Consider the following 72089-nt stretch of genomic DNA (forward strand, 5'->3'; position numbering starts at 1 on the left):
AAGCAATAAACTTGTTAGCTGACAGCAAATTTGTGGTGACAGTCTTAACAAGGTTTTAATCCCAGTTTTCTCATTACAATTTATGTGAATTTAGGCAAATCATTTAATCTCAAAGTAGCTCAATTTCTCATCCATAAAATGTTGAAAATAGTATGAATTTTAGTGTCGTGAACCTTAAGTTAGGTAATACATATTAAGCATTTGTGATTGCTTACTCTATACAATGTATTTCTGTATATCATGGCAGAACTTCTGTTAGTGTAATAATGGTCATTTCCTAATCTGAAACACTGAACTCCATTTTAGTAAGTTTTGGTTCCAGTCAATTGCAATTAGGCAAGGTACTATTGATCAACATAAATAACAACACAAATAAATAGGTAAAGTCCTGAATCTAAGAATCTATATCAATCTAATCTTAAATCAATACCAGTCTATAATCTTATATAATAAAGAGGTAATATGCAAATTGACCATCACGCCCTCACAAGATGGCTGCCTACAACCAGGCCTGCAGGGGAGTTAGTGAGGGACGACCAAAGGACTGAACAAGCAGGCTGTGTGGGGTGACCAGGCCGGCAGGGGGGTTAGTGAGGGATGACCAAAAAACTGAGCAGCAAACTGCATGGGGTGACCAGGCCAGCAGGGGGCGCCGTGAGGGATGACCAAATGAATGAACAACAGGTTGCGTGGGGTGACCAGGCCAGCAGGGGGGGCCAAGATGGGTGACCAGGCTGGCAGGGGGGGGCAGTTGGTGGCAACCAGGCTGGGAGGGGGGGGAAGTAAGGGATGACCAGGCTGGTGGGGGGCAGTTAGGAGCGACTAGGCCAGCAGGGAGGGGGCAGTTTGGGGCGATCAGGCTGGCATTCAGAGTCAGTGAAGGGCGATCAGGCTGGCAGGGGGGCAGTTAGGGATGACCAGGCAGGCAGGCAGGTGAGCGATTAGGAGTGGTCCAGGATTGTGAGAGGGATGTCCGACTACCAGTTTAGGCCTAATCCGGCAGTCGAACACCCCCCGAGGGGTCCTGATTGGAGAGGATGCAGGCTGGGCTGAGGGGACCCTCCCATGCACAAATTTCGTTCACTGGGCCTCTAGTAATTTTTATAACTAATTGACAATAATATAAATGACACTGGAAAACATTTGGAATGGAGGTTAAGGGTAAAGTAAGAACCAATAACACAGTTGAGAAAGAATACAAAAATAAGGTGACATGAAGGAGAGGGTTTAGGTGTATCTTGATATAAGCTTTATTATAATAATCTTGCTGAGGGTGCAATTAAAAAATAAATTGCCCATCATTTAAAATGATAATACTAGTTAGTATATACAATGCATATCCCATCATAAAAATATGAACAATAAAATGACAATAAATACATATCTATCAACAATTAAATCTAAAATAAAAATAAATGAACAAGAAATCTAGTGAACAAAATAAACTGATGAATAAAGGCATGGAAACATGGAACAGACTGATGAATCTCAGAGGGAAGAAGTGTGGGGGGAAATAGGGAGAGATTAGCCAAGAATCTTATATGCATACTAGAGGCCTGGTGCACGCAATTCATGCACGGGAGAGGGTGTCCCTTAGCCTGGCCTGCACGATCTCCAATCTGGGACCCCTTGGGGGATGTCTAACTGCTGGTTTAGGCCCAATCCCTGTGCAATCCCTCTCGCAATCTGGGACTGCTGGCCCCTAACCACTTGCCTGCCTAACTGCCTGATCACTCTTAACCACTCTGCCTGCCTGCCTGATTGCCCCCTAACTCCTCCCTTGCCAGCCTGATCACCCCTAACCTCCTCTGCCTTGGCCTCTGCCACCGCAGCTTTGTCCAGAAGGATGTCCGGAAGGCTGTTTATTAGCATATTATGCTTTTATTAGTATAGATATGCATTACCTATGGACACAGACAATAAGATGGGGAAGACCTGGGATGGGTGGGAACCAGGTAAAGGGAGCAAAGTGGGAAAATAAGGGGGACATCTGTAATACTCTCAACAATAAAGATCCTATCTAATAAAAGAGTAATATGCAAATTAATCATCACTCTGCCACACCCACCAGCCATGCCTAACAGCCAATCAGGAGCGAGTATGCAAATTAACCCAATCAAGATGGCTGCAGCCACAGAGTGAGCAGGAGGCTTGGGTTTCCCTGGTAATGGAGGAAGCCAAGTTTTCCGTACACCCTGGCCGGCCTAGGCCTCCACTCAAGGCTACAAAGTTTCAATTATAGAAGATAAATAAATCCCAACAAAAATGGCTTCAGCCACAGAGCAAGCAGGAGGCTTGGTTCTGCTTAAGGCTACAAAGTTTCAGTTATAGAAGATAAATAAATCCCAGCTATCAGGGCCTCCGCTTGGGTTGCCAGAGGGTGTGGCCGGACTGAAAACCACCATAGGCCCCTCTCCCAGGCCGCCCCATGCCCCAAGGGTACCCCCACCCTGATCCGGGACACCCTTCAGAGCAAACCAGCTGGCCCCTACTTGTGCACCAGACCTCTATCCTAGCTAATAAAAGAGTAATATGCAAATTGACCATCACTCCAATGTACACAAGATGGCTGCCCCATGTGGTCAAAGATGGCTGCCCCCATATGGACACAAGATGGCCACCACAAGATGGCCAGCAGGGGAGGGCAGTTGGGAGGGACCAGGCCTGCAAGGGAGGGCAGTTGGGGGTGACCAAGCCTGCAGGGGAGGGCAGTTAGGGGTGACCAGGCTGGCAGAGGAGGGAAGTTGGGGGCGACTGGGCCTGCAGGGGAGAGAAGTTAGGGGTGACCAGGCCTGCAGGGGAGGGCAATTAGGGGCAAACAGGCTGGCAGCGGAACAGTTAGGCATCAATCAGGCTGGCAGGGGAGTGGTTATGGGGTGATCAGGCTGGCAGGCAGAAGCGTTTAGGGGCAATCAGGAAGGCAGGCAGGCGAGCAGTTGGGAGCCAGCAGTCCTGGATTGTGAGAGGGATGTCCGACTGCCCGTTTAGGCCCAATCCTACCGGGTTTGGGCTTAAACGGGCAGTCGGACATCCCTTGAGGGGTCCCAGATTGGAGAGGGTGCAGGCTGGGCTGAGGGACACACCCCTCCATGCACGAATTTCATGCACTGTGACTCTAGTTTAAAAATAAAAAATAAAATAAAAACTAGTATTAGTACAGAATTGTGCTACATGTTTTATTCACCACATATTCTGAAAATATATAGGTGTAGTAATAAAGATATGGAAATTTACTGATTAAATATAGTGATATCAAATCCAGTACACAGAGGTAGGTAAATTATAAGTTTAATAAAGAAATCAAAACTCAGGATTTAACTATCATTTTACATGAGTTAAAACTCCTGATTATCAATAAGAAACATTATCTATACAATTGATGATATAGTAAAAGTAAAAGAAATTGAAAAAAATTGAATTGAAAAAAATGTTTTATTACTATTTAGTAATGTTGAATACTTACAAAATTTTTATGTAAGATATTCATTCAGTAATGTCTTTATTGCCAACTTATACTTTTTCAAGTGGTATGTTTAATAGAAAAAAAATGAGTCAATATATTTTGAAGATTATCAGCAGTGCATTTGCTTAATATTACGCTTAGAGTGAGTTTTAACTTGAAAAGGTGATCTATGATGTTCTTTATTTGTAAATGTTTATTTGACCCACCATATACTCAGTATAGTCATGTACCACATAATGACATTTTTTGTCAAGGATGGACCTCAAAAATTATGGTGATTCCATAAGATTATAATGGAGCTAAAACCTTCCTATTGCCATGTGACATTGTTGCCATGGCAACATCATAACCTACAGCATTATGTGTTTGTGGTGCTGCTGGTGTACACAAAGTTACTGCTAATCATATAAAAGTATTAGGCCATCCCATCTAGGTTAGTGTGAGCACACTCTATGATCACACAATGACAAAATTCCTAAATTATGCATTTCCCAGAATGTAATCCCCTGCATTAAGTGGTACATGACTGTACTATGCAAGACACTAAGTGAAAGAGCTGGTTATGCCTGCAGAAGTAATAATATATTAAACTACAGGTGGAACCAGGAGCACCTCCTTCACCTCAACTCCTCCATTGAATTGCTTAAAATATAATTTTTATGATCTTTATAATTTATATTCCAACATTTCAGACATATTAAAAGAGGTAAAATATAAAGTAATAAACTATCATGTGCCAACCATCCACCATTAAAAAAACACACACACATTTGAGGATGCCTATGTGCCAGAGCTATGTTGGTTCTCCATTCCTTGTACTTTTTTTCTTCAGAGGAAACATTAATGTATGCATTTCTTCATAGTTTTACTTATATCTATCAGTCTAACTGTCTATCTACATCCCATGTATACATATGAGAGAGAGATAGAGAAAGAGAATGTGTGTATATATATATATATATATATATACATGATTTATATAAAGCTTGTGAAAAAATATAGGGATGGGAAAACTATAGGTTTATAGCTGTAATACAAATAAATGATACAATAATTAATAAATAACATAAGAATAAACTATGTTTTGCATATTTCCAACTATAAACTTACTTTTGCCAACCTCTGTATAAACACATTTGTGTATGATAAAATATATTTTTACATTATATTATTTTGTTTAACATGTTTTTAAACTCTACATAAATATACAGTATTGTGCTTTAGAAAACTTTTTAACCTGATTTTTTATTCACTCAGTATTATATTTTTGAGTCATCTCTATGATATATGTACTCTATTTCACATATTTCACTATTACAACTAGAGGCCCGGTGCATGAAATTTGTGCAACGGGGGAGGGTTCCCCCTCAGCCCAACCTGCACCCTCTCCAATCTCGGACTCCTTGGGGGATGTCCAACTACTGGCAGTCAGACATCCCTCTCACAATCCTGGACTGCTGGCTCCTAATTGCTCACCTGCCTGACTGCCTGGTCACCCCTAACTGGCCCCCACCACTGGCCTGATCGCCCCTAACTGCCCCCAGCTGCCGGCCAAGTCACCCCCCAACTACCCCCTCCCTGACAGCCTGGTCACTCCTAATTACCCTCCTGCTGTCCTGGTCACCTCTTACTGCCCCCCCTGCTGGTCTGACCACCCCCAACTGCCCCCCTGCCAACCTGGTCATCCCCAACTGCAGCCCCCGTCATCTCTTACTGCTCGTCATCTCGTCATCTCTTACTGCTCCCCCTGCTGGACTGGTCACCCTCAACTGCCCCCCGCTGGCCTGGTCACCCCACATAGCCTGCTTGTTCAGTCGTTTGGTCATCCCTCACTAATCCCCTGCCGGCCTGGTCGCCCCATGCAGCCTGCTTGTTCAGTCGTTTGGTCGTCCCTCACTAACCCCCTGCCAGCCTGGTTGCCCCACGCAGCCTGCTTGTTCAGTTGTTTTGTCATCCCTCACTAACCCCCCTGCTGGCCTGGTCGTAGGCAGCCATCTTGTGAGGGCATGAGGATTAATTTGCATATTACCTCTTTATTATATAGGATTATCCTTTCATTTGTTGATTGACAACCAGATTGCTTTCAGTTTCTAGCTATGACAAAATAGTTCTTTAAATATTTTAATACTAGAGGCCTGATGCACGAAATTTGTGCCAGGGGCTTGGCCCTCGCAGCTGTGGCAGCTTGCCTCAGCCCTCACAGCCCTGGCTTCATCCCGAAAGTCGTCCAGAAGGACATCTGGAAGGTTGTTTGGCTGTCTGGTCTAATGAGCATATTATGCTTTTATTATTATTGATATGACTTCTATTGCATATATGTGTGTGTAATAATTTCTTCAGGTTATATAAGTAGGAGTAAAATTCCTGGATAATAGGATATATTAGACATCATTAATATTCAAAACCTCTTAAAGTTGAGAGTATGCTAAGCTGGCATCTAATATTTGAATATGTGCCTAATATTTGAATAATAATGTCATTGATTTTATCATGTTCTTTTTTTCATCTAGAGTATAATTGGGTAAAAAGATCATAGGTGTATCAGTGACGTGGCTACCTCAGAGATATGAAATAAAGAGATATAGAATAAACAAAAGGACACAGGGTAGACTGTATTCTCTAAAGCTAATGTTATTTATGTATTTTATTATTCATCATGCTCTGGATTTATTTTTGCCTGAGCTGATAGCTCTAATAACTTTCTTAAACTTTCAGTATGTAATTATATACAGATATCAAAAAATTACCAATAAATGCTATTGCTTATTTCCTATAGTTGTTCCTCTATAGTTTTAGATACCCATCTTATTTACATAGCTTTAGACAACCAAACATACTTCTTACTGTCTTAGAAACTAGCACAGTTAGCTGACTTTATCACAAGGGTCACACTAATACATATTCATTACTATAAGACAATATTTTTGAGAATTATAGAATGTTCAAACTAGAAAAGAACTTTGGAAATAATTTAAAGTAGACCCTTGAACAACATGGGTTTGAATATCACAGGTTCACTTATACATGTATTTTTTTCAATAAATACTATAAATGTATTTTCTCTTTCTTATGCTTTTCTTAACATTTTATTTTCTCTAGCTTCCTTTTTTATAAGAATACTAGAGGACTGGTGCACAAAATTCGTGCACGGGGGTGTGTGTCCCTCAGCCCAGCCTGCACCCACTCCAATCTGGGACCCCTCGAGGGATGTCCGACTGCCCGTTTAAGCCCGATACCAGTAGGATCGGTCCTAAACGGGCAGTCGGACATCCCTCTCACAATCCAGGACTGCTGGCTCCCAACTGCTCGCCTGCCTGCCTTCCTGATTGCCCCTAAACGCTTCTGCCAGCCAGCATGATCACCCCCTAACCACTCCCCTGCCAGCCTGATTGATGCCTAACTGCTCCCCTGCCAGCCTGATTGCCCCTAACTGCCTTCCCCTGCAGGCCTGGTCACCCCTAACTGCCTTCCCCTGCAGGCCTGGTCCCCCCCAACTGCTTTCCCCTGCAGGCCTGGGTCCACCTCCTCCCCCAACTGCCCTTCTCTTGCAGGCCTGGTCCCTCCCAACTACCCTCCCCTGCTGGCCATCTTGTGGCAGCTATCTTGTGTCCACATGGGGGCAGCCATCTTTGACCACATGAGGGCAGCCATCTTGTGTGTTGGAGTGATGGTCAATTTGCATATTACTCTTTTGTTAGAGAGGATAGAGGCCTGGTGCATGGGTGGGGGCTGGCTAGTTTGTCTTGAAGGGTGTCCCAGATCAGGGTGGGGGTTCCCTTGGGGCGTGGGGCAGCCTGGGCAAGTGGCCTGTGGTGGTTTTCAGGCCGGCCACGCCCCCCCAGCTACCCAAGCGGAGGCCCTGGTATCTGGGATTTATTTATCTTCTATAATTGAAACTTTGTAGCCTTGAGCGGAGGCCAGGGCCAGACAGAGCAGGCGGGAAGCTTGACTTCCTCTATTGCCATGGAAACCCAAGCCTCCTGCTTGCTCCATGGCCACAGCCATCTTGGTTGGGTTAATTTGCATACTCGCCCCTTGATTGGCTGGTGGCCGTGGCTTATGGGCATAGCGGAGGTATGGTCAATTTGCATGTTTCTCTTTTATTAGTGTATGTAGTATAAATATATATAACATGCAAAATATGTGTTAATTATCTGTTTATATTATTAGTAAGGCTTTCAGTCAAGAGAATGCTATATGTAGTTAACTTTTGGGGGAGTCAAAAGTTATATGCTGACTTTTGGCTGAGGTAGGTGCTTTTTTCCCTGCATTGTTTAAGGGTCAACTGTACTTCTATTCCTCATTTTATAAATAAAATAGTGTTTAGAGATAATACATTAATTTGATTAATAATATCCTTGGAGAAGAAGGATTAGAACTTAGCCTAAAATGATCATTCTCTTCCTCATTTTATTCTGTTGTATTAAAACTTTCCCTTCTACAGCATGGTATCCATTATCAGTAGATGAAGTCTTTCTTGTTCATATTTTTATTTCTCCTCAAATCATGCTAATATATCACTTCATACATTTAGCATATTTAGTGATTTTTAAAAATATATTTTTATTGATTTCAGAAAGGAAGAGAGAGGGAGAGAGAAATAGAAACATCAATGTTGAGAGGGAATCACTGATTAGCTGCCTCCTGCATGCCCCCTACTGGGATCCAGCCCACAACCTGAGCATGTGCCCTTAGTGGATGCTCTATCCAATAAGCCAAACCAGCCAGGGTGCATATTTAGAGATTTTTTATCTTAAAAATTAAATTGCTGTAAGTCTAAAAAATATACTATTAAAAAAGAAATTTTTTCAAATAAGCTACTCGTATAATGAATGGAATGTTTAAAAAATGAGATAATCATGAAAATAATCAATTCAACCCATCTTTTGTTATGGAAAAATATAATGAAAACTACTCAAGTGACAGGAAAAGTTCATCAGAACACCTTCTGAGATCTCACTATCCCCCATGAAAGAGTAGAGGAAGGTAACTTTGGCCAATGCTGGGGTGGGGTCTATAGTTGAAGTAATGCAGCTTACAGACAGAAACACGGGGGAAGTACAAACTGTGTCCTTGGGTGCACTGGAGAGAAAACTGAACTCTGTTATCATGTCTAATGATAAAATGTGGTGGTGGCAAAAGAGATGGCAAAGCCAAGAGATTCAGAAACTCCAAATGAGATGGAGTAAACAGCAAAGACAAGAAAATATCACTGACGGTCATAGCAAAATTATTAAAACATCAACAACAACAATAAACCCAGCAGCTAGAAAGCCTAGGTGAATTTGTTCATGTTCCTTCTAGTGTTTTATAATTTGGCATATAGGTTGCAGATATTAGTATAAGTTAGGGTCTGTAGGTTTCATGTTGAGACACTACATAATTCAAAATTTTTTTTGTAATATTTAGCACAAATCCTGGAGAAATATGATAACAGATTTTACATTCCAAAATGCTGGAAGAAGGAAATATATCATTGTCTTTGTAGAAACATTGTTACTATTTCAAGAGGACAAGACTGTAATGTTAAAATGAATTTTTAAAAATGGGTCAATAAATTGAAATGTTTGGGTTCTGAATGATTAAACCACATTTCAGATAATAATATTAAGACTGTGCCCTGGAACTTAATAATATTAAGGTTGTGGCCTGGAACTTAATAGAATGTTCTATCAGTAATGAAATATCCCATAAGTCGTTGGTTGTGTTCCACCTGTGTTTTTCTCTGTTAGAGAACATCTGTGATGATTTTAAAAGAGGACACTTATCCAAGATGACACTTCTCAAGGTGAGAGTACATTTTATGCCTGAAATCCGGAGCCATCTGGATTTCTTAATTAAAGTAGTGATTCTAGCAACTTTTACTTAATTAAACTGAAGGTTATAAATTTTTTGCTTGCTATGTCTTTTTTATTATTGGCACTATTGCAGATGTCCTCCATTCCCCCCTCATTTGCTCTTGTCTACCCAGCCCCCTCCCATGGCCTTCACCATATTGTTGTCTATGTCCATGGCTATGAATATACGTTATTTGGCTCATCTCTTCACCTTCTTTTATCCAGTCATGCCTCCCTTCCCCTCCCATCCCTCTTACATTTGTCAGTCTGTTCCATGTATCCATGCCTCTGGTTCTATTGTGTTCCTTTCCATTAATTTTGTTCATAGATTCCACTTTTAGTGAGATCATATTGTATTTGTCTTTCTCTGATTGGCTTATTTTGTTTAGCATAATAATCTACAGGTCCATCCATACTGTCACAAAGGGTAAGAGTTCTTTCTTTTTTACAACTGTGTAGCATTTCATTGTGTAAATGTGCCACACCTTTTTTTTTTTTTTTTTTTATCAAATCATCTATTGATGGGCACTTTAGCTGTTTGCAGATATTGACTATTATAAATAATGCTGCTATGAACATCAGGGTGCATATATTCTTTCTGATTGGTATTTCAGGGTTCTTAGGATAGATTCTCAGAAGTGGAATCACTGGGTCAAAATGTAACCAGAACCAAAGTTTGACTGCCTGCTGCCACAAAAGCCAAATTCATGAGACAGATGCTGGTGAAAAAGGAAAGAGGTTTATTCAAGTGCCAGTCACCTGAGAAGATGGGGGACTCTTGTCCCAAAGCCCATGTTAGCATCTCAGTGTAGGCAGGGGTTTTTATACAGAGGGATAGGGAAAGCAGGACAAAGAGACCAGGAAGAGGAGCTGTGGATGTGTAGGCAGCGTCCTTGCTGGTCCCAATATGAATCTTTAATGTCAACATACTGGAAATGGTTAGTGCTAGCCAAATTCTTTCAGTTGGGCAATCTATGTCAACCAAAGTAGTGGTCAAGGCCAGTTCTTGTATGAGCAGGAACTGGAAATGCTGATGCCTGCAATCTATATATATAAAAGCCAAGCGACCAGAACGACAGAACAACCGGAATGACCCGTCACTATGATGTGCATTGCAGCGGCCAACTGAACCGATGGGGGCCCCAATCGGCCCCTCCCTAACCTCCCACAGCCCCTGCCCCTGGCCAGCCCAGCCCCCTATTAGCCCTCCCCACCCCGATCAGGGGTGGGGCCGGCCAGCCAACCTCCCGCATTCCCTTCCCCTCTGCCAGCCCGGCCCCAATTGGCCCCCAACAGGGCGGGCCAGCTGGACCCCACCCATGCATGAATTCCTGCACCAGGCCTCTAGTATGCTTATAAAAAAACTCAGTATGTAAGTTTCTTTTATCAGTTTATTAATATATTTTATTCTAATTCCATTTCATGTTTCCTCAGAGTAGTAGAAAGTTTTTTATTTCCTGTTACAAAAAGACAGTTCCATTTTTAATTTTTTGAGGAAATTTCTTACTGCTTTCCATAGTGGTTGGCTTGATCCCAATCTTCATTTGTATACATCCTCTTAGGAACAGGAAAACATATTAAAAACAATATAAAATTTCAGGAACAATCATTTAATTAAGTGGAAACCTTTGATTCCTTTGTTTTGCCTCTGGGTTTAGCAACTATTAATGAATGTGAAGCAAATAATCTAAAGCTGATAAAATTGGAGTAATTTCCTTGGTACAAATTTTATTATACATCATTATATACAGGGCAGGACAAAAGTAGTCTCATAGTTGTTCATATGGAAAATAATGCAATAATTAATAAATAATTGTGCAAGAATAAACTGTGTTTTGCATACTCACAACTGTAAATCTACTTTTGCCTCATCCTGTATTATTCAGTGGTGAATGGTAATCAATTTCCTTAACAAATTGTTTACTTAAGTTTACAAAATTTATAATTCACTTGAGTTACTGATTAGTTAAAAGTGATTTAAAACTGATTTAAGGGGAGGGTGGGTTTAGAATTGTTTGGATCAGTTATTGTCATTTGACCTTTGTTGATTCTACAATTCTGGTGCAGGACCCAAGTGAAACTATTTAAATAGTTTATCCAATATAACTAACTGTAAATGAGAACAATATCTTATTAGACTAGAATAGCTGAGGTCTTTCAACTTTCAGGATAATTTTAATGACTATTGCATTTGCAACACAGATAAATATTCAGTAATAGAAATTTTGGAAAAATATTTTGCATTGTAGTAATGTAAGCTGAAAGAATCTGAATTATAGATTTTGATATAAAGAAACTGAATTACAGATTTTCAAAGGAAGTGAATGCATTAATTATGAATCACTAAAAATTCAGAACTATATGGCATTCCAGAATCAGCCACTGTATTTCTTTCAATATACAAACATCTTCCCTCATAATTGAAATACTTTATAGTTTTAACACAACTGACATAAAAATGTATCTTTGATTACTTCATAAAAAGACTAGATTAGAAGCCCTACTCCTTTTCACAACCCCCTAAATATATACATTTCATCTTTTCTCCATGTTTTAAATATTTTTTTTCTAAATATGCAATGTATCTTTTTTTCTGGATCTTGTGGGAATTTGTGACAATTTTGGTCAATAATTTCTGCCAATGAGCCATCATCAATTGAAACAGAAGGGATCATATAATCAAATTCTTTTTTCAGGGACTAATTTCTATACCTCCTAAGACATAGCATAATGTCAAGAGTTGTGTATGTTTTAGATTCATAAAATGTAATTTTGATTTTCAAACATCTGATAATTCATCCAAGTATATTCTTTTTTTTTTTCATTTTTAAAATCATTTTGTTCAGGCACACTGCTGGAGACTGGAGATGTAGATGGAAAAGGTCTTTCCCTGAAGGATCTTTTGGTTTATTGGCATTCACAGGGGAATGTTTATATCTATCTGTGGTATCTGTCATGAATGGTCACAGATAATAACAAAATAGCTTGACAAGTACTATGACAGAATTTGGGTCATCAAGGGAAATCATATCATAGGAGGTAATATCTGCACTGAACCCAGCATGACAATATGGAAAGGTCACATTTTATATTCAAATTGCTCTGAAATTAAATCTCAGCTGTGTCAAACAATTTGCTATGTGAACTAATTAGCCTTACTTAAGCTACTTCAGCCTAAATTTTGTCCTTTGTAAAATAGAGATAAAGTTGTCTACGTCATAGTTTTATTAGGATGATTTTTTTTATATTAAGATACTGTCAAAGATTAAATAGCTTGCCTAAATCACACAGGTATTAAGTGGTGAAACAAGAATCTGAACCCAAGGACCATTGGCTCTGGACTCTGTTCTTTTATACTATAATCCAATACCTGACCCACTGTTATGCTCAGAACTTCCTTCCTCACAATCTTTGAGAGAATCTCTTGATTTTTTTCAGGGCTCTTTACGTTGTGTCTACAAACTATTTCATTTAGAGACCATTTTGACCAAACTCATGAATAATTTCAACAGTTCAAGTTCAAACTGTTGTAACCTCTGCTTTTCTTTGGTGAGTAACAGGCCTTAATGATAAACCACACTTCAAAATAACCATAACCTCTGAATGGAGGACTGAAGTACTTCATTTAGACCGAGGAGTAGGAATTGTGTGTTGTAGTATCTGGGGATGGACAAGCCAATAATGATGTTATTTGTGACCCTGAACTTACTATTCTCTGTTACTTCAATAGTGTGACTGCTTAATTTCAGTTGCAGCATCACAAGGGGAAAATTCACAGAAATTAGATAATTAAATCCATTTATTTTTTTCTTTTCAAGCCTTTTATTTCTTTCCTTAAGTGAATGACATTTCAAATATATTATTTAACTTTTTTACTAACCTAATATTGAATTATAATACAAATATGCAATGCATAGAAAGTATACCATGAATGATCACAAAGCAACTTCATTTACATAATGATGACACAGATTAAATAAATGAACATTAGAAGTCACTCTTGTACCATTTCTTAATCATTATAATCTCTTTCATCTCCTAATATAAATACTAACTGGACATTTAACACCACAGATTTATTTGGGTTGTTTTTGAACTTTAAATAAGTGGAGTCATATAATATGTACTTCCTTGTATGTGGTTTCTTTCCCTCAGATTTATGGTTGTTTCTGCATGTAGCAGCACTTCATTTAGTTTTGTTGTTGGATAGTATTCCATTTTGTGTATTTGACATGATGAATTTATCTATTTTGCTCTTGATAGATATTTGGGTTATTTCTACTTCAGGCCTTAAATCAGATTCCTAGAACTTCTATAACAAAGAATCAAAAACTGGGTGGCTTAAAACAACAGACATTTATTGCTCAACATTCTGGAGTCCTGACGTCTGAAATGAAGGTGCTGGCAGGGCCATGTTCCCTCTGAAGCCTGTGGAAGAGAAGCCTTCTCTGCCTCTTTTAGCGTCTGATGTCGGCCAGCAATCCTTGGCATTTCCCAGCTTGTAAATGCATCTCTCCAACTGCTGCCTCCACTGTCCCATGGCTGTTCTCTCCCTGGGGTCTCCCTCTGATAACACCAGCCATACTGAATGAAGGGCCCACTCTACTGCATTATTACCTCATATTAACTGATTACATATTGAACAACCCTATTTCCAAAGGAAATCATATTCCGAGGTGCTCTTGGTTAGGACATGAGCATATCTTTTTGGGGGACACAATTCAACATGTAACAGGGATATTACAAATAAAACCACTATGAACATTCTCATCAGGTCATTTAGTGTACACATGAATTTCTGTTGGGGATATATCTAAGAGTTCAACTGCTGAATTTAAAAAATGTAAATATATCCAGCGTTAGTAGATACTGCCAGATGTTTGTACCAATTTACATTGTTAGGAACAGCAGATGAGGATTCTAATTCTCCTTTTTTTATGGTTGTTTTTGCATGTAGCAGTACTTTTAGCCATTTTAGCCCTTCTCATGTGTAAGTAGTGGCATATTATTGTGGTTTTAATTTTTATTTGCGTGTTATTAATAATATGTAATTTTTTAATCATAAGTTTATTGGTCATTTAGATATGCCTATTTATGCTTCCTGCTTTTATTCAGTTGTCAAGTTTCATTTTCTTACTGATGTATAGGAGTCATTAATTTATTATGAAAACAATCTATTTGTCTCATATATTGCAAATACTTAACCCCTATAACTAACATTTCAGCTCTGTTAATAGTGTGCATGAATGAACAGGACTTCTTTTTTTAATCTTAATGTAGTCAAATTTATGAATCTTTTTATATACTCACCCAATAATTCTTTTTGTCTGCTTGAAAAAAAATTTTCTGTAACTCAAGGTTTTATAGACATTTTCTAAATTAACTTTTAGAAATATAATTGTTTTATTTTTCACATTTACATTTATACTGTACCTGTAATTAATTTTAATATGTAATAATTATGAGTCAATATTAATTTTTCTTTCACATTTGTATCAGTGAACCTATCATCATTTAAAAATATATATTGTGCTTTGCCCAGACTCTCCAGTGCAATCTTCTTCATGAATCATTTGTTCATACATATGTGGGTCTACAGCTATGCTCTCTACTCTCCATCTGCATGTCATCTCATGCCACCAGCAGCGATAATTAGGTACTCACAATGCCATCATATACCATCGATTTCTTATGTCCCACCTCTGTCCCATTTACATCCTCTCTCACCCATCAAGGATATTATCCTGTATTACTCAAATATATGACTAACACAACTCCAGAATGTAATTTTGAAGGCCTTTTCCTAAGGCCATTTTAGTACAAATTACTGTATCACTCGGGGAGCCAGCAGGAAACAGATGGCACACTCAAATTAGAATAATTTGAGGAGATTTTATTTACAAAGTGACTAATTACAAAGGTGTGGGTGAGGAGTGGGGAAACCACAAGAGACAGTTCAAGAATCTGGAGGTAGTAGCAGGGGGAGCTGTCACCATCAGCCATGAGGAGAGAAAGGGAGGCGGGGCTCTCCAGCCAGCCTAATTACAGAGAGCCAGAAGGATCCAATCCCTTAACTCCTGTCTCATCTAGCCTAATGATTTCCTCCTGGCCCATCCTCTTCAGGTCTCAGCTAAAACTCATCTCCTCAAAGACTTTCCTTGTTCTCTCTGTATAACATAGCTTCACCTTCTCTCTCTCATCAAGTACTTTCTATCCTACTTATTTACGGCAACACTCAGCATTTGGCATTATCTCGTGTCCTTCTCTCCCCACTACAATCTTACATTCTAGTGCAATTCCATGACTGTAGGAATCATGTCTATCTTATTCTTTGGTGTTTCCTCAGCAGACAGAAGAGTATCTGGAATATAATAAAAAATCAAGCCCTAGCCGTTTTGGCTCAGTGGATAGAGTGTTGGCCTGTGGATCAAAGGGTCCCAGGTTCAATTCTGGTCAAGGGCACATACCTTAGTTGCAGGCTCCTCCCCAGCCCAGGATCTGGTCGGGGCTCATGTAAGTGGCAACAAATTGATGTGTTTCTCTCACATCAATATTTCTTTTTGTTTTTCCCTCTCTCTTCCACTCTCTCTAAAAATCAATGAAAAAAATATTCTTAGGTGAGGATTAAAAAAAATCAAATATTTTGCATGCTATGTGAATGAAGAAACTATATTTAAACTATATTTTTAAAAAGAGTGCTGAGGACTGAGATTAATAGTGGTTATTGACTGAAAAATAAAAGGTGGATTAGAGAAAACAGGTTAAGAGTGAAATTAAATTAGAGCTAGGATAAAGAGAGGAAGGAGATAAAGATGATATAGCCATTTCAAATATAGGATAATGTACTGCTTATGTAGATAACTTGAAAATGCCACTTTTTAAAGGCGATCATATGTTTTGTCTTGGAAACCTTTGAAGGTTTTCCTTAAAACTTGAGGCATCTGAGTGAAATGTATGAAGGACATGTGGAAATAACAAAGTGACTAGTAAGGGCTTGCGTTAGGAGTCAACCACATAGAAGTTATATGAGTAACTATAATCACTTATTCTGAATGCCTCAAATGTCTAATGTTTTGTTTAAACCAAGCCATATTAAAAACTATCTGAAATCTTTCTGAGTCCAACTTCACTTCACGAGCCACCTAAATTTTCTCATCATGTGATTCGAACAAGTTTATTTGAGAAAACTTGAACTTCTAGCCCATCTACCAGTACTTAGGAGGACAACAAATTTAATCATTCATTTTTTATATCAAGCTAGTAAAATCAATCAATAAATATACATAGATAAAGAGAAGAAAAAAGAAAAGAAATAGAAGGGATCAAGGAAAGCAGAAAATGTTGAGCACAGGGCAGGACTGGGCTAGGTTTTCCCATAACATCGCATTGAATTCTCACACAGCTCCTGGAGCTAGATTTTAGTAATGTCTCAATTTGAAGATTTTTAAAATGGGGATGACAAAGTAGGTAAATTTCCTAAAGTCATTTTGCTACTAGACCTGCAAATCAAATTCTCATTTGACTCCAAACCTCACAGACTGTCCACCAGGCCCTGGTTCCTCCACCTGAGAAGAACAGATGTAAACCATCTTTCATTCTCTCCGTTCCACATTTGAGGACAGGTGGCTTTTCCTGAAAGAACAGCAAGAGCTGATACACTCCACGTCATTCTACTTAAAAATAGAAAAACAATTATTTATTCCCATTTGATTGTCGCCTGGGTTGTCTGTGAGTTTTATATGTTCTATTTTGTATATCTAACATTTAGTAGGATTTCACTGTGTTTATTGAAACTTACTTAAACTAGTATCAAAGTCTCCCTTGGATTTACTTCTCACTCAAAGTGTTTCCTTCCTGGGCCATCCTCCTTCCATCCATTTGGCTTATTTGTCTTTCACAGGCCATTTCTTCCTTTCTGTCTCTGCATCAAGACCTGGAGTTTACTCCCTTCCTGGGTGTCCGGAAAGGAAGAATGAAAGCCCCAGTGTTGCCTAGAACCTGAATAGGTCTTGAAAGGGACCTATCATTCTGACTCAGATTTTTAAAATTCCACCCACTTAATCATTTCATAGCCCATTTGAAGTTTATAATCATTTTCATTACCAAGTAGCTTTTAATTGTTAGCACAGTGTTTGTTGAAGAGCATAGAGGCATTGGGTTGATATTGAGGAATATGGTCATTTTGGTCCTTAAAGAGTTACAGTATCATGGAGATAGAGACAGAGACTGGTGTGGGTGGGTGTCACAGAAGCATGGGGAGGTGATTAATTTGTCTTGCAGGTGTCAAAGAAAGTGTTCATGGAGGAGATGACACAGGGATTGGGTCTTAAAGAATGATTAACTTTGCTAGGCAGTAAAGCAGTGTAGGAAAAAGGGAGAGGGATGGCAGTTATACTGGTACAGTAAAGTTAGATTACTGTCTATGTAGGCAGGAGACGTGTCGGAGAATGTTCTGTAAGAATTATAATTATGGCATCAAAGGGCCTCATCAATGTGGTTCTGACTACAGGCCAACACTCTGGTTGTTTAATAGTTTATTGAGCCCACAGACACTCATTCTTTAGTAGATCTGTGACCTACTTATGTTTTGAAATGTGAAATGTCTTCCAACTTCCCCTATAGTAAGATGCATTTTGGCATTTTTCTGAAAAGTTAACATTTTATTCAAGCTAGATTTTTCTTTTGTGGCTGGCTCTGAAATGTAGCTTTTGCATCAGGAACTTGAGAGGGATAAAGTTTCTTTGGGATGAACATATCACATTGGAATGCAATCCAACCTTTCTTGATTTGACCCTAAATCATCTTCCTTCTACTCATTCACTCTTCCACTGACAGTTTCCATTGCCAGGGCAAATTGGCTATCTTCTTGTGTGATCTTATCACACTTCTTCCACTGTAAGACATATTATGGTATCCCTTATGCTCTACCTGATGTTTTAATGCTCCTGCTTGCCATTATCCCCAAATGTAGTAGCAGTTTGATTACCCTCGTGGTGCAAACCCTTCATTGTGTGGAGATAACAGAATAGTTATCCTTCATGTATACTCTCCCTGCCATGCACTTTCTTTTACTCTGTAAAGGCTGCTTGGAAATATGACTCCAATGGCTAGTTACTAAAAAATTTACAGCATGCTCTCCGGAAACCTATAAAAAAGACGAATCTCACTACGAAAAACTGTGGCTCTGTTTTTTCTGGGTTGTCTGTGAGTTTTATTTGTTCTATTTTGTACTTTGTGATATTTAATATAACTCAATATTGTAGCAGATTTGAAATGATTAAAAATGGCATGGAGAGATAAGAAAATATGCTGATGCTGGGCTCAACTTGTCTGACATATTCACTGAGACTCAGGAAAGTATGTTTTTCCTGTGAGAATGTTACACCATTTTGTGAACATTTCTTAAGAGAACTGTTTATCTATTATCTAACGTCCTTCAGTACACATTTTTTTTTTTAGCGCTCACTTTTTTCCCTCAAAAAGTAAAAACAAATAATAAAACTTTTTGTAACAAATTTTGACCATTTGCCTCATTTCTAAGAATGCATGTATAACTAATTTAAGAATCTAAAATGATAAAGGTATGACATAGCTGATGCTCATGTTAGACTTTTTCTAGCTGTTATGTGATTTAACCAGCATAACAACTCACTGAGGAAGGGATTACTATCCCTACTTCATAGATAAGACAACTGAGACTTAGAATAAGTTACTTAATATTGTGTAGCTACTAAATGATAGGTAAAGAAATATTTAAATTGAAGTATTTACATTTTGTCTAATATTATATATTTGATTCTAAAATCAAACCTCATCTGTGAAATATATACATATATATTGGATGGTCTTAAAAGATATATATTTCACAGATGAGGTTTGATTTTAGAATTTGAATGAGTCATTTCCACATATTTAACCCATTTAGGTCTTGCTGTCTGACTTACCTTTGCTACAGGTGGCTTGGTATCTAATAAGTAAACTGCTCATTATTTATTGAAGAATTGTTCTCTTAGCAACAACCTAGCAAAAATTCAACAGCATATGGAGTTATTAACCATTGAGCAAAGTAACTCAAGAAATGGTTTGCAAGTTCTAATTCAGATAGTCAGGAAATGTAAAATGTAGTTAGAGAAAGTTGTGACAAAATATATTGTGTTTTGACACAATCAGAATGGTATTTATGGAGTCTAAAATTTGGGAAGTCAAAGGAGAATGAATGAATTTATCTTTTAAGACCATCCAATTTTCTCTTTTTTAAATAAAATATACTCACACTACAAAATTCACTTAGGTTTTAATTAACTTTTAAATGCTTACATTTGTTAAAATATAAATCTTTTTAACAATACAACTGATTTCATTTATCAATTTAACATTTTTATGATTATTATTCCTCATAATTAAAATAATGTTAATTTTAATGGGTTTAGGAAACATGAAGAAGTATACAGACATATACAAACCTAGTCACTGGCAATATATATACATATACTTAGTTGGGATAATATTCTCTATAAATTTTTATGTCTATATTTTTCAGTCAAATTCTTATCATCCTATATTTTCTATATCATTAAATATCTTTCTCAAAAAATGACAACTAAATTGATACACACAATTTCATCCATGGACATTTATTTGCTAGATCTTATATCAATGGGTATTTAGAGTATTTCCATATTTTTTATAAATGATTAAGAATATGAATATTAGTGCTACTGCCCTAAAATATTTATGCACATTTCTAATTATTTCCTTAGGAAAAAAATCATAAATACAGAGTTACTGGATGAAAACATGTAAGCATTTTGGAGTTTTTTTGATAGATTTTGCCATAAATTAGTAATAATTTATTTCCATCAGTAACATGTTGGCATATAGCATAATTTTTTAATACATGTGAGACTAATTTTTTTCACATATTAGTTACCCATTTGAATTTTTATTATGTGGCTTAATTGTTTATATTTGTTGACAATTTTTCTCTCAGATGTTTAGTTTTTTATTGTAACTTTTAAGGCTTTTTGTGGATCAGAGTATTACTATTTTTGTATTTTAAATGTGTCAAAAATTGATCTCATTTATCTTATTTGTGAAAATATTTAAAGCATTTTCTTAAGTTTTTCTTTAATATATTTTTATTGATTTCAGAGAGGAAGGAAGAGGGAGAGATAGAAACATCAATGGTTAGAGAGAATCATTGGTCAGTTGCCTTCTGCACTTCTCACATTAGGGATTGAGCCCGCAACCTGGGAACGTGCCCTGACCAGGAATCAAACTCTTACCTCCTGGTTCATAGGTCAATGCTCAACCATTGAGCCACCTTGGCTGGACCATTTTATCAAGATTTTAACCTTTTGCACTCAGATGTCAAGTGTGACTCGACACGGTTAGCATCAGTAGCAGGAATCGAGAAAAAAGCAAGCGAGTGCAAAGGGTTAACAGGTGCTCAGATCAACTAGAAATTTTCTCTGTGTTGTATTGCTGTACATTTACACTTAGCAAGACATCCCTAGCATAAGTACAGTTTTATTTGTGTCCCTTAAGGTTTATTTAACTTGTGTTCAATTATTTAATCACTCAGAATGTATATTGATCTGTGTAAGATTTATCATCTGTTAATATAAAATACTAGAGGCCCAGTGCATGAAATTTGTGCACAGGGGTGTGTGTCCCTCAGCCCAGCCTGCACCCTCTCCAATCTGGGACCAATTGAAGGATGTCCGACTGCCCATTTAGGCCTGACCCAGGTAGGATCAGGCCTAAACAGGCAGTCAGACATCCCTTTCACAATCCAGGACTGCTGCCTCCCAACTGCTTGCTTGCTTGCCTTCCTGATTGCCCCTAACCGCTTCGGCCTGCCAGCCTGATCACCCCCTAACCACTCCCCTGCCAGCCTGATTGATGCCTAACTGCCATCCTGCCACCCTGATTGCCCCTAACTGCCCTCCCCTGCAGGCCTGGTCACCCCCAACTGCCTTCCCCTGCAGGCCTGGTCACCCCTAACTGCCCTCCCCTGCAGGCTTGATTGCCCCAACTGCCCTCCTCTGCTGGCCATCTTGTAGCATCCATCTTTTGTCCACATGGGGGCAGCCATCTTGTGTGTTGGAGTGATGGTCAATTTGAATATTACTCTTTTATTAGATAGGATAGAGGCCTGGTGCATGGGTGGGGACCAGCTTGTTTGCCCTGAAGGGTCTCCCAGATCAGGGTGGAGGTTCCCTTGGGATGTGGGGCGGCATGGACGAGGGGCCTATGGTGGTTTGCAGGCCGGCCACTCCTCCCAGCAACCCAAGCGGAGGCCCTGGTATCTGGTGTGTATTTATCTTCTATAATTGAAACTTTGTAGCCTTGAGCGGAGCCTAGCCTCCTGCTCACTCCATGGCCGCAGCCATTTTTGTTGGGATTTTTTTATCTTCTATAATTGAGACTTTGTAGCAGAGGCCAAGGCAGGTCAGGGCGGCAGGGAAGCTTGGCTTTCTCCATCGCCGGGGCAACTAAGCCTCCTGCTCTCTCCGGCTCCATGGCTGCTGCCATTTTTGTTGGGATTTATTTATCTTCTATAATTGAAACTTTGTAGCCTTGAGTAGAGGCCTGGGCCAGCCAGGGAGGCAGGGAAGCTTGGCTTCCTCCATTGCCGGGGAAACCCAAGCCTCCTACTTGCTGCAGCTCCCTGGCCACAGCCATCTTGGTTGCATTAATTTGCATACTCACTCCTGATTGGCTGGTGGGCATGGCTTGTGGGTGTATCTGAGGTTTGGTCAATTTGCATATTACCCTTTTGTTAGATAGGATACTGACAAGTGGATAAATTAAATCTTTTCCTTGGTTTTCTCTCCCTCCACTTTTTCTCCTTTTCAATTGAAGCTCAACATTAGAGTGATTTCATATTTCTAGACCGCCATTTCCTCATGTTTAGCATGTGACCACAAAGAAGTAATAAACACAGACTCAAACTCTTTATATCTCATAATTTTATTTTGAAGTCAAAGCAAATTTAAAAGCACCAACAAAATTGGGAGATGACAATTCAAAATGTTATCTGGCAATATTTTGTAAATAGCAAATGAGAGTCATCACTAAACACATAGATTGTTCAGAAGAGAGTGCTTGAGAGAGCTGGGACACCTAACAGAATATTTAATAAACCAGGATCTTCAGTTACATCTTGTCATATTGGTAACAAACTTAAATTAAATTGTAACAAAAGAATGGTGACAAGGAGTTTTAAGAGTATTCATAATATTAGCCTTCTTGGGAGGAAATTAATATTACAGATCTTGTTTCAGCAAACACCTGGAACAAGACCTGTTGCTACATAACTATAGAATATAATAATAGGAGTTGGTAATATTTAATTGATAGCTTGGTTGTGCTACAGATTAGCTATATGACCTATGAAAACTTACTTAATTTGCCTGGGTCTCTTTTTTCTCATTAATAAAATTAAGTAGGTGGATTAGTGGATTTCTAAGGTCACTGAACATATCCAACTCTGAGTGCATGAGTGTATGAATGCTTAGGATATTCATCACCTTTGTGAACTATAGAGGGCTGGAAGAACCCATTACCAGCTCCCAAATTATTCACATCACAGACATCTATTATTTCCCTGAGCAAGATAGGAAAGCCATTTTATTTATTTTATATTCCCCTTTTCTTTTTACTCTAGCCACTTCTTCTCATATGGACTCTTTTTTACTATTCTGCATCATGGCATGCAGTAGTTGTTATTAAGTAAGTACTTACTAAGTATTCATTTCAATTCACTATACCACTTGGACACAAACATAACTTAAAACTGTCAAGAACTAACCATAAACAAACCCAAAGGTTTAAAAAAAATACTTTGGTGGCCCTATCTTGTTTGGCTCAGTGGATGGTGTGTCGGTCCATGGTCTGAAGGGTCTTGGGTTCGATTCTAGTCAAGGACACGTACACTGGTTGTAGGCTTGATCCCAGGGGGCAACCAATAGATGTGTCTTTCTCACATTGATGTTTCTTTCTCTCCCCTTCTCTTCTACTCTCTCTAAAAAAATCAATGGAAAAAAATCCTCCAGTGAGGATTAACAAAACAAAACAAAAAAATAGTTCAGTATAGAAAGAAATTACCATGGAAAATAATTTTCAGTAACTTCTCTTGGCCAGTATAATCTCAGATACATGTTTTGCTGAGTCAGTTTTGCTTCCTATACAATTCACTCAGTTGTCATCTCAACCTTCCAATTATTCTTAATCTGAACATGCTTGGATGTTAACCTGGGCATTAGAAAGATAAGTTGTTAAGTTTCAAACAGAAGTTATGATTTAGTATTCGTTGAGTGAGTTGCCAAATGTCTGTGCTCATCATTTTAGTCTTCCCAACTTTATAAATCCTTCAGATCATGCACTGCTTCCTTTTGAGAATATAAATTTGAACTTACTACAATGACTGTTAAAAAGCACTATGTGTTTTAGTAGTTCTCACTGCTAAAAAGTTCCATTACATTTTGGAATTCACAGGTACAAGCCTTCTGCTAACATCAGAGTAGATCTTTGAATCATATTATTTAAATAGATTAATAAATCAGAATGTCTTAAATTATTCAGGGGAGGGAGGGAGGGAAAGAGAGAAAGAAAGAAAGAGAGAGAGAGAGAGAGAGAGAGAGAATGAGTTTTGCTTAGTTCCAAAGTTACTGACCACTTTGCAAAAGGAATCTCTAAAAGTCTTCTCTCTTTAGCTTTGCATAAAGGCAAGCTAATTTTGAAAAAGAAATGGAAATGCATAAGAGCCTAAGCTCATTCAATTAATTCCAAATGGAAAACCATTTCTCTCAATGTTCATTTAGTGATGGATTGTGTAATTCCAAGTTGAGTACTTTCACACTCATCAATCCACCGTGACAATGCAATGAACTCCAATGCATTGTTCTGCAGACAAGTCTGTGAACTTAAACTTGGATGCTCTCACTTTGCTCCTGCTTTTCCCTGTTGCTGTTCTGCTTCATTGTCTTTGAGGCTAGTCACTTCCTTATCTACAACTTCTGAGCCCTGTTTTACCCCTTCAACCAGCAAAAAGTTTGGCTTTCTCCATTTTGACCCTTATTACTACTGCTGGGTGGGTCATTTGCTCATAGGCTACTTTTAATCCTTGACGCTCCAGACCCCAGCCAGAAACACCTTAGATGTCAGGTCAGCCAGTGTGGTTGACCCTCTGATTTTGCCTCTACATCCCCATGTGAGCTGTTTATTCTTTCTGTAGTTGCAATAGAAGACCATGACTCTTAGTGGAAGGTGGCAGAATATTTTGATGTAAGGAATTTGGAATGAGACTTGTTTTAAACATACCTCATTTTCCTATTTTGTTAAAATTAAAATCAGAGGGCAAACTTCAAATCCAAAAAAACTCTATAGGTTACATGTCAATTTTTTTTCTCCATTTACCATAGTAAACGCAAAGTCTAAGAGCAGGAAGCTATCTCCCTCTGCCATCAGTCAAAGTAATCAAGCCTATTTATTTGTTTTTACCAACTTATACTTATTTAATATGATGAAAACATTTAATATTCTTTCTTTAAAATATGAGGAATAGACTAGGGGAGGGCAATTTGGTGAAAAATGAGTAAAAGGAACATGAAAAAGTTTTTTCCCCTTATTTCCAATTCTCTAAAAAAGAAACAGAAAAGGCAAGGCTTCTAATAAACAATAACATAGAATATTTTGGCCAATGTGAAGGGAGGGCCCTGAAAAGTCAGAGAGAAAATAATATCACCGATTTTAATGAGGAAATGCTGGCAGACACTCGCACAAGCAGTGGGAGGAAGGAATGGTGTGAGCGAGCACAGCGCATGCAGTGCGATGAGAAAGACCCTGTGATCTCCCAGCTGATGAGAAGGCGGACAGCTTTGTAATTTTCCCGCTAGAGGTTGTCCGCTAGGCCAGAGTATCCTCAAGTAAATGTAAATAATTTTCTTTCAACATAAATAACACCCAGAAAAGGCTACTGTGTGATCATGATCTCACAAGAGAGAGGACCCCTCTGTGGTCAGATCTGAAACAATTCAGAGGAAACTCCCAACCACAAGAACTAAATGCCCCCTTTTCTACATCTAACACGAGTCATTACTATTTTCTCATCAATGGCAATTCTAGTCCTTAATGCATTTTTCTGCCACTTAATGATCACAATCAAGATGCTGAAACTCCTCGTTGCCTTGGCTCCGGAAGCACTGACGACAACAAAGTGGCCTCTGCCTCCGCAATCACCGAGAGGAGAGAGGCTCTCTGAGGCTCACCGGAAAATGTATCGAAGTTTACTTTCTCAGAGGTCATCACATTTGCCAAAAGTAACATTCCAAGGAGCACTTACTCAAGAAAACTGGCTGAATGTCAGGAAAAACAGGAGCTCAGCCAAAGCTGGACGCCCAGAGAACTACCATCCCTGGACCTGGGTGGATGCTCCCTGGATCACCACCACCCCTCGTTACCACCCCCCTGTTACCCCCCCGCCAAGTGCTCCTCTCTACGTAATCTGACGTGGAGCTTGCTCAGTATTAACAGCCATTTCTCTGGTGCAGTTTTCAAACCAGTGACAACAATAACAACAGCAAAACAGTGGCAGTTATTTAAGGCCATAGCTGCCTAGGGCAGTAATAGCAGTGTGGCAAACAAGAGGCAGGTCAAAAAGTGTAAAAGGAGTACCTGGGAATGAATGCCTAAGAGGGTTTGGAAAAGCGACAACATACACATGGGAATCGAGGAGTTCACACACACGTGAAGGGTGTGGGCATGTCCGGGAGAGATGTGACAAGGCCCCTCTCTCTCACCCATGGAGACCTTGGAGCCTGCCCAAGCGGGAAGTGAGAGGTAAGCAGAGGTGTAAACAGTTGGAGTATTGAATGTACACACACACACACAGACACACACACACACACACACAGACACACACATACACACACACACACACACACACACACACACACACAGTAAACAAAGGCTGGGAGACAATGACTCAGGCCTTTAAGGAATTCCCTGTCCAGTTATTAGCTGACCACAGAGCAAACTAAAAAACAGAGGCTTTAGTGGGCACAAAGGACAGAATACAGACTTTTCAGAATTAATTTTGTCACTAAATAAACAAATAGCAGCAGCAACAATAATAAACCTGGGACGAAGGGAATCTGATTTTCAGAGTTGCCACATTCTATTATTTCCTGTGTCTAATTTTTAATCAGGTATGAGACAGAAAGAAACAGAAATGTATAACCTTATCCTTATACAGAGTCAATAGAAACTGTCCCCAAGGAAGCCAAGATGTTGGTCTTAAGGGAAAAAAGTTAAAATCAGCTATTATCAATACGTCTGAAGAAAGAGGCAAACTATGCCTAGAAACAAAAGAAGTCAGAGAGAAAATTATCCTTAGAGAATATCAATAAAGACATAAAAATGAAAAGATGAATAAACAGAAACTTAGTATTTGGAATACACGACAGCATTGAAATGAAGATTTCACTAGAAAGGTACAATAGCAGCTGTGAACTGGCGGGAGAAACAGCAAGACCGGTGACAGAGGGATGGAGATTATGCAGGCGGGGAAATGGGAAGGAGAAGGCTGAGGAAAGCGCACAGGGGGGTCACTGTTAGAGCGGAGGCTGCAGGAAGTCCATTGTTTGCCTGTCCAAAGTTCCAGCGCTTGTTGAGGTGTTTCCAGTAGGTGAACCCACGCCTCCAGATTACAAAATTTTAATTTTATTTTCAGTTTGTTACAGGAAATAGTCATTTTGTTTTAATTTTTTTAAAGATACAAAGTGACACTCATTTTCCTTAGTGGGTAAACCTATATTTCCCTGCCAAAATTACTGGGAGTTAATTTTTTCTCAATCTATTTTATCCTTTCATGTGTAAGAACGAACTCCTGCAGCTAGCCTTGGTAACAAGTCATAAAGAGGTAATTTGTGTTGAAATGCCTTATCAATTAATAGGAAGACCTTATACCATGTAACAGAAAAAGTGATAGATTTGTATTTTATCCCCCATCCTTCCCCCCCGCCAAGGAATCACTGGGTATAATGACTACAACTCCAACTTGGTCAGGTAAGAGGACCCGGGCTGTATTCCCCCAAAATGAATTACAGTGAACATTTGAAAAGTAGGACAGCGTTGTTTGTAGCTTAAAATTCCCTTCAATTTCATTTCACAAAACCTTAAAATACAAATTGCACGTGGCCCCTTTATTGTTGTTTCAAATAGTGCAATTGCCCCATTATTCACGCACTGACTTACCAGCACATACATTTACATTTGACAAATTGCATTGATTATAAAAAGTAAGTTTTAATTTTATTTAATTTTCTTTTCTTATCAACTAGAACTTTTTACTAATCTAGATTTGTTGTTTTTGTTGTTTGTTTTCTCTTCAGTCTGCTACTGATGCTGGTCATTGCTTTGCTTTGTCTATATTTTTCAGCATGGTTTTGTTTGGAGTTTGAGTTTGGCTTCTTTCAAATAAACATGCCAATTAACTCTCCCTTTCCATTTTTTTCCAGTGGGAAATTATGGTTGGGGTCCAATGTGGCAGAATGTGGAAAGAGAGCTATGAACATGCAAATCTACTTTGTTTACTCAATTCAGTTGAGTCGGCACTATATGGAAAGAGCTTGAAATTAGACGTGAGACATGTAAGATGTTTAGAGTCTACTATGTATTGGTGGTGGGCCTCTGAAAAAAGATCATGTCGCTTTGGTAAAGCCAAGGTTTTCTTTATTGTATGATGATAGTAACACTAGTCTTAAGGTTTCGAGTAAGAAGATAATGAGATCATGTAAGTGGAGTGAGGCACACAGAAAACTTTTATAGATGGTAGTTAATGCTTACTATTAGCTTTGCTATCATTAATTCATGTCTCTGATGCAGAGCTAAATGAAGGTATAAAATAGTCTACTGAAATCATATTTTAGAGAAAATTAGGCTCTGATTTTTCAGTCTGTGAGTTACCTTGCTAATTTTCTAGTTTTACAGGCAAGATACAGAAAAGAAAAATAGATTTTCCTAAATCTGTGTTTTCTCGTGGGAATCTCCCCGTATTTCCTCAGAATGACTCTGCTTATAATCGATGAAATCATTTTAGTTATTTCATCATGTAAGCAGCTACTGGGTTGGAAGTCCCCAGTGGTACCATAAGAATCATGAAAGCAAACCTATTAGTCAATGATGAGTCCATCCAATTCTGCCACCATACTTTCTACACATCTTATGTTATTAGCAAGAGATTGCCAAATTTAAAGTTTGGGCTCACACACAGCGTGTATTTAAATCACACCACCTGCTTTGAAAATCTTTGAAAATTCTAAGGTTTTTGTGTACCCAGAATTTCATTTGTTCTCTCAATGACCCTGGGTTATCTAAAAAGAACCCACAGTACTATTATCCTGTAGCACACACACAGAGACCATGGAAGAGGAGAAAAGGAGCCAGCTTGTGAGACTGCATATGGAGAAGACAGTCATGCACAGCCTGTCACCCTTACACGGTCACAAAAGAGTGTGCCTGGGGGTCTGGAACACCTCCTTACATGGGGATAAAGAGCCCTCGCAGCCTGTGATGGGCCTATGTCCTATTTGGGAATATCTTTTCCCATTCCAGATTTGATGTGTGCCGTGTTCTGCCTAACTGTGTGCTACAGGCATCTGGCTGGCCTCACTGCCGTATCTGCCCCTGGTGGGGAGTGAGTGAATGTGGTCCTTTGCCTGAAGCACAGATGGGTTCACTGAGACCATCTCCCTGCCTTGCCTGCAGGATCAGCTCCGGCCGGAGGGACCAGTGCTCACCATAAAAGCTGATCTCGCTCTGTCTTTTCTCCTGAGAAAAGTGCTGTTCCATCCAGTGCCTGTGTGAGCTGTGTCTTTTGTGGTAAACTCTGAACCCGCAAGCCGCTCAGGGGGTTGACATGCCAGGACTGCTGCTCTTCTGGGGGTAGGCATTGCTGTGCTGTTCGCCATGCCGCATGCAGGGGGCTGCCCCTGGAGGGGGAAAGGAGTGTCACTTGCTGTGCACAGTAATGGGCTGGGTGTGACAATGGTCATTCTTACTGCCCTTGGTGCTGCAGTTATTAACTGAAGTGGGACCTCCCGTCTCTCATTTAGCTGTCAATCCACCTACTGTTGTTACTCATTGCTAGATAATGTGGCAGGGCTTTCTATTTTATTGTTCATTTTATCAGCCCTAGCTGGGTAGCTCAGTTAGAGCATCATCCTAATACGACAAGGTTGTGGGTTTGATACCTGGTCAGAGCACACACAAGAATCAACCTATGCCCTAACCGGTTTGGCTCAGTGGATAGAGCATCGGCCTGCGGACTCACGGGCCCCAGGTTCGATTCTGGTCAAGGGATGTACCTTGGTTGTGGGCACATCACCAGAAGGGGGTGTGCAGGAGGTAGCTGATTGATGTTTCTCTCTCATCCATGTTTCTAACTCTCTATTCCTCTCCCTTCCTCTCTGTAAAAAAGTAAATAAAATATATTTTTTTAAAAAGAATCAACCTATGAATCATAAATAAGAGGAACAACACATCAATGTTTCTCTCGTTCTCTTTCTCTCTTTGATCAGTAAATAAAAGTTAAAAATAGTTTATCTTTTTTAAGCACCACTCATTGTGATTTTCCTTCTTAGACACGATGTAGTGTACTATGTTTGAAGATTTTTAACATTCTCACAGTATTTTCACTCCTTCATTAAAGTGATTTTGATAATTTATTACTATTTAACTAAGGCAATAATTGCTATCATATTTCAGGTTATAGAAAGTGATTTTTAGTGTGTGTTAAACTTTTTCTGAATTGTATTCATTGTTTCTAATTTTAGAAGTGGTATTTGAATACTGACTATCCATTTGACTACTTGTCAATATGCTCAAGAAATCCTGAAGCAGTATTGGGTTTTAAGTTTTGTGCACATCTGGCCTAAACATCTTCTTGGTACTTATCGCTTGGAAGCTAAATCCAGAGTTCCGTGACATGCCCTTGAAATGTATTAAAGAGCAATGGGAATGACATAGAATTGATTTTAGAATGCATACAGCTGTGTTCACTCTCTCTTTGTGAATATCTTATATTCTGAATCAGTGTTTCCAAATAGGGTTTTCTACGATGATTAGAAAAAAGCCCATAACTATGCTGGCTGATGTTGTAGTCAGGAGCCACACATGGCTATTGAGCATTTGGAATGTGGCTAGTGCTATTCAGGAAATAAATGTTTAATTTTGCATAATTATTATTAACTTAAATTTAAATCCAAATAACCATATGTAGCGAGTGTTTACTATATTTAAAGAGCAGTTCTAGATCTTAGAACTTATTTTGTGTGCTTTAGACAATCTTTTTTAAAAAAAAAATATTTTTATTGATTTCAGAGAGAAGAGAAAGGGAAAGAGAGAAATATCAATGATGAGAGAATCATCGGTTAATTGGCTGCTTCCTGAATGCCCCCTACTGGTATCAAGCTTGCAACCCAGGCATATGCCTTGACCAGAAATTGAACCCTGACCTCCTGGTTCATGGGTGCATGCTCAACCACAGAGCCACACCGGCCGGGCTTTATTCAATCTTTTAACATTATTTGTCTGAAGAATGGTTCATCCAAAACCAAAGAGTAACAGGAAACTAATGAAACTTCAACACTATAATGAAAGCAGCATGAAATTTGAAGTCATACAGAACTTGCTTTACATTGAACAAAAGCCATGTCATCCTGCTTAGTCTCCATAAAAGAGGATTAGAATGCATTCCTCTACACAATTGTGGAATCAAATAAAATTAAATATGCATGTAAACTCCAGCAAAAGTAAATGACTCAATCAGAATTAGATTCTTTCAATGTCCCCTAGTGTCAGAACCTAGAGGTATCACAGGGCATTTCCCGTTGATCCTGTGGGAGTCCTTCTCAATCAGGCATGTGGATACTTGCATGCCTTTTTGCAAACACAGATTAATGATAATGTTTTTAATAGTGTGCTAAGTATTTTGACAGGTATTTCTTTTGTAATTAGAAGCATGTGTTCATGTTACAAATTATGATTAATTTTAGCATTTGCCTCTTGCTCAGGAAAATATATACATTTGAATTTGGTTTTAATAACATATAATTGAACTAGCAAGAGAAGAGAGCTACCTGTTACCTTAGTGCATTTTTTTTCCTTATTACTGTCCTTTCAGGAAGACTGAAGCTACTGTAAAGGGAATTTGGTGCATATATTTGGAAGTGTGGTAAAGAAAAGGCAGCAGCTGCCTTGCCTGTGAGGCTCAGTGGTTGAGCATCACCCCATGAATCAGGAGGTCACGGTTCTAGTATTCCTGGTCAGGGCACATGCCCAGGTTGTGGATTTGATCCCCAGTAGGGGTAATGCAGGAGGCAGCCAATCAATGATTCTCTCTCATCATTGATGTGTTTTTTTTTCTCTCTCTCTGAAATCAATAAAAAATATATTTAAAAAAATGAAAAGAAAGGTGACAGCAAATTAACTCAGATGTCAGTATGTGCAATAAGCAGCAGCCACCTGCCCCTGCCACCCAGCTGGGTGAATTAAAGTGAGGAGGTGTGAGAGCCTTCCAAGACTGCTGAGAGGCCCAGGGCCAGGACTGGAATTACAGGGATGGAGCTACCTCTTTACTGAAACAAAGAAAGCTGGGTTCTGTGGTTCAAATGAGACATTCTTAAACAGATGCACACATCTAGAAATGCTGCCAGACTCAAAAAAAAAGGGGGAGGGTGGGAGAAAGTGGCTTCTCCCATTCTCATGCATATGACCTCCCATTAGTGCCTCTTATTGGCAGAAACTAACAAGAAGCCAGCTGTTAAGGGAGCCTGGGAAGTGCTCTCAGTCACAGCATTAGAGAGCAAAGAAGCTGCATGTGGGGCTGGAAAAGAACAGGTTTGCAGCTGGGGTATCTTCTGTCAAAGTGATATAAACTTACAAAAAGCATGTAATGGTTAATGTGCTTGCTGCTCTTAAAGCTTCTTAGATCTGTGATTTGGTATCTGGCTATATTTTTCAAACATTCTTCGCCTTCACTTTTTCAGATATTTTTTCTGTCTATTTCTCCATCTTCTCATTTCCAGTATTAAAATTATGGACATATTAGACTACTGTATTTTCCGGCATATAAGACGACTTTTTAACCCAGGAAAATCTTCTATACGCCCAGTCGTCTTATATGCTGGAAAATACGGTATTTGATATTGTATTGCAGCTCTTGGATGCTCTCTTACCTTTCGTTTTATTCATGTTTCTGTTTGGTTAGTTTGTTGACATCTATACAAGTTAACTTTTTTTTTTTTTCTGGGTATAGTCCACTAAGGAGCCTGTTGAAGGCATTGTGTAACTTCATTACTGTGTTTTTCTTTTTTCTCACTGCCATTCAATCTTTTTCACATAGAAGTAATACTCTAAAATTTCTCATGTGGTCTTGTCTCTGATCTACATTTGTGTTAGTGCCTTTAAACTATTAATCATTTAAACTTTTGTGAGTTAATCTCAACATCTGTGTAATATTTAAGCTATGTTTAATTGATTGCTTTGTATCTTGGCAGTGTATTTTCTTGTTGTTTTTTTTTTTTTTTTTCATATGCCTTAATAATCTTTATTCTTTAAATCCAGATCTCTGGTATGGGGCAGTAGAGACTGATTTAAATAGGTTTTATGGCTGAAAACGGGCATACCTTTCTACTTGCTTTGCCTTTGCTACAGGGGCAAGTTTCATTTAACTCAGGAGATGGTTTGGGTTTGAGACTTGATGTTGCTATTGTTGCAAACCACAATCTTCTCATTTATCCATTGATGCCTCATATTTAGTGTAGGACGAGAGGATGTTTCTCAATGTCTATGCCACCTTGATATTTAGGTCTTCTCTTGCACTCTGTCTCAGAAAGGTCTTTTTCACCCTCCTGTAACTCTCCCAACTTTCCCTTTCACTTATTCACTCAACAGCAGTTTAGTAAGAATATGTTCTACATATGACAGGGCAAGGCCCTTTCTACTTTATATTTCAACATGGGGGAATTAAAATTTTTATTATTACAATCTGGTGATTCATTACAAAAATAGGAAAACACTTGAAAATTTGATTTCAGTTAAATTTTATTCATAGATTAAATTGGTGTGAACATAACATTTTAAATAGTAAATCTTCTAATATAAAATAAGAGAGAGTTCACTATTTTTAAAGTCTTCCTTTTGCACTGAGGTAACATTTTATAATATATGGAGAGATTTATTATTGAAAGCAGTATTATTCCTTGACTTCTGGGAGCATCCTATATAATAAAAGCCTAATATGCAAATTGACCAAATGGCAGAACAACCAGCAGAACAACCAGTCTCTATGATGCACACTGACCACCATGGGCAGACACTCAACTCAAGAGCTGCCCCCAGCCTGCAGGCCCCAGGCCAGCCAAGATGGGTGTGAGCAGGGACCTCTTGATCACCCCACCAGTCACCCCGCAAAGGGAGGCGACTGGCAGTGGCGGTGGGGGGCAGGTCCAGCAAGTGGGTGATGCCAGGCCAGCCAAGGTGGGTGCCAACAGCCTCCTCCCCCCAATTGCCCCAACTGGTTGCTCCACAGATTGTCCCTGATTGCTGGCCAGGCCTAGGGACTCTACCCATGCACAAATTTCATGCACCAGGCCTCTAGTTTCTTATATAAGAATCATTGGATAAAGACACTTACTGTATAAAGAGGAAAACAAAGTAATTAAAACATCACATACTTTGCCAATATGGTGGGCCCAAAACTATTTGAATGAAGCTAAACAAATAAATAACTAGGGATTAGAAATATTAACTGCTACTGTTAGGGAAACATTATTTATATTTTTCTCTCTCATCTAAGCTTTGTGGTCTAGACCTGAGCACAAAATACAGCAGTTCAAAAAATAGCCAGAATGTTTTTAATTTTACAGAATTATAATATACTAGTGGCCCGGTGCACAAAATTCATGCACATTAAAAGGGAATTAATTAGAGGAAATATTTTAATATTGCTATTTGCCCTTTCTCTATAATAGAAGTGTTAGAGATGAAAGGAAATTAGTAAAATGTTTATGAAAATATCTCTCCTGTCAGAGTTTGAGGTGCGCCTTGGGACCCAGAGTCAAGTCCTCGCCCACCCGTGCATGCCTTGAAATTGTGCCAGACCGAGACCTGGCTGGCCTCACCCCCATTGGACAAGACCCAGACCCAGCCAGCCCCACCCCCGTCATGCCCTGCCAGGAGCAGGGCACAGATGGGTGGCGCAGCCTCAGGTTTCCCATCAAGTCCTGCTGGAGCAGGGGGCATGACCTTAGGTCCTCCATCAAGCCCCACCGGAGCATGACCTTAGGTCCTCCATCAAGCCCCACCATGGCCTCAGGTCCCCTGTCAAGCCTCGCCAGGCGGGGGGTGCAGCCTCAGGTCCCCTGGCCCAGCCAGGTGCCAAGCAGCCTCAGGTCCCTGCTGATCGGTCATTACGGTGTCACGGCGTGACAATCATTTGCATATTAGCCTTTTATTATTATGATTTATATGCTCTTTATAATATTTTTGCTGGCACACATTAAAATATTGATTATTAACATTAATTCATGCTAAAATAATCATTTATAGATTTTATTATAATTTTAATTTTATGTTTTAATTTTATTCTAATTTATATATATTTCCTAAATAGTTTCCATTATTTAGAAATTTTATTCATGCCTTCAGATGTAATTATTACCTCTTTCCTTATGATTTCTCTACCTTATGACATATATACATGTAAATCTATATTTATATGTATACCAACAACCTCTGGACTGAATCTATAATCTATCTATCTATCTATCTATCTATCTATCTATCTATCTATCATCTTTTTATCTAGCTATCTAGCTATCTAGCTATCATCTATATCTATCTATCTATCATCTATCTATATATTCATCTATCTATATATCTATCTATCTGGAGTTACATAAATTTGTAAGTTAGAGCTTAGATATTTCTAGCATCCAGCATTGCATTTTGAGCTACTAAACTAATAGTTTGTCATGTATGAAGCTCAACATGCCCTAAACTTAAAATTTTCTTACTCTGGACTCAGGCAAATATTTATCCTGACACTTTTTTATTCTAATGGTAGCACCAACCCTCAAATCTGGGAGTTATATTTAATTCAATCTCCAGCAACCAATAGCTCTAAACTTTCTATTCCATAAATAATAGGACTTGGGCAACATTTTGCTATTTCCTGGAAAATCTTTACTGAATCTCTGCCTTGAATTATGACACAAAAATACAGTTTGTTATATGTTATCTGTCATTTGACAGATACTTTTAAACACCTACTCTATGCCAGACAATGAGAAAGCAGGCAGGGAAACAGCTGATATTCATCCTGTGCTCAGCGATCTCAGAGTAGCTGAGAAGATCGATATTAAATAATTACATTGTGATTCATTGACACCTGTACATCTTTAAGCTATTCTCTCCCACTTACCCTGTGAAAAAAAAAAAATGTCACCTCCTCCAAGGAACTTTTTTTTGGCCCTACTCTAAAGTCCCCATAGCCTGGTGGTTTACACTGTACTTACAATGACAACCTTTTATCCAATTTTAAATTATCCCATATCATTTAATTGAGTGTAATATTTTCAAGGATATTCCATTCTGAATATCCATAGTTCCTAGAATTAATATGAGGTCAATAAATGTGGTGAACTTAAATGTGTATAAGGTTGTGAAGTGCCCATGTTTTATCAAAAAGAGAATATTTCAAATTTTTTTCTGCTGTTTTTATTCTTCATTCCTAAGAAATTATAGAGTTTTCATGCTGATTTACAATTATTCTCTAACATAATATGATACACGTTGGATTATTTCCTCCCATGTTTTGAGGATAACAATAAATTCAAGCAAGACACATGTAAACAAATGAGTACAGAAAATACCCCAGAGTGATTCTCTCCATCTTTGTGAATGCATATAATAGGTGAGCATATGGAATAAGTAGAAACTGTCTAATGAATGCTAGTACCCCAGATGTGATGTGTAATGCGTGTATGTATCTCAAGTTATGGAAAATATTGACTAAAATGAAAATAATAAATTCAAAGTACATGATATACTGTATAAATGTATGTGGAGGGTGTCCCCCAAAAATGTATACACACACCTGAAATAATTATTAAAGCAGTGTTTATTAAAATAATTTTCATTTTCAAAACTTAACTATCAGCTGTTAAAGTGTGTATACATTTTGGGGGGACAGCCTGTATTTTAAAGATGAGAATGGAATTTCATTGTTTAATCATTTTCCTAATTATTACACTACAACATAAATTTAAATATCCTTCCAATGCAAATCCTACACAAAGGATAACCACTGATGACAATCTAAAGAGAATGTCACATAATAAGTAAGGTAGCAGAAGTACAACCCTTTCTCTTGGGAATGTAATTATAATAGATTGCTTTTTAAAATTTTCAGGCCTCCGACCTGCAAAGGGTTTAAACTTTATTAGTGGACTGCTAAGTAATGATGTGTTGTTCTTAAAATAATATACTCAGAAACCTGCTTAGTTTTAATAGGAGCCCTATTTACTTCCATGGATGAAAACAATATTCAGTGAGCAAAGATGGTGTATTTGGTAAGATGGCATTTTTACATAAACAAGAGTAAATTGGTAAAGCAGTTGCTCAGTGACATGCAGCAACTGATTCTATATTTTTTTCTTGGTTGACTTATTCTGCTTTTCCAAATTCATTTAAAGAAAATGTCAAGTTACACTCTAAGTTGATCTTGTTTTCTCACAGAGGCATCCTGTACAATAAAAGTGTAGTATGCAAATTTTCCCCTGGACTGGGAGTTCGACCAGGGGGTGGAAGTTTGACCAGGGGGTGGGGCCGGCCAGGAGAAGGGAGGGAGTACTCAGCCAGCAGACCCCAGCCGCTAGGGACCCTACCAGTGCATCAATTTTGTGTACTGGGCCTCTAGTTAAAATATAAACAAATACATATTTATCAGTAAAATGGTCCATAAATTAAAAAATAATTTTTTTACTATTACTTCTGGTATACTATCCAGGGCTCACTTCCGATGACTTAATTTATTCTTCTACTGAAATTTCAATATTCAGATAAAACTTTTAGTCAATTTACTAAATAACAACTAACCAAGTTGGCCACATTAGCCACATCTTTGATTCTGTGCCCATGCAGAAGGAGCATATCAATTAAAAATTAACCAAAGCTTATGATTAAATAGCTTGGAGTCATGGTCTTTGCAGAGCCTGTAATCAAAGTCTGACTGGCAATTACAAATTTGAGAGATACAGAGGATTACAACATGGGAATAAGTGAGGGTGTTTACTAGAGAACTGTCCTATGTGTCCTGACCATACCAATGTGAAGTGCTCAACAGCTGTCTTTAAATGGACTGTGACTTATTTGAATCACATAATAAGGCCTCCTTAGCAATAAATACTTTCATGTGTCTGAGTGTTTAAGTAAATGAGGACTCAGGAAATACACACACACACACACACACACACACACACACACACACACACAAATGAATGTTCATTCTAGAAAATATGCAATTTCAGAGTTTTCATCTACAGATAAAAATTTTATAATTTCAGATACACATACACACATAATTATTTGCATAAATATTTTTTAAATTTTTATTACTCCTCACCAGAGGATATCCCTCCCCCCCATTGATTTTTAGAGAAAGTGGAAAGGAGGAGGAGTCGGAGAGAAACATTTATGTGAGAAAGACACATCAATTGGTTGCTTCACCCATGCATCCCAACCAGGCTGGGGATCGAGCCTGCAACTGAGGTACATGTCCTTGCCTGGAATCAAACCCTTCAGTCCCCAAGCCAACACTCCAATCACTGAGCAAAACCAGCTAGGGTTGCATAAAGATTATTTTATCAAAAGTTTAATAACACCAGAAAGTAAGTTTTAAATAATTATCATATATACTAGAGGCCCAGTGCATGAAATTTGTGCATGGTGTGTGTGTGCGCGCGTGTGTGCGCGTGTCTCAGCCCAGCCTGCACCCTTTCTAATCTGGGACCCCTCGAGGGCAGTCGGACATCCCTCTCACAATCCAGGACTGCTGGCTTCCAACTGCTTGCCTGCCTGCCTGCCTGCCTGATTGCCCCTAACTGCTTCTGCCTACCAGCCTGATCACCCCTAACCATTCTCCTGCCAGCCTGATTGATGCTTAACTGCTCCCTTGCTGGCCAGATTGCCCCTAACTGCCCTCCCCTGCAGGCCTAGTCCCTCCTAACTGCCCTCCCCTACAGGCCTGGCCACCTCCAACTGCCCCCCCACTGCTAGCATGGACCCCCCCAACTGCCCTCCCTTGCAGATCTGGTCACTCCCAACTGCCCTCCCTTGCAGGCCTGGTCCCTTTCAACTGCTCTCCCCTGCTGGCCTGATCACCCACAACTGTCCTTCCCTGACAGCCATCTTGTAGCAGCCATCTTTGACCACATGGGGACTGCCACCTTTTGTGTTGGAGTGATGGTCAATTTGCATATTAACTCTTTATTATATAGGATATATGTGAGTGTGTGTGTGTGTGTGTGAGTGAGAGAGAGAGAGAGAGAGAGAGAGAGAGAGAGAGAGAGTTTGATGTGTAAAATAAATAAATAAATAAAAAATAAATAAAAGAGCATTTATAGTCCAAAAAAACATTAACTTGCAGCCTGGGTATTATTCACAGAACCTCTGTATTCTCTGTCATTTGCTCTTAGTTTTTATATATATTTCCATGGGATTCAAATGATTTCCTTGAGAAAATATTTACAAGCTATTTCTGAATGTGGAACTAGTCACATATTATAATATATGTATATATTTTATGACTTTCTTGTTTGCAACTTTTTCCTTGGTAGCTCAATTTGCTGGTATGGCTGAAAATACTGAACATCTTGAATGGAAGTGCCATTAATTTCCCAGTTGAGGAGTGTGTGTGTGTGTGTGTGTGTGTGTGTGTGTGTGTGCGTGCGTGTGTGTGTGTGTGTGTGTTGGTTAAGTCAATGTGTTAGGGTGAAGATTTCAAACACCAAAACCCAATGAGCTGGTTGGCTTTTAAGAAATTACTTTTTTTTTTTACAAGAGAAAATATGCCTCTTTATCATACAGTAGAAAGGCATTTAGAATGACTCTGAATATGTGTGCAATATGTATAGTAAGATTGAAATTTGAGTATCTCACTAGACTTTGAGAAAATAGTAAGAACATGTCATGTTCTGAAACTGGCTAATCAGAGGGGGCAGAATAGTCATTTCAGGCAGAGATGGTTCCTTCGTGTGTTGTCAAACAAGAATACTAATTGTATTAATATGATGCATAATGTTATAAAAGAAACGTATGGAAAAAGGAGATGGAGATGCAACAAATATGTACATGTCACTTTGTTTCCTGCATCTTGTAAGAAATGGGATGTATTGAGCAGGCACCATAACGTCCAGTTCCAAAATGATGGCTTGATTTTTACCAGGTGTGATGCCTGGTGATGAGAGGAAGTGTGAGCAAAACCTGCATGCATCACAGATTAGAGCCATGTGGACTGCAATGTGTCTTCAGGTTTCCTGAGGTTGATGAGGCGTTGACTCCAGGAGCAGTCAAGAGCACAGAGTGACCGGAAATAAGTTCACCATGTCCTTAGTGAATCAAGAGTCAAGTTCTGCCATCAAGCCCTGAGCATAAGCAGAGGTAAGTTAGACAGAGACAGCAGGGGCCTAAACTTGCTCGTTATAAGAGCAAAGAGCAGGGTGAAGGAGGATGGCTACATAATTTGCAGGGCCTATGCAAAATGAAAATGCAGGCCCTTATTCATAAGTATTAAGAATTTCAAGACTGTGACAGAGGAGTATTACATCAAGCATGTACCTTTCTGTGTGCAGGGCCCTATGTAATCACACACACATAAAGGTGACCCTAAGGGGAAGGGGACAAAGTCAAAGGATCCACATCAAAGCATCCTTTTATCCCTAAACATTACAACAAACTGTGGGAATCATGTTATTCATATTATTGTCATATAAGGAATTTCCCCTCATTTAGCTTTATATAAGTTTTAGTCCTATAGCAAGAACACACACAGGCGACATGATCTCATATGGACAAGCAGAATTAGCTTTTATGTCTCATTGTTTTTACTTAATTACTGAGGACACAAGGCAAACTAGTGATTTCATGATACATTTTACTTTTTTAAGATTAATTAATTATTTTAATCATAACTTGTCTTCTAATTTAATCCATAGGCCAATTAGTTTCATTATTCAAATTCAGGGGGATTGCCTGGTACATTGAAAATTATATTTGGGTTACATTACTAACATATATGCGACTGTCAGTGAGTCCATTAAACTAAGTCTAAATTGTAAAATTATTATTATGTATGTCACTTTAAGTGAATCAAGGTATTCAAAAGATGATGCATGTTTCCCTATTTGTACACCACAGATCCCTAAATTCTCTTTGCACGGACATTCCTGTAATGTGTGTGTGTGTGTGTGTGTGTGTTTGTATTTGTGCATGTGCACCTCTGTTTTAAAGAACTTTGCTAAAGGCAGAAAGATCAGGCAATGGACCTGAGCCTCTTGGGGTTGCTATTTGTTAGCCAAGTGACAAGTCAACCATAGTTGGGAACACAGAAGAAAAAATTCTAATTTATTCTTTTCTAATTCTAAGGCTATTGAACCGTGCTTGGCAGCTGGGTACTTATACTATATTTCCAAAATGAGTAAAGGTCTTCCTTGAGGTTAATTACTAAGAATGACAGTGGTATCTGTTCTGATCATATCGCAGTTGTCATTTCTCTAACAACACATTGCAAATTAGAAGGGACAAAATGCTGTGGAATTATTGCAGGGGCCGACCTTTTCAGATTACACTTTCTGTGCCTAAGAAACCACTGATACAGATGATTTAGCCATGAATTTTAAGATTTAATATAAACTCACATTTTTCTTCAGAAAAACATTACAGAAGCCTGTGTTTGCTAGTCTAACAGTACACATCTCAAGCCCAGTCATACATGGGAATTATATAAGGAGGTTTTCACAAGGACAGCTTTTGAATAATTGATATGCATTTGGGGACACTTGCTGAAACTGTTTAAGTCCTCAAACAATATTAGTGTCTAAGGTAGTTTTGCAAATCACTAGTTGAGGGTCTCAATATTTTTTTTTAGGCTCAGGGAAATTTTAATTTTAACACAATCAACTAAACATTATTGCAAAAGCTTGTCAAACATGTCAAAGTTTTTTTCACAAACATGTTTTCTTTAATAATGAAAAAATACAATAAATAATAAAAGTTCTTTTATAATAACTTCCTGAATGTTCAATACACCCTCTGCCTAGTTTTTATTTTATAGACTAGAGGCCTGGTGCATGAAATTTGTGCACGGGGGGAGAGGAGGTTCCCTCAGCCTGGCCTGCACCCTCTCCAATCCGGGACCCCTCAGGGGATGTCCCTGTGGGATCGGGCCTAAACTGGCAGTTAGACATCCTTCTCACAATCTGGGTCCACTGGCTCCTAACCACTCACCTGCCTGCCATCCTGATCACCCCTAACCACTCTGCATGCCTGCCTGATTGCCCCTAACCACCTCTGCATAGCATCGTCCCATTCACCAGAAAGTGGTGGATCGATTGCCAGTCAGGGAACATGCTGAGGTTGCAGATTCAATACCCAGTCCAGTGAGTGCAGGAAACAACGGAGCAATGTTTCTCTCTCTCCCTTCTCCTCTCTGAGATCAATTAAAATGAATGATAAATAAATAATGTTCTCTAAGTATGGTTTTATCAGGAAAGACATTAGTGACCTATGAAGTGAAAAACTTGTTATAACACATTTATACAGCATGACCCCATTTAAAAAATATTTATTGATTTCAGAGGAAGGGAGAAGGAGAGATAGATAGAAACATCAATGATGAGAATCACTGACCAGCTGCCTCCTGCACGCCCCTACTGAGGATCAAGCCCTAAATCATATCATGACCTCCTGATTCATAAATCGATGCTCAACCACTGAGCCTCACCAGCTGGGCCCCATTTTTATCAATATCAGGCACATGAGGTACATTGGCAAGATCTCACTCCTAGATGATAGTCTGAAATTGCCCAAACTCCTTTGCAGCTAGCTTTCTGGATATGAATTCATTTCTGCTGATTGGATGCGCTTGCACAATATTTTGACGGCAGAAATGGGGCAGAGGCATCTTCCCGCAGTTTGGGCTGTTTGCTGCTGGTGATCATGTTTGCAGAGATGTGGAGGTTTTCTGCAATGGAATTCAGGCTGTGCACAGGCAGTTGTGGCAGAGGCAGTGCCCAGTGACCTGTTTTGTGGGAACTGGAGGGCACTTGTGGGGGCAGCAGTTTCCCGTTCTGTGGGTCACAGCTGTGGCAGAGTGTCCTAGAATTCAGTTGTGGCTGAGGGGGCAGCTCCTCCAGCTGGCCCGGGAGTCTTTCCTGGGGACCCAGCCTAATACCCACTCCTTCAGCTTTCTGATGATTTCCCAAGCACCAATTCCCTGTGCTAAATTCTTTCTTGCCTAAAATAGCAAAGATCTAAAAACATTTTGGATCCTCTACTGTCAACGAAAACAATACTGCACAGGGTCAGGTCTGAGAAGTGGGTGAGGTGTTGCAGAAGGCTCCCTTCTTTGAGTCTCAGCTTCCTTTTCTGTAGAACGGAGACCAAAAATTACCTGTTCTTAGTTACTGAAGACCGTGGCAGCTGTGTTTCCCGAAGATGGCCACAACATTTCCCATCCCTCCTGTGGCCTTGCCACTTTCCACCACATCCTCTCTCTTGAAGTGGGGCTGACCTCTGAATTCCAAGGCCAAGGCCAAAAAGGCGCGGTGCTGCGGCCCTGCCTACCCCACCAGGGTTTCCAGCTCCAGCCCCGCCCATGCCTCTCGGGGCTCTATCTGGCATGCGGCCCACTGCACGTCATGGCCCACTGCACGTCATGGCCCACCTGCTGGTGCTACTGGGCCCAGCAGGCGGGCTAAGAACCCATGTTGAACCTTGCACCTCCTGACTCCTGTGTGCTGCTGCCCCCTGCACCTTGCGGCCCCTATTCCAGCCGCTGTTCTGACCAAGGCCAGATGCCCAGGTGCTGTGCGTGGCCTGTGGGGATTGTTGTGGCCACCAGGAAAGCCTCCCCACTCCATCCCTAACTCCAGCGCCCTGATCCCGGGTCCACTTCCACCAAAGGAGAGCTTTGCTCGTACAGCTGCCGAGACTGAGACCAAGCAACTCCAAGGTTCCCGGACCCCAATTTTTTTGCCAGCCAAGTCGGTTGGCTGGCTGGCCCTGCCCTGTTTGGGGTGTTGGGGGCGATCTGGCCTGGATCAGGATGGTTCACTGGCCACAGTGGGAGTCACAGTGACCGGTTGTTAGGTCATGATGGTCGTGACGGGCATTACAGTCTCTGGCTTTTTATATGTATAGATGTTAGGAGCAAAGCTCATAATTTTCCCATAACGTCACCCCTTTTAAAATAGTTCCCTACAATTGTGGGAATGGAAGGAACTCACGGATGCTGACTTTTTCTTTATACAGTAGAAGAAGAGTATCATTTTTTTTTTAATTTAAATTCTTTATTTTTTAAAGTATTACATAAGTCTCCTTTTTCTGGGGGGTCTCAACATTTTAATGTACACTGTCCATTGAGGCAGAAAGGAAAAGAGAATTTGCGCTTTGATAGGGAGAGATCAAAGTGCTCCAAACTCCTAAACCCTGGCATTCTTTCCCTGTGTGTGGTTTGATGTCTTAAGTCTGAGAACTTCAGAGATGGAGGTCTGAGCTGCTGGGTCCCTTTCTTCCAAAACCCTAGAGGAGATGGCTTATGCAGTGGGTAAGGTCACAGGTACTGTATGTGGGTGCCTTGGTGAAGGTACCAGTGACCTGTGACAAGTAGAAAGGGGGTTTCTGAGATAGACAATGCTGAATCTAAACATTGCATAGTGACCGCCTGAGTTAAAATGTGTTTGTGGAATAAAGAAGTCTCTGTCTTGTGTGTCTATGACAGTTCCTGGTTAAGAGGAGTTAGAAAAACTGGGTCCTATAATAAGATCCACAGAATAACACAATTTTGTTGGAGAATCCAACACCTCTACAGCAAATAGCGCATAACAAATAAAAACACCAAGGGCTTTGATTATGTACCACAATAATGGTGACTAACAGCATGGATGTTGGAGCCCAAGGAATCCAAATTCTGACCCTACTGTCTACAAACTGGGAACTGTTGGCAATTCAATTTCATTTTTCCAGGCTCAACCCCCTCACCTATAAAATGGGAATATTAAAATTACCACATTTGAGAGGTTGTTTGGAGGTTTCATTAAATTAAAACAAAAATGTAGCACATACTCAATATATGTCAGTGATTATCATTATTTTCGTGTATTGAAACTTGATAGTCTAAAAAAGATGGAGAGTTTTGCTGGTAATTTAGCTCTTACTACGTATGCTAAGCAGCTTATAACTGAGAGCCAGTGGGACAAATCCGCTATCAGGAGTGTGAAGGGGATGTCTTACCCACCAGGCACACGTCCATCTGTTACTGTTGATGAAACATGCTGTTGGAATTAAAGTAGTCACACACAAATTATACAGCCAGCGGTGGCTAATTCATGTGCCTTTCAAATATACTCCCAGAGTAGCAGGTAAACAGTGTCAGCAATTATAGCCTGTCATTAATTTTGTAAAAAGTGATAATATTAGCTTGAATTAGATGGTTAGCAGTCCCCTTTTCCAGAGAAAGTGAAAATTGTGTAGGGTTGAAAAGCTTCCAACTGCTACCAGATGTGAAATTTAAATATAAAGGAGAATCTTAGATTTTGAAGCTGGGAGGTTTTCTTTGGCGAGCCAAACCTATGTGGAGTTGTTTGCTAACTCAAATACCACTTGGATAACAGAAAAGCTCAGTTTGTTTAAGGCTCCAAAGAAATGATTTCCCAGAGGGGCAGACAAATGGAGAAATCTTTAGTATGTCTACATTCACTGTCACTATGCTGAAGGTCACTGGGCTGGTGTGCAAGCCAACACCACTTCCGACAATTCCAGGGCTTTGCGGGATATTCAGGCTGTTCGGTGTGTCTCATTGTCTGGATGATTAATGCAGTAGTGGAGACCGGGAAGACACGAATAAGAGGGTCATGGAACATTCTTGCATGACTTACTTATGGTCAAGCATGCTTCTCACAGTTCCTCTAACTCTGGGAGAATTTCCAATTCCTTTGACCAACTGGCCACTTTTATTACACCTATTCTCTCACGTTTACACCGGCAACTTTCAGAATCTCCAAAGTTTACAGATGCTCACCTGGGTTCCTTTTCAAAAACTATTTATTATTGAGAAAAAGAAATATCCTTAGAGTATGTTTATTTGCCCTAAACATAGACAAATGAATTAATAAACTCAAAGGCAATATCTATCTGTTAAAAAAGTAAATTAAAATAAAAAACTACTCATTGTTCCCTTTAGTTTTACAAGTGATTTATGGAAAAATCACATTTGTATTTAATAAAGCCACCTGTGCATCTTTTTAAAAAATAATAGTTTATTGATTTTTAGAGAGAAAGGAAGGGAGAAGAGAGAAACATTGATGCAAGAGCTCAGCATCAATTAATTGGCTGCCCCCTGCACTTCCCCTACCTCAGATGAATCTTCCACCTGGGCATGAGCTCTAACCAACTGAGCAACACTGGCAAGGTCAAGTGTATCTTTTTTAAAAAGATAATTTATCATTGATTAAAAGAGAACTAGCATTTATTTAGTATTTTCTATCATTCTCTCTAAAGTTACATTATTTTATTTAATACTAGAGGCCCAGTGCATGATATTCGTGCAAGAATAGGCCTTCCTTCCCCTGGCTTCACTCCCAGCCACCCGAGAGCCGGCAAGTCCTCGTTTCTGTCTGAGCACCGCTCCTGTAGCTCCCTCTGCTGCCCACCCCTCCTTCTCATAGCAGGCGTCCCGCCCCTCCCAGCCACTCTGCACCTGCATATGCAAATTAACCCACCATCTTTGTTGGGTTGATTTGCATACTCACTCTGATTGGCTGTGGGCATAGTGGAGGTATGATCAATTTACATGTTTGTCTATTATTAGGTAAGATTCATTTATAAAGTGGGTATTTTAAAGGGAGGCTCTTGGAAGTTAAGTTACCCAAGGTAACAAAACAAGAAGGATGACTCCAAAATGAGAAAACTTTCCAGTACAACTTGTTACTTAAGGTCTCTATTGTCTACATATATCAACAAACAAATAATAAAATAAAAGAGGTAGAACTATGAGGTATGGTGTAATCTAAGCATTAAGTTCCAAATGTTTCATCGACAAAATCAGAAACTTAAAAAATAAATTTCTTTTGATTGATTTTGTGGGCATTACATTTTTTTTATTGGGAAATGATAAATATGTTTTTTGAAACTAATATTTTTCTTGGTCTAGGTGACAAGGGATGTTAAAATAAAAATCACTAAGGGCATTTGAAAGCAGTTCGCTGCAGTTAAAGATTATTGAAATAAATCAATCTGAGCTAAATGCTTTCAGTATAACACGAGAAATGTAATATTTGTGTTTCCAATGTAACCTACTATATTTCCAGTTCATTATGATTTATGTGAACCTTCAAACCTGGCCTGGGAGAAAGTATCACGTAAATTTCAATTTTCAGCACATTGATATTGGCTATACCCTCTCCTAAATTGCTTGCTCAAATCTTCTGTTGATCTGCATGCTGTTGTCTCTGTATCTTCCATAGCTTTAAAACTCAGTATTAATTTCCTTTATAAGTATTTTGCCTTCCTTATTGGGACTGAAGCCTGATAACAATTCTCTGGCTCTCACTTCAATGTCAACTTGAATATTTCCTTCAGCACATAATATCAAGCAACTCAGGATAAACACGACCAGCCTGATGACTTTGCCTCTATAACACTGTATCTCATTACACTTCCCTACATGTTCCATCCCCATTTAGGATTTTACTTATGCTGCAAGGGCCAAACAGACCAAATCATATCCTATAAAAGAAATTTGAAAAAATATAGAGTGAAATATACATGCTAAATATATAACATTATATCAATAGCATTTTGGTTGACTTCTTAGTAAAAACTACTATCTCCAGGTTATAGAAAACTATGCAGGAATAATGATATGGTTTCTTCTACACATATATTGCCTTGGATGGCAATAAAAGTAGAAATTAAGGATTAAAATGTATTTAAAAACATTAAAAATATCAGGGAAAACTAATGAGAGATGTCAATAATATAAATAAATATTATTCATGTTATTTTACCTTTCAATATTGTATGTATACAAAGTCTTTACTTATATAATACTAGAGGCCCAGTGCATGAAATTCATGCACGGGTAGGTTCCCTAGGCCTGGCTGGCAATCAGGGCCGATCGAGGCCTTCCTTCATTCCACACCACCCCCCTGGTGGTCAGTGCACATCATAGCGAGCAGTCGAAGTCCCTGTAGGTCAAACTCCCTCAAGGACAATTTGCATATTAGCCTTTTATTATATAGGATTAATGTGTTTTTTTAAAAAATTATCAGGATTAAAAACACCAGAATTATTCTATACTCAACCCGTTTGGGCTAATAAAATTATATGAGAAGGCAAATGGAGAAAATCTAATATTAATATAGAAGAATACTGTGATTTAGGCAGAATAGCTAGATTGTCTTATTCCCATTACCTCTATTTTTAAATAGCTTTCAATGATTAATTCCATGATTCACATCTTCAATATCTATCAATTTGAATATAAGAAATATACTTGGTCAATTAAGTTTCAGGTGTTTTCTAGGCAAGGGTCTTAGAATCATAGCGCAGTTATTGAAGGGCTTTGGAGATCATAACTGAATTTCCTTAACTCAGTTTTCTTTTTTTGCTATACAAAATATCTCAAACTACTATATTTGTACAAATATTCTCCTGGGTTGGGTTAATTCATTAGCAAGACAGATTAGACCCTCATGCTATCTCCACAATACTGAGACATCTGAGGTGTGGTGTTGGTCTAGTAAGGTGATTTTCCCACCATGACGGAGTTCTTCCTCAGTTAGAAAATAATAATTTTATTTCAGCATGTACATTGATAAACAGTTATATTAATGTGATAGAAGGCTTTTAATTTCTAATACGATTCTACTTTGGAAAATTATAGAATGCTACAGATTAAAGTATGTAATTGGAAAATATGACAAATTGATATCAAGTAAAACTGATATCAGATAAGCTAAATATTGTTCAGGGCCCCCTTTGCTCTGTTTTAAATAGGAAAAACAAAACAAAATACAAGCTTCCCTTAAAAAAATACCACTTATTTTTCATTAGTCTTCAGAAGTGTTCTAAAAATATACAAGTTCTAAATACTGTATTAGAATATTTCCACCCATCCCAATTCCCTTTTAATAGGTACAAGGGAACCCAGGTGTCCAAAATCAAAATTAAATACATTTAAACAAACAAACAAACAAACCTGTTCAATGTTAGGCCAGTGATAAGACCCATTTATCAGTAGCAGAACTTAGGCAGCAAGCCAGTAAATTAGTTCACCCACTGAAAAGAATAATAAAAAGACTTGAAAAGGAATAGGGGTGCTGGGAGAAGACAGCTATAATAATAAAAACGTAATATGCTAATCAGACCAGATGTCCTTCAGGACGAAGCTGGGGCTGCGAGGGAAGGCTGGGTCCCGGGTGCCAGAGGGAAGCCGGTGCTGGCAGCTGGGGGAAGGAAGGCCTACTCTTGCACGATTTTGTGCATTGGGCCTCTAGTTGTTTACATAAGAATGTAAAGAAAGAAAGTAAACTGGTAGGATATACAGATCTCGGTTTACCCTTTTCTTTTGACGCCATCAGTTTCCTAAAAAATATTTGTGTTCAATTGTAACATATTGCACCATATTTTACTCATTACCTTAGTGGAATTAAGCTAAATTGGGGGTGGAGTTAAGCTAAAAACAGACATGGGGGCCATTATTAGATTGATTTGTAATGGGGTATGTGTGTACCTATGTATGTGTATATTTAGATATATGAATATATATTTTAATGGTGATATTTTATCTGCTTAAAACTCATTTAATAAAGAAAAATTAATGCAAAAAGAGGAAAAAATTGAATTTTATAATTTGCAAGAAAATACATACTCCTTTTTTAAATGAACAAAACCACTGGTTTTAGCCAAAGCAGTTTGAAAACTTAAAGTCAATGATTTGGTATTTGGTTATTTTAAAATAAGGAATTTATATTTACAAAATGAGATACACAGAAGCCTTCCAGTGAACCACCAAATTAAATTTTGGATTTTGTATTAGTTTCTTGCTATTTTTCAATTATTTTCAACCATTGTGGTGGATGTACATTCACAAGATACAAGCAGGCTTTGGGAATTAGTTCCTGGAAGCATGATGTGGGACTTGGAGTCATGATAGTCCAAGTCAGTGGTCGGCAAACCACAGCTCGCGAGCCACATGTGGATCTTTGGCCCCTTGAGTGTGGCTCTTCCACAAATCACCACGTGCGAGCGCACACGTACAGTGCGACTGAAACTTCGTGGCCCATGCACAGAACTCGGTTTTCGGCCTGGGCGAGTCTATTTTGAAGAAGTGGCATTAGAACACTCATGGGGCCAAAGAGCCGCATGTGGCTCACGAGCTGCGATTTGCCGATCACTGGTCCTAGTGGACATAGGAGGCCTTGAGATTTTCACTGCTTACACGTACCTCCTGACACAGTAGAAAATTCTGGTGAATAAAAGGCACCATAGCCTTCTCTCAGCAACTTGTGTTTAAGGTTCAAGGAATAGAATGTGATATCGTGGAAAACTGTACTGTCTTTCCATAGCAGTCTTGTATCTGTTATCTTGTAACATTTGCTTCAAAGATCAGTAAGAAGTGTTAGTCTACAAGACAGTAAAAATTTACTCACACTCCTTATTAGAACATGGAAGCTAGACTTATGTTGGGAATTTCACAGGTACTCAAAATTTCATAATGTTTTTTGCCTTTCAGTTCCTTAATGGAATGTGGAAACAGTTTCACCTCATATCATTTGAAAGATAACTCCCTTACATGTTTTATTGCTAAAACAATGTCTTACTCTGTAGTTTAGATTTTCTCTGTTTCTTCTATAATTATAGGAGAAACCACTACTATACACTGAGTGGCCAGATTATTATGATCTCTGAATGCATAATAATCGGGCCACTCAGTGTATGTGTGTGTGTGTGTGTGTGTGTGTGTGTGTGTGTGTGTGTGTGTGTGTGTGTATTAGAGGCCCGGGGCATGAATTTGTGCATGGGTGGGGTCCGCCTGGCCAGGGGGAGGGGACATGAGCAGTTGGCCAGCCTGCCTGCTGTCGAACTCCTGGTCAAGGGGACAATTTGCATATTAGCCTTTTATTATATAGGGTATACACTGAGTAGCCAGATTATTATGCGTTCAGAGATCATAATAATCTGGCCACTCAGTGTGTATCATAATTTAATTGGTTTTCTACATGTTTTTTGTTGTTGTTGTTGGAGGTAGGGGGGATGACTTCTTTAGACTTAAAATAACTATAAACAACAGCAGTTTAAATATATTTTTACTGATTTCAGAGGGGAAGGGAGAGGGAGAGAGAGACAGAAACATCAAAGATGAGAGAGAATCATTGATTGGCTGCCTCCTGTATGCCTCCTACTGTGATTCTAACCCACAACCCCAGCATGTGCCCTAACTGAGAATCCAACAATGACTTCCTGGTTCATAGGTCCACGCTCAACCACTGAGCCACACCAGCTGGGCCAAACACAGCACTGTAGAGAGAACATCAATTATATTTCTAATCAGAGGACCTGCATTTTGGTTCTACTGTCTCACAATAACTTGTATAACTTGTTCACATAATTTAAATATACTTTGTATTAGATGGAAATATTATGATAATTATTTTAGTCTGATAATAATTAAGAGCAAAGTATTATATACATAGTATATGTGATACATATATATACACTAGAGGCCCGGTGCACGGATTCATGCACCCATGGGGTCCCTCAGCCTGGCCTGCGCCCTCTCACAATGTGGTACCCCTCGGGGGATGTAGTAGTGCACGAAGCGGCAGGCGGCTGGGGAGGAGCCAGAGCCCGGGCTGGGCACTGTGCCACTCCCACTCATCCAGGTCTTGCTACGCCTGCCACCACTGCCACTCTGTAGAGCTGCCAGGGAGGTGGGAGAGGCTCATGCCGCTGCAGCTGTGCTCGTCAGCCATCACCAGCCATGGTCAGCCATGAGCCCAGCATCTGGCACCCATTGGTCAGCTGAGCGGAGATCTGGCTGTGGGAGCACACTGAACACCAGGAGGCAGCTTCTGCATTGAGCGTCTGCCCCCTGGTGGTCAGTGCATGTCATAATGACAGGTCACTTAGGATTTTATATATATAGACATATGTGTATGTGTGCGTGTGTGTGTGTGTGTGTGTGTGTGTGTGTGTGTGTGTTTTCTGTTCTTCTATTAACCCATGAAACCTTAGGTGCAGGCTGGAAGAGGTAAGGAAGAATGGCAAGAGTGTGGACGGTGGACATTTGGGTCACTTTTTTAATTTAATCCTCACCGGATGATATGTCTTTATTGATTTTGGAGAGAGAGAAAGAAACATTGATGGGTTGCCTCTGTATGTGCCAGGCCCTGCGACTGAATCCAAAATCTTGGTATGTGCCCTGATCAGGATCCAACCACAGCCATTCAGTGCAGTGGACAATGCGCCAATCAAATGAGCCACCCAGGCAGGACAAGACACTTCTTCATGTAACTTGTGAACCAAGGATCTCCTCAGACCTGACCTCTTCTGTTTGATGATAGAGTATTACTATGTATGACCTACTTTATGGCTCCATATGTCAGATAACACACGGTTCATGATAGAAAGTTCAGGTTGCATAGTAACTTAGTGGCCCATCATGAAGTCTTTAAGATGACATAGGTTTCAAGTATACATTTCTATACTACATGATCTATATTGCATTGTGAGCCCACCACCCACAGTCAACCCATCTTCCATCATCATATATTTGGCACTCTTTAACCATTACTACCACCCTCCATGACCGCCTTCCCTCTGGTTAGCACCATACAATTGTCTGAGTATATGAATTTTAGTTTTGTATCCCACATATGAATTAAATCATATGGTTCTTAGTTTTTTTCTGACTTATTTTGTTTAGCATAATATTCTTAAAATCCATCCAGGTTTTTACAAATGACAGTATTTCATCTTTTCTTATGGCTGAGCAGTATTCCACATCTTCTTTATCCAATCGTCTATAGAAGGATGCCTTGGTTATTTCCATGTCTTGTTACCATGAACAACACTGCAATGAACATACAGGTGCATATCTCTTTGTGAATAAATGTTTTCAAAATTTTTGAGTAGATAACCAGAGTTCTGGGTCATATTGTAACTCTAATTTTAATTGTTTTAGGGACCCCATAATGTTTTCCACAGTGACTGTATTAGTTTACATTCCCACTAGCAGTGAATGAAAGTTTCTTTTTCTTGACAATCTCTCCAACAATTGTTATTACTTGTCTTGTTGATAATAGCCATTTTAATAGGTGTGAGGTGGTATTGTATTGTAGTTTTGATTTTCATTTCCTTAACAACCAGTGAAGTTGAGCATCTTTTCATATATCTGACAGCCATTTATATGTCTTCTTGAGAGAAGTGTCTATTCATGTCCTTTGCTCATTTTTTAATTGTATTGTGTGTTTGATTGGTGTTGAGTTGTATGTGTTCTTTATATATTTTGGATATTAACCCCTTGTTGGAACTGTTGTTTGCAAATACTATCTCCTATTCAGTTGGTTGACTTTTTATTGTCAGGATTTTTAGCTATGCAGAAGCATTTTAGTTTGAGATAGTCCCATTCACTTATTTTTGCCTTTATTCCCCTTGCCTTTGGAGTCAAATTAAAAAATCTCTCTAAAGCCAAGGACCGTGAGTTTAATACCTATGTTTTGTTGGTTGTTTTTTGCAATTTATTGTTTCAGATCTTATCTTATATCTAGGTCTTTGATCTATTTTGAATTAATTTTTGTATGTGGGGACAAACTGTAATCTAGTTTCATTTTTTTTTTTTTTTTTTTTTGCATGTGGCTTTCCAATTTTCCCACCACCATGCATTGAGGAGACTTTCTTTTCTCCATTGTGTGTTTTTGAATCCTTTGTTAAAAATTATTTGCCCATATACATGTAGTCATGTAGTTTATTTCTGGGTTCTCAATTTTGTTCCATTGGTCTGTATGTCTGTTTTTCTGCCAGTACCATGTTGTTTTGATTATTGTAGCTCTGTAGTATAATTGGAAGTCAGGTAGTGATACCTCTGACTTCTTTATTTTTTTCCCTTTTTCCTCTCTCAGGATTGCTTTGGCTATTTGAGATTTTTTGTGGTTCTATACAAATCTTATGATATTTTGTTAGATTAAATATATATATGTGTATATATATATATATATATATATATATATATATATACACATATATACATATATGTATTAATACTGTATAATAAAAGCCTAATATACTAAGTGTCCAGTCCACTGGTCAGCCATTCAACCAATCAAAGTGTAATATGATAATTATATGCTAAGGCCACTCAACTGCTCGCTATGACATGCCACCAAGGGGCAGAATTCGACCGGTCGACCAGTCACTATAACGTGCACTGACCACCAGGGGGCAGACACTCCAACCAGTAGGTTAGCTTGCTGCTGGGGTTGGGCCAATTCGGACTGAGTGAGACAGGCCAGACACACCCTGGAGCCCTCCTGCAATCCTTCCTCAGCCAGTCAACCTCCCGCATCCCTCCCTGGCCCTGATAGTGCACTGGTGGGGTCCCTCAGCCTGGCCTGCACCCTCTCACAATCTGGGACCCCTCGGGGGATGTTGGAGGGCCCAATCCCACAGGCCAGGCTGAGGGACACCACTGGTGCACAAATTCGTGCACCAGGCCTCTAGTATATATATATATGTATTTATATATATATATATATATATATATATATATATATATAATTTTGTGCACCGGGCCACTAGTAATATATATATATTACTAGTGGCCCGGTGCACAAAATTCATGCACGGGGGGGGGTGGTGTTCCTCAGCCTGGCCTGCACTCTCTCTAATCTGGGACCCCTCGAAGGATGTCCTATTGCCGGTTTACAGGGATCAGGCCTAAACCAGCAGTCGGAAATCCCTCTCACAATCTGGGACTGCTGGCTCCTAACCACTCACCTGCCTGCCTGCCAGCCTGATTGTCCCTAACCACTCTGCCTGCTGGCCTGCTAACCCCCAACTGCCCTCCGCTGCCAGCCGGCTTGCCCCCAAATGCCCTCCCACCAGCCTGATCACCGTCAACTGCCCCCCTGTTCCAGTGTGCTCTCCCCAACTGCCACCCCTGCTGGCCTGCTTACCCCCACCTTCCCTCCCCACTGGCCTGCTTGCCCCCAACTGCCCCCCTGCTGGCCTGCTCACTCCAAACTGCCACCTCCCGCTGTCCTGATCACCTCCAACTGATCCCCACTGATATCTTGCTCACCTCCAACTGGCCCCCCTGCTGGTCTGCTTACCCCCAACGGCCCCCCCCACCAGTCTGATCACCCACAACTGCCATCCCATCCTGGCCTGATCACCCACAACTGCAGTCCCCTATTGGCCTCTAACCACCTCTACCTAGACCCTGCCACCATGGCTGTCCAGAAGAATGTCTGGAAGGTCTCCTGGAAGGACTCCCAGTCTAATTAGCATATTACCCTTTTATTAGTATAGATAGAGGCTGGGTGCATGGGTGGGGGCCTGCTGGTTTGCCCAGAGGGTGTCGTAGATCAGGGTGGGGGTCTCACTGGGGTGCCTGGCCAGTCTGGGTGAGGGGCTAATGGCTGTTTGCAAGCTGGCCAAGCCCCCCAACATGGACCCTCACCCCATGGGCGTGTAGCCAGCCTGGGTGAGGGGCTGATGGCTGTTTGCAGGTTGGCCATGGCCCCTGGCGACCCAAGCTCCCAGCCCCTCCTTTTTGGCTTTTTTTTTTCAGCACCTCCTTGAGCAGAGGCCAAGGCTGACTGGATGCAGGTATCTGGGATTTATTTATCCTACCTAATAATAGACAAATATGCAAATTGACCATACCTCCGACACACCCACAAGCCATGGCCATAAGCCACGCCCACCATCCAATCAGAGCGAGTATGCAAATTAACCCAACCAAGATGGCTACAGCCACAGAGAGCAAGGTTTCCTAGGTAACAGAGGAAGCCAAGCTTTCTGCCTGCCCTTGCCAGGCCTAAGCCTCCACTCAAGCTAAAAAGTTTCAATTATAGAAGGTAAACAAATTCAAACAGAAATGGCGGCAGAATGGAGCTTGAGAGAGCAGGCCAGGGTTGCCACCAGCAACAGGGGAAGCAAAGCTTTCCGCACACCCTGGCCGGGTCCACCCGCTTAAGCAACAAAATTTCAATTATAATGCCAACAGAAATGGCTGCTGCCGCGGAGGGAGCCCCAGGCTTGGCTCCGCTCCAGGCTACAGTTTCAATTGTAGAAGGAAAATAAATTCCAGATACCAGGGCCTCTGCTTGCATTGCCAGGGGGCGTGGCCTGCCTGCAAACCACCACAGGCCCCTTGCTCAGGCCGCCCCATGCCTCAAGGGAACCCCACCCTGATCAGGGACACCCTTCAGGGCAAACCAGCTGGCCCCCACCCCTGTACCAGGCCTCTATCCTATCTAATAAAAGAGTACTATGCAGATTGATCATCACTGCAACACACAATATAGCTGCCCCCATGTGGTCAAAGATTCTGCCCCCATGTGGACACAAGATGGCCACCACAAGATGGCCAGCAGGAGAGGGCAGTTGGGAGGCACCCGGCCTGCAAGGGAGGGCAGTTGGAGGTGATCAACCCTGCAGGAGAGGGCAGTTAGGGGTGACCAGGCTGTCAGAGGAGGGAAGTTGGGGGCAAAAAGGCTGGCAGCGGAGTGCTCAGGGGGTGATCAGACTGGCATGCAGAAGCAGTTAGAGGCAATCAGGAAGGCAGGCAGGCAAGCAGTTGGGAGCCAGCAGTCCTGGATTGTGAGAGGGATGTCCGACTGCCTGTTCGGGCCTAAACGGGCAGTCGGACATCCCTCGAGGGGTCCTAGATTGGAGAGGGTACAGGCTGGGCTGAGGGACAACCCCCCTCCATGCACGAGTTTCATGCACCGGGCCTCTAGTCTTCTATAATTGGAACTGTGTAGCCTTGAGCAGAGTCCAGGGTCGGACTGGGAGGGCGGGAAGCTTGGCTTCCACCATCGCTGGGGGCAACCCAAGCCTCCTGCTCGCTCCAGCTCCATGGTTGCGGCCATCTTGGTTGGGTTAATTTGCATACTCACTCCTGATTGGCTTGTGGGCATGGCTTGTGGGTGTAGCAGAGGTATGGTCAATTTGCATGTTTCTCTTTTATTAGATAAGATATCATTATATATATATATGTGTGTATATATATATATATATATATATATATATATATATATATATATATATGCATGTACATACACACACACACACACACACACACACACACACACACACACTAGAGGCCCGGTGCATGCAAATTCATGCACTGGAGGTGTGGTCCCTCATCCCAGCCTGACCCTTCTCACAGTCTGGGAGCCCTCAGGGGTTGGAGGCAACCCAGCGATCAGGGGAAGGTGACGCCCCATCACACCTCTGCTGCTACCACTGCTGGCAGTGCAAGTCTCAGCCGGCCCTGGTTACCTGAGCCTCAGGTGGCCCTGGGCGGCTGGGGGGCTGAGGGGACTGAGGGACTGCACGTCTGCCACCCCAGGGGGGCTGAGGGGACTGGGCGCCACCATCTTTTGATTGTGGGTGCCACCATCTTTGAGGGCGGGACAGTCAATTAGCATATTACTTTCTTGTTGGCTGTGGGTGCCACAATCTTTGCAAGTGTGTGAGGGTCAATTAGCATATCCCCTCTTTATTAGATAGGATATATGCATATATACATATTAATGTAACTTGTGAACTCAAGATCTCCTCAGACCTGACCACTTCTGTTTGATGATAGAGTATTACTATGCATGACAAACTTTATGGCTTGGTATATCAGATAACACCCAATTCATGATAGAAAGTGCAGATTGCATAGTAACTTAGTGGCCCATTATTAAGTCTTCAAGATGACATAGGTTTCAAGTGTACATTTCATATATATATATATATATATATATATATATATATATATATATATATATACATATACACTAGAGGCCTGGTGCATGAAATTAATGCATGGGGGGAGGGTCCCCTCAAGCCAGCCTGCACCTTCTCCAATCCAGGACTCCTCGGGGGATGTCCGACTGCCAGTTTCAGCCCAATCCTGGGTACATTCCTCCCACAATCCTGGACTGCTGGCTCCTAATTGCTCACTTGCCTGGCTGCCTGGATGCCCCTAACTGATCCCCCTGCCAGCCTGGTTGCCCCAACTGCCTCCCAGGTCGCCCCCCAATTGCCCCCTCCCTGCCAGGTCTCCCCCCAATTGTCCCCTCCCTGCTGTCCTGGTTGCTCGTTGCTCTTACCTGCTTCCCCTGCCGGCCTGGTAACCCCTCACTGCCCCCTCTGCCAGCATAATTGCCCCCAACTGCCCCCCCCACCAGCCTGGTCACCCCCAAGTGCACTCCCCCGCCAGCCCGGTCACCCCTAACTCCCCCCACCCCACTGGCAGTAAGTGGTCCACCTCTTACTGTCCCATCTGCTAGCCTGGTTGCCCCCAACGGCCCCTCCCCCGCCGATGGCCTAGTCACCCCTCACGGTCCCCTGCTGGCATGACCACTCCACACAGCCTGCTGTTCAGTCATTTGGTCGTCTCTCACCAACCTGCCTGCTGGCCTGGTCGCCCCACACAGCCTGCCTGTTCACCGTTTGGTCGTCCCTCACTAACCCCCCTGCCGGCATGGTCATAGGTAGCCATCTTGTGAGGGCGTGGGTGTTAATTTGCATATTACCTCTTTATTATCTAGGATATACATTTGACATTGAGATTTTGATGGGGATTACATTAAATCTGTATATTACTTTGGGTAATATGACCATTTTAATTATGTTGATCCTCACAATCCATGAATTTGGAATATCTTTTCATTTCATTGTTTTTTTCAGTCTCTTTTTTAATACTTTGTAGTTTTCAGTATAAAGGTTCTTCATATCTATTTTTAAATTTATTCCTATGTATTTTAGTCTTTTTGTTGCAATTGCAAAAGGAATAGTGTGGTGTGTGTTTTTTATTTGTTTTTTGAAAATTGATTATTTGTATATAGGAATGTAGTGGATTTTTGTACATTGATTTTTTATCTTTTTTAATAAATATAATAAAAGTCTATTTAACTGATCTTGATAACTTTCTTCTCTCTCAGTCTTGCAGACTAAAAATATAGTCATCTTTGTATACATTTTCAATTGAGATTTTAAACAATTTAATTAGATCTTTTAAAGGTCTAAGTCAAAGGGAAATATCTATTGATGCCTTATATTTATGAGAATATCATTTTTGGAAAATAATTCTTAAAATATTTCAGAGAAAAACATATCCTTCTTGTTATACATTTAAGTACTTTTTCTTTTAAACATATCAAATATATATACATAGAGTACAATTTTGCCTAGTCTAATCTTAGATTGTAGTCATAGGCTGTTATCAGTTGCTTATGGTGGTAGTAAGACAAAAGATGAAAAAAACATGGAGAAATGGAAAACTTGGGTAAGAGTTGACCCACACATTTTTGGGGTAAGTATGGTGAGGAGTAAGCTTCTATCTTGTTTTACATGCTATGAGACACCTTAAATACATGGACACATGTGGACACTTTGGCTGGCAGTTTCACCTGAGCCCCAGTGAGCATCCTGTGCATGCCTCAGACATTTGAGTGATGAAGCATTCATATGATTCCAGCCCCCTGACATTCAAATACTTCCAGCTCAGTCATAGAAAGAGAGGCAAACTATGTCTACTGTCCAAATGCCTGATCCACAGAATCAGTGAGCATTATAAAATGGTGGTTACTAGGTGCTACTTAATTTGGATAACTTGTTACTCAGCAAGAGATAACTGAAGTGGTAAGCTAGAAATAAGAGCATTATTTCATCGAGGTCTAAGAGTTAAGTCAGAAAATGAATTTAAAGAATCCGATATAGTTTCTAACAAGTAACAAGTACTCTACAATGTTAGGACCACATCTATAATGCCCAGAGAGGTTGCTCAAATTAATCTCACATGAATTGCTGAGATTCATGCTCACTTAGCAAATAAGATACTCAAGTCCTACCAACATCCAATCTCATCCATGCCTCTACCAAATGGCTAACATGCTGTAACTCCATATTTTAAAAAGATGTTTAATATACCAAGCATCTCATACTTACATGAAACTAATTCCCATGTTAACATATCTGACACATTCTTTTATATGAGCAGGTTGATCATGTGGAAAATAATTAAAAAAAAGAAAAGAAAGACATCTTTAGAGCAAATACATCCATCATGGACTTATGTTGAGTAATAATATTTGAATTTTAAGAGAAATGCTAGCCCACTTCTGGATAGTACCAGTTTTTTTTTTCATTTATGCATTCTTTCAAAGGGAAAAGACTGTGATGATAATCTTATATTTTATAACTACCTAACTTTCTCTCAGAATAATTACCGTATAAGAGGTCTTCCAGAACATTTCTCTGATAGCCCTTAATTATATACTTTACTGTACAGTAAAGAAGATTATAATTTTTATAAGGTCTGAAATTTTTATATTCCTGTTACTATTTAATGTGGACCTAAGAACTGAGATACAGATAAGTTTGAAATATATAGTTTTATTAAAGTTCACTTGGCTATATTCAGTGAAAGAAGCCCTCAATAAATAGGAGAACAAGTAATTGAGTCGAAAACATTCACTGGATCCCTATGGTATATGGACCTCTAATAAACAAGGCCAAGAGAGAGAAAAGATAGCACATTACAGTATATCCATTCACTATTTATTGAACATTTCGTAGGTCCATTATATGCGGTATAGTAGAAGGAGATAAAATGAACTCTTGTATACGTATGCTTTCTAGAAACTTTAATCTCATTGTGGAGGAAGGCCAGATGAAGCAGTTAACATAAATTTAAATGCAGCACAGGAATAAGATAAAATTTATATGAGCTACTGCAGGCAGGATATTAATGGCTTTGGAAGAAAGGAACTCACAATGCAGAAAGAAGTAACCACATAGATTTTATGGTTAAAGTAAAACTGGATCTGCATTTTACATTATAATCTTAAAGAGCAGAATGCTAGATATTGTTGAAAGAAAATATATGTAGAGAAAATCATTATTCTGTGAATTAATGAATCATACTTATGTTTTTTTCCTTACTTAAGAGAAAGTTCTTTTTATTCTCTGTACCTCTAAGATATCCTAATATCAATATGTACCTTAGACTTTTATTTTCTTAAAATCATCTATGTATTTTTTTTCTTTCACTAGATCACAGGCCTTTTGAAAGCAGAAACCATACCTGTATCATGTTTGTGTATCTAGTGCTTTCTATGGAATTTAGTAATTTATATAAAAATTTTAAATGACTCTCAAGTGGTTGAGTAGATCACCAAAAAGTATACTGTTAGTAAAAGGCAGAACTAGGACTTAAACTCAGAGTACTTTGGACACTAAAGCCCATGATATTTGCACTAAAATGTGCTGCTGCCAAAAAAAACTTATACTTAAAACATAGAGATAATAAAAATTCTCTCGCCAAGGCTATTGCCTATTGACAATGTAACTGACTAGAACGATTACCTCAGTATGAGTCATGGGTGACTGAATCAAGTTGTACCTGAGTAGATGGAGAAGAGGTATCCAGAAGTATCTCTGACCCCTGGTAAAGAGTATTTCCATAAAGAATAATAGATGTTTGCAGCTCTTGGATGATTAGTGACTTTGAGCACTTTTTCACTAGGCTTTCTGTATGTCCACTTTGGAGAAGTGTCTAATTAGGTCCCTTGTGCACTCCCCCTCCCCCTCCCCATCCAGCCCGCCCATGTTTTTTTCTTTAATCCTCACCCAAGGATATTTTTTTCCATTGAATTTTAGAGAGTGGAAGAGAGAGGGAAAGACAGAGGGAAACATCTATGTGAGAGAAACACATTGATTGGTTGCCTCTTGCATGCCCCTGACCAGGGCCTGGCCCAGGAGGATCCTGCAAGCCAGGTACATGCCCTTGACCGGAATTGAACCAGGACCCTTTGGTCCACAGGGTGACATTCTATCCACTGAGCAAACCGGCTAGGGCTGCCCATTTTTTAATTGGATTGTTTATCTTTCTTTTGTTAAGTTATTTGAGTTCCCTATATATTTTGGAGATTAACCCCTTATTGCCAAGTATGTTCTCCCATGTAGTGGGCTCTCTTCATTTTTTATTGATGGTTACTTTTGCAGTGCAGAAGCTTTTTATTTTAATGTAGTTCAATTTGTTTATTTTCTCCTTAGTTTCCATTGTCCTAGGGGAGATGTATGGGTAAACATATTGCTACAAGAGATGTCTGAGATTTTGTTGCCTATGGTTTCTTCTAGGACTTTTATGGTTTCACATCTTACATTTAAGTCTTTTATCCACTTTGAGTTTATTTTTGTGTGTGGTGTAAGTTGATAATCTAGTTTCATTTTTTGCATGTATCTATCCAATTTTCCCAACCCCATTTATTAAAGAGACTGTCTCTGATCCAATGTATACTCTCGCCTCCTTTGTCAAATATTAATTGAGCATAGTGGCTTGGGTCAATTTCTGGGTTATTTATTCTGTTCCATTGATCTATATACCTGTTCTTGTGCCAGGCAGTTTTGAGCACAGTGGCTTTGTATTATAACTTGATATCTGGCTTTGTATTATAACTTGATTTCTCCAACCTTGTTATTCTTTCTCAAGATTGCTGTATCTACTCAGGGTCTTTTGTTGGTTCCATATAAATTTTTGGAGTGTTTGTTCTAGGTTTGTGAAATATGCTATTGGTATTTTAATAGGGATTGCATTGAATCTATATATTGCTTTAGGTAATATGGACATTTTAATGATGTTGATTATACCAATCCATGAGCATGGTATATTCTTCTACTTGTTTATATCTTACTCTATCTATTTTTTCAATGTCTTGTAGATTTCTGAGTACAGGTCTTTTACCTCCTTGGTTAAATTTATTCCTAAGTATCTTAATTATTTTTTGCAATGGTAAATAAGATTGTTTTTTTCTCTTTTTTTCCTTCTGATATGAGATATCACCTCACCCTTGTCAGAATGGCTATCAGCAACAAATCAACAAACAAGTATTGGCAAGGTTGTGGGGAAAAAGGAACCCTAGTACACTGCTGGTGGGAATGCAGACTGGGGCAGCCATTATGGAAAACAGTATGGAGTTTCCTCAGAAAATTAAAAATAGAACTTCCATTTGACTCAGTGATCCCACTTCTAGGAATATATCGTAAGGAATCCAAAACACTCATCAAAAAGAATATATATAGCACCCTTATGTTCATAGTAGCACAATTTACAATAGCTAAGATTTGGAAACACCCAAGTGCCCATCAGTAGATGAGTGGATAAAAGAAACTGTGGTACATTTACACAATTTATTTTACACGGCAATAAAAAAGAAAGAACTCTTACCATTTGCAACAGTATGAATAACCCTGGAGAGTATTACGCTAAATGAAATAAGCTAGTCAGAGAAAGAGAAGTATCATATGATATCACTCATATGTGGAATCTAATGAACCAAATAAACTGATGACCAAATATAGACCCAAAGACATACAAGCATGAACAGACTGTTGAACCTCAGAGGGAAGGCAGAAGAGGGTGGGTAGGAAGAGATCAACCAATGAACTTGTATGCACGTATGCCTAACCCATGGACACAGACAATGGGTGGTGAGGGCCTGGGGGTTGGGGGGGTGGATGGATGAGAACAGACTGGAAGAGATTAATGGGAGAAAAAGGAGGACCCATCTAATACTTTCAACAATAAAGATTAAATTTCTTTTAAAGAATAATAGATATTATAGCAGTTAAAAGCCTATAACTCAATCTGAGTTGCAGGAGAGAACCAATGCAGAAATCATAGATCTCTGAAACACATCTGTTTCCCTGAGTCAGCCATATACTGATGCCTATGTTCAGGGACATTTCTGGTCCTGCACAAGTATTTGTTTTAGAAAGAAGAAAATATTTGAGTTTTAATCATTGGCTATATATATATATATATATATATATATATATATATATATATATATATTTTTTTACCTCTTCCAGACCAGTGGGAGAATAACAATTAGACTGTGGCTCCTACTGTGTGGGTAATGGCTTTAAATGCTCCCTCCTCTGGCATCAGCCTCTTTTGGGGGTTGTTGTATGCTGCTTCTGGAAGCCAAATGATTAGCAGCTTGAAACGAAGCCAGAGGAGGTCGTTCAGTCTGTGTTGTGTGCTTGGCAATACTTATTTCTAAGGTCCTGTTAAACAATTATAAATTAAGTCACAAGGCAGGCACAGAACAGAATCTATCAGAATCACCCACTCTCCACCCAACCACTTTTAAAAAAGAAAACAGATACAACTTTATTTTTTAAAGAATGTGAATAAACATCATTCAGGATTGCTCTGGACCTGCCATAGAATTCAGGGAGGCGTAGATGGTGTTGGATTCTTATTCCATAACACCAGTTTTCCCAAAACCACAAGTTGCTTGTCAGTTGACTTGCATATCTTTGTGTGAGGTAGTTTAGATAGAAAGATCTACTGTTTGTGACTTTGAAAAGACTTGATTTAGTGGCATATCCTTTTGGTATAAAAATAAAATAGGTTAGTCATTGAGAGCTAAAAAGATGAACAAAGCTTGCCTCCCTCTGAAAACCTGCCTTCATGTCTGTGCAGCTGAGCTTGGGGACACACAGGCCCCCAAGCTCTTTCCCAATTATTCACAAGCACCAGGCTGCATGCTTAATAACTGTCACCAGAGAGTTGCAATTTGTTTCCCTTTAGTCCATATAGTCAAGCTTTAAGTTTAATTGTCATTGAGTTAAAACACATGGCGCATTTCAATGTAAAATGACACCTTGATATGACTGCTCTTCAAAATGGAATTTTTATATTTGCCTCCTTGAATTCTCCTACATGAAGTATAAGGGAATTCATAGCTACATTTTATTAAAAGAACCATAGAACATAGGCTATCAGAGTCATAGAAAAATTTGAAATAATACTTATTATTTAATTCAACACACATTTATTACTGACACTGATCCAGGCAGTGATCCAAGCACTGTGAACAAGAGGCTCCCAGCCCTCACTGAGCCCGCCTTCCAAAATGATGGGGTAAAGGCAATACATGTAGTAACAAATGGAAGGATCAAATGATTTCAGTTAGTTATGAATTCTATAAAGAAAATTAAAAGATGAGTGGAATAGAGAAGAGTAAGAAAGAGTGGCTGCTTCCAGCTGATTCAGTAAGGCTACTGAAGATTTATGCTTCTGCCTTTATCTGCACACCTTCTTCCCCTGAAACTTGTCCTGAGTTGTAAATTACTCTCCCTTACATCTCCACACAAGTTTCACGGACGTTGTCGAATTCTGGATTTCAGTATTCCCAATCATTAAATATATAACACTTAATTACAGTGATTTATGTACATATTTTTACTCTCCAAAACTGTCTTTAAAAGTAGAAATCAGCCAAATTTCGCTGATTCAATTTTGTGTTTTATCTATCCAACAAAGCCTTAGCAAAAAGTATGTAATCCTTTCAAATGTTTAAATAGCGAATGGATGAGAAAATGAGATATTAGTCAGCCATTCTATTTTATGCACAACTCTATTACTTAGGATATTATTCCCCCTCTTACACTGCAAGCTTTCTCTCTACATCTTCCCTCAGAGCCTGGTTTTGCTCTCTCAGAAACCCGTGAAGGATTCCTTCTAAAGACGTCAACCTATCTTTCGTTCATGTCCTCCCATGTCCAATTACATGTAATACTTTCCATCTAAAGAGCCTCTGTGGCTTTCCTTCGATTATAATATCTTAAGTTGTACCATTCTTCCCTGCAGTTTCAGAATTAACTCTAGCTTTTTAGTGCTCTTTTCAAGGAAAGGATCTTAAATAATTTAATAGATGAGCTGTGTTCTGAGTATTCTAAAGTCCAGGGTACAATTACCTCTCACTCTAAGCAATAGTGGGTGTTTTAAATGCCCAATTAAGGGACTTGACAATAAAATTATAAAATACCAAAATTAAATATGTCAATATGCTAATGTGATACAACATGGTATTAAAATACATTTATTTATTTATTTATTTATTTATTTATTTATTTATTTAAAACCATTCAATTTCTCTCTTCTATTCTAGGTCCAGACCATTTGTCATCTGCCACTTTTTCCCCCAGAAGCTCCCCTAGCTGACCCCTACGGCTAGAGGAGTCATCCTTATTACAAGCTTATGGATGAGGAGGAGCAGTGTGCTCATTTCATGGGTAAGTTATCATAAATTTTGGTGTAGCTCAAAGGTGCATCTCAGCCCCATTAAGGACTCACTCACGGGCTCTTGAAAGACAGCAGTAAGGGAAGATTAGAAGGAATTTAGTCTATGTACCTGATAAGCCACTTTTTGTATAAAACAAAATGGCGTGTGTGTGTGTGTGTGTAAGATGCACACATATTTACACATGCAGGATTATGGGTGATGGTGAATGGCTTGGCTGGTTAGTCATGGACCTGTAAGCAGGTAAGGAGAAAGCTTGAAATATAAGGTAGAAAAAGTTTGGGGGAAAAGCATATAATTGGATGGACCTATAGGGATTTAATATGAATATGCATCACATGTTAACAAATACCAAAGAATATCACTTACAGATGAAGGGCTAAACAACCAAACAAACAGTATAATTTTGCCAGTTGATGTCAGCTAGCATCTGTAATTACCACCCCATTGGTGAAAAAATAGATACATGAAGAAAGGAACCCATTGGCATAAATGAAAACCATGCACAGACCCAACAGCAAGAGCTTCCATTTACCAAGACTAATCTAGCTACTGCTATGGCCAAATGTTCAATCCATAAGCATCAGAGATTTCCTGAGATACCAGCCAGTTATTGGGAATCAAGTTGACTACAACGGATTTCTTCTACGCTTGAAGAGGCAATGATTTATCTTAACCAATTAACACATATATTAAATACTAGAGGCCCAGTGCATGACATTCGTGCACTGGGGGAGGGGAGTCTCTCAGCCTGGCCTGTGCCCTTTCACAGTCTGGGAGCCCTCGGGTGATGTCTAATGGCTTAGGTGGGAGCAGGCGTGGGCCTAAGCTGCAGTCGGACATCCTTAGCACTGCCAAGGAGGCGGGCCGCTGTGCTAGCCAGCTGTTAGCCCAGCTTGTGGCTGAGCGCCATCCCTCTGTGGGAGCAAACTGACCACCAGGGGGCAGCTCCTGCGTTGAGCTGGTGCACATCATAGTGACCAGTCTTTCTGCCATTCAGTCGATTTGCATATTACCCTTTTATTATTAGGATAACTTTTCCCTTTTCTACTTTCTTCCCTCCTCCAGCACCAACATCTAAAGGCTGACAGATATTTGATCCATTATCATGGATTTTGCATTATATTGCATGAAATCAAGGGGCTGACTGCAAGGTGGTGACATAAGCTCATGACTATGGTGTCCACTGGGGTTACAACACATGACATTATTCAGAAGGCACCAGCTTGACAGATATATGGTACAGCCTGAATCATGGCTAAGAGCTCAATGTGGAGATGATAATATTGTGCAGATGTGTTACAGTTCTCAGCATATAACCTAAACTGATACAGCAGACCTCCCTTGTCTACACTTTCTCTTTCTGTGGTTTCAGTTAACTCTGGTCAACTGTGCTCCAAAGATATTAATTAGAAAATTCCAGAATTAAAAATTACATTTTAAGTTGTACATTGTCCTGAATAGTGTGATAAAATTTCATGCCATCTAGCTTCATCTGACTCATGACATAACTTATCCCTTTGTCCTGCAACTCCATGTTGCACATACTGCCCATAGCCATCTTGTTTATCGGATCCACTGTCATGGTATCACAGTGTTTGTGTTCAAGTAACCCTTATCTATAATAATTTATAATAATAAAAGCATAATATGCTAATTAGACCTTCCAGATGACTTTCCGGACATGCCTGTTCATGACCCCCAGCCGGGCGGCCTCTGGGCTGGGCAGCACCATGGGCCTGTATGCGCCCCCGCCAGTGGCCACTTCCACTGGGGGCCGCTCCCGGGCCACGCTTGACCGGTTGTGTCTATTACGTGCCTGACCAGTCGTGACTGTTACAGCGTCCAGGCTAATTAGCATATCCCTCTATTATTATATAAGATAATAACAGTTGTAATTAACCCTGATCATGAGGAACAACTAGTACATCAGTAGTACCTAATGGGTCCAGGGAAGAATCTGTTTGGCAACCATATGATACACTTTGATATATTGGCACTTCATAGCTGAATTGCAATGGTAAATAGACAAATTTAGTAGCTATGACCTGAGAAAGCCATGGTGACCAGGGGCTTAGACTCCTAATAGATGAGAGTCTGAATTTCCTTATTAGAGTTTCAATATGAGGGTGAGAGCAAAAGCAAAATGGAATATATATATATATATATATATATATATATATATATATATATATATATATATATATATATATATATAGAGAGAGAGAGAGAGAGAGAGAGAGAGAGAGAGAGAGAGTATCAGCCAAGGATTAGAAAGCTCTGGAACTGTACTCCTCCTCTTCCGATGACAGAGTAAATTATTGCAGTGAGAGGGGCCTAAAGTTCATCCACTAATCTTTCTTATCTAATTCAAGGAAAGGATTGTGGAAAGTTCAACTTATACCTGCTTGGTCAGACATACAGATGACGTCCTGGGACTTGTGTTTGCCATCTGAAGTGGAGAGTGGGGACAGCCTTGTGGGACTGCATCTTTAACTTGTGGGATGTGATGCTAACTCCAGGTAGATAGAGTCAGAATTAAATTTAACTGTAAGGCACCAAGCTGGTGTAGTGATAATTGCTTGGTGTGTTGAAAACCCACACATCTGGTGTGGGAAGTGAAATGTGGTAGTAGTGTGAGAATAAAGAAGATGCACACAAGAGGGGTGTGTTTTTCCACACAATGCCACATAACTAAATAATTTTCCTGACCTCAAACCAATCCCCTGAAGAGGTCTACATAGAGTAGTGTTTACTATTTTCTACCTGCTATCCATTTCCTTCTTTATCTTACTACTGGTTTTGCCCCTCTCCTCTGTAGGCAAGATGACAGTGTCTTCTCATCAGGAATAGAAACTAATACATTTCTGTACCTCAGGGCATACTGCCTACTGCTCCTGCTGCTCTGGTAGCTCAGCCTCATCAGACCATAAATAGCTAATATAAAGAAACATCTTTCTATTATATGAATTAGAAAGAAACTAATGAAAATATGTTCTTTGTTTATTGAAGAAATCTGGGGGGAATGTAAACTAAGACAAAGTTCAATTATTATTATTATTTTAATTGATTTCTAGAGAGAGAAAGGGAGAGAGAGAAAAGAGAGAGAGAAGAGAGAGAGAGAGAGAGAGAGAGAGAGAGAGATTGATCAGATTGATCAGTTGCTGTAGGCACACCTATGAGGAATGAAACCTGAAACCTCAGTATGTTCCTAGACTAGGAATTAAACCCACAACGTTTAGGTGTAGGGAATGATGATCCAACCAATTGAGACACACTGGCCAAAGCAAAAGCTCAATTATTAAACACCAACCTTTCAAACTTTGAATGTTTCATGAAAGCACTACTTTCTAATTCAATCAGCCAAACTAAATTAATTTGAGCTCATTTTGAATACCTTTTTGGGAATATAACTCCTTGAAAAAAAAAATATATATATAATTTTCATTGCTACTTCATAACTGTAATTTTGCTACTGTTATGAATGTAGAGCCTAAGAAAACACAGATATTTACATTATGATTCATTAACAGTAGCAAAATTATAGTTATGAAGTAGCAATGAAAATAATTTTATGGTTGGGGGTCACCACAACATGGGGAACTGTATTAAAGTGTCACAGCATTAGGAAGATTGAGAACCACTGCTCTAGCTGGCTGCAGGCACCCAGGACCCAGGCTGGCTTTGCCCAGGCCGCAGCCACAGATGCCCGGGACCACGGGGTGGGCAGCTTGTCCCTCTCCCGGGCTTCAGGCGCAGGCACAGCCGCTGATGCTCGGGACCACAGGGTGGGCAGCTTGTCCTTCTCCCAGGCCACAGCCTGGCTGGTCCCCATTCTTCTCTCCCCACTGTTGAGTGTCTGAGCCGTTACAGCATGATGGCATGATGGCATGATGGCATGATGGTGAGACAACCATTTGCATATTAGCTCTTTATTATATAGGATATATATATATATATATACTAGTAGCCCGTTTGCACGAAGATTCGTGCAATAGACCTTCATTCACCTGGCTGCCTGCACCAGTTTTCTGCCGGCACCAGGGACCCAGGCCTTGGCTGTGGCCACCGCCTTCTGCCTTCTTTCAGGGTCGGGGCTTGGCCCCGGGTGGTGGCCTTGGGCTCGGCCGCACCCAACATCCCTGCTAAGGATCGCAGGAGCCGACCCCCAGTGGTTTCCTGCGATCCGTGCAGGCTCCCCGCTGGTGCCCAAGGCTGGGAAAGCCTCCGCCCGAGGCTTTCCCGGCCTTGGGCTTGGCGGCACCCAGTGTCCCTGCTAGGGATCGCAGGAGCTGGACCCCAGTGGTTTCCTGCGATCTGTGCAGGCTCCCCACTTTCCAGGCCTTGGGCTCCGCCACACCCCAACGTCCCTGCAATGGTTTCCTGGTGGGCGTGGCTTGGTTGGTGGTCGTGGTTTGGGCATAGCGAAGGTGCGGTCAATTTGCATATGTGTCTATTATAAGGTAAGATATATATATATATTTATCTGCTACACAGAACAGGAGAAAAATCATCTAACTTCTTGTGTGCAAAGCTCTATAAGTACTATCAAGTCTGAAAATATAAACTCAACTTCTGTCTCTATCAGTTAAGGCAAGACTACTTTTTGTCCCCCCAAAAATTGCATATGCAGATAGAAGCAATATAAGAAATTTCAAACATTTTATCACTTGCACAAGGCATTTTTGAATATGCTAATAAAAATAAGCAATTGGTTTTTATATTTTTAGTTCTTTTATTGAATAATATGACCTATGTTCAATAGCTTGACATTTGTAAACTTTCTATCACAAACTGTAGGAGTGGTTCTGAAGGGAGTCCTCAATAGTCTTTGATTCCAAAGTCACCTGTGGATTTGTTCTTAATCATGGACTTGCGCATACCTTATACTGGATATTCTGATGGAATATTCTTTAAGTGATTACCAAGTGAAACAATTTATCAATAATACTATTTAGATGTCCAAGGAGATTTTCAGTTTTTGCATTACCCTGTTACCGTTTATTAATGTCTCAGGATGTCCTAGACTTAGCCTGCTGATTTAAGGCAAGTTGTTGGCTATATGGACACACACACACATGTTTTCACAACACCTGGTGATTTTTTACTGTTTTCAAAAGAACCAAGTGTTTGAATTAATCATCTTTTTCTTCAAAATAATTTTTATGTGAAGGGACAAATATGACTGATGTAATTTTATAAAGGGAAAAGGTGAAACATCAGAAAGTAGTGGTTTATGACTATCACCAACCTTCTATTAATACTGGTACCAAAATTAACTAGATGAGCTCACTTCATGAAATTAACAACCTCTGAAACTTATATCTTCATCATAAAATTGCATGTGTTAATACATATCTAACAGGATTGTGGAGAGAAATGAGAAACATAGAAAGTGTCTAGAACAATTCATGGAAAAATAATGGAAGCTATTAAACTATTATGCAGCATCCATTAGAGGTTCCTGGATAAAGAGTATCTGCAGGCAATAGATTTAATACCAACTCTCAGTATAAAGAAAAGCAAAACAGCAAAAACCTTACCAAAGAAAGGGGCAAAAATATAAATAAATTGAAAGCTTCCAAGGAAAGTAATGTTTGTTTGTTTATTTATTTATTTATTTCCTGGAATATTTGAAACTAACTGAATTTACATGCTCATTCACTCATCCATTCATTCAACAACAACAAAAAATGTCACTTGCTAGAAAGAGAGAATAAAGTGAATCTAGGAATAAGATATAAGAAATACAAAAATGTAATGCCTCAGAGGGCATAAATACTTAAAGTCAACTGAGAAGGAACTGTCTTAAAACAAGTCAGATAATGGGAAAGTGTTTCTTACAGAATGAAGTGAAGGGACTATTTTAGAAAGAGTTTGGACAATAGCCACGAATGGGCTGAGGGGTGGGGACTCAGATGATGACTGACATTGCTTATGTATATGAAGTGACTGAAAAGGGATCAATGTAGAGGAAAAGCCTATATTAGAGTGAATTAGGTGTGAATGTTCATCGAGAATATGTTAAAAGACATGAACAGCATCTTAAAATTTTTATTTTTAAAGTATTTGGCTGAGAAAATATAAAGAGAGATGGGAAAGAAACAAAGTTAAAGACCAAAT

The sequence above is a fragment of the Eptesicus fuscus genome, chromosome 11 (assembly GCF_027574615.1).
Source record: "Eptesicus fuscus isolate TK198812 chromosome 11, DD_ASM_mEF_20220401, whole genome shotgun sequence".
Lineage (NCBI taxonomy): Eukaryota > Metazoa > Chordata > Mammalia > Chiroptera > Vespertilionidae > Eptesicus > Eptesicus fuscus.